The 72,089-nt window shown below is 39.8% G+C and overlaps 1 protein-coding gene and 1 long non-coding RNA gene across 2 annotated transcripts; one reads left to right on the forward strand and one right to left on the reverse strand.

Annotated features, from left to right (window-relative positions):
- Positions 1-18,379: 18,379 nt before the first annotated feature.
- LOC101106173 (zinc finger CCHC-type and RNA-binding motif-containing protein 1) lies at positions 18,380-19,179 on the forward strand. Its single transcript, XM_004010434.6, is given in 1 exon segment — positions 18,380-19,179. A coding segment is annotated over 1 exon segment (654 nt). The 5' UTR covers positions 18,380-18,452; the 3' UTR covers positions 19,107-19,179.
- A 24,647-nt stretch (positions 19,180-43,826) lies between these two features.
- Positions 43,827-44,948, reverse strand: LOC132660097 (uncharacterized). The gene is made up of 2 exons (XR_009601323.1): positions 44,846-44,948; positions 43,827-44,138 (listed from the first exon to the last, which is right to left on the reverse strand). It is a non-coding gene; the product is annotated as an uncharacterized LOC132660097 (long non-coding RNA).
- Between the last annotated feature and the right edge of the window lie 27,141 nt (positions 44,949-72,089).

Genomic DNA, 72,089 nt, shown 5'->3' on the forward strand with positions numbered 1-72,089 from the left:
TCTCTAGGTAGGGTCTTTCAGGGGACTCCTGGGAATGTGCCTCATAACTTGTTCTTCCATTATTCTTCTGACATTGAACATGAAGACATAATTAGGAAAGAATAGCAAAGCGAAGGATGGGAAGGTAGCAGTGGAGCAGCAATTTCAGACATGGAGTATAAAGGAAAGGGCAAGAGTGAGAGAGGCAGGTTGTTCCCTAGTCAGTTACACGGGAGGGAAGTCTGAGCAGAAACAGCTCAGTTCTTGTCCAGGCAGCAATGATACAGGTCCTTTCTCTCACTGCTTTTGTGAGGAAAAGAGTCACACCCTAGATTTCTTATTAGAGTGGTCAAAGATATCTCTAATACATGTAGAACTGAAAGTCTAACAGACCCATGCCTAGACCAAAGAATGTTTAGAAGTGACAGTCATCATGAGATCAGTTATAGTCTTCTACAGTTGGCCATGTTTGTCCTTTTTTCCTCAAAATTATAATCTAATTTTACCTAAGTATCTTATCAACATTTTTATAACCTGCCCTATGTGTTTATCTGCTGATTTGTCATACAGACATGACAATTCACTTCTTCAATTAATTTACATTCCTTAAAAAGCCACATGTACTATTATTGGACTAGTCATCATTTACAAACAGAATTCACTGAATTTAAAATAGGATGAGTTCATTATAGGAAGACATTCTGGTCAGAATTGACTCTTCTATATTTTTCTTTTACTTCATTTTTCTCTAGTAATGATTTTCTTATTGTGGGAAAATATGCATCCATTAAATTTACCATTCTGACCAGTTTTAAGTGCATACTGCTTCCTTGGTGGCTCAGACAGTAAAGAATGTGCCTGCCATGCAGGAGACCGGGGTTCGTTCCCTGGGTGGGGAAGATCCCCTAGAAAAGGAAATGGCAGCCCACTCCAGTATTCTCGCCTGGATAATCCCATGGACAGAGGAGTCTGGCAGGCTACTGTCCATGGGGTCACAAAGAGTCAGATATGACTGAGCAACTAACACTTCAAAGGCATTAAGTACATTCATTGTGTTGAGCAACCATCAACACCATCCATCTCCACACCTTTTCATTTTCCAAAACTGAAACTCTGCATCTATTAAACAGTAACTTTCCTTTGTCCCCAGCCCACAGCCTCTGGGAACCACCATTCTATTTTCTGTCTCCATGAATCCGAGTACTCTAAAATCCTCATGTAAGTGGAATAATGTAATACTTGTCCTTTTGTGTCTGGCTTATTTCACTTAGCACAATGATGCCCTTGAGTTTCATCCATGTTATCCATGTGTCTGAATGTCATTCCTTTCTAAAGATGACTAATACTCAATACAGAATTTGTTCACGTGTTTGTTTACTTTTGTTTCATACATTGTATGTCCTTGTTTGTCCATTTCTTTGTCCATGGACATTGTGTTGTTTTCACCTTTTTGTTGTGAATAATACTACTATGAGCAAGGGTAGATAAACATCTGGATGAGTCTCTAATTACAGTTCTGTTGAGTAAATACTCAAAGTGGACCTGTTTAGATCAAATAGTGATCATATGTTTAATTTTTTGAGATTTCCATTCTCTCTTCAACAGGAGTTTACCCACCTGCAATGCATGACTGCTCCCAATTTCTCCACATCCTCATCAACACTTGTTATTTTCTCTATTTTTGAGAATAACCATCCTACTGGATGTGAGCTGGTATTTTATTGTGGTTTTGATTCTCATTTACTTAATGATTAGTGATATTGTGGGGCATTCGCTCTTGGATAACTATTGAGTTAGAAGGAGACTGCCTGGGCTCAAAAACTAGTTTTGCCGTTTATCTTTTCTGTGACCTGAATGGGTCATTAAATCTTTCTCAGTCTCAGTTTCCTCATCTGAAAAATGGAGAAAATAATTAACTTCACTAAGCCTTTGTGAGGATTAAATTAACTCATTCACATAGTAATACAAAGCCAACATAAACTGAAACACCAGTGTTCATGAAGAGGTAGCTTTTACTGTTCATGTTACTGTTCTTGCCACTGTTACCATTATTATTAGCTTAGAACTTATCACATTTTTAAAGTAAAAATATATATAATACTCTAATGTTCTGTGACATCTTTTAGGAAAACCATTGACTTCCTAAGTGCTAAAACACAGCAATACATTATGAATACCACATACACTGATAGAGTTTTGAGCCTAGAAATTTTCAAGAATGGTAAGAATATGAAGTTATTATGAATAAAGTTAGTCTCATAAAAGTTCTATTAAACACCTACAAACTTGCAAAGAAATAAACTGCCTTTTAGTACTAAAAAGCTAAAATTAAAATTTTCCTGTTCCTGAGTAGAACCAGGTGTAGAGAAATAGAAGTTGGGTTAAAGATGGAGTAGACTGTGAATATCTGCTTCCATCCTTGGATCATGAGGCAATTGGGTATATTCGTGATAGGAACTCTTCTTTCTTCAGCCAAAACCAAGTCAGTAAATGCAAGTGCCTGAAACCACAATCTGGACACAGCCTGTGACACCATCTGGACACAGCCAGGGCTGAGATCAGACTTGGAAAGGGCCCTACTCTCCTTCTGAAAAATGTCTGTGCTGATCTTAAGAAATGAATAGGAATAGCACCACCACACTCTCTGGTCTTCCCTGGGGTCTTCAAGACCAAAGGGACCAATAGGGTCCCTGATCTCATTTTAGGAAGCCAAAGAGGGAAACTTCTGGCCCTCCTTAGAAGCCATATGGAACCAATAGTAAAACAAACACAAGCATAGACAAAATAAAATTCATATAAGCCTTTCTAAGGTGGGAGAATACATAAAATCTCAGCTGAAGCTTTCACACACATTGACATGGATTTTCCTTCTTGAAAATGAATCTGTATGTGTCTGCTTGATTTGTAGTTGGATCCCAAAATCTTGTGTCCCTTCCACTTGCTGCAGGCAGCTAGATGGAGCACAATTTGAAAGTGTAGATATATTTATCTGAATGCCAGTTTTATGGACAGATCACAGAGGGAGATTCACACTGATTGCCCTTACCATTAAAGAGCTTTCAAAATGTTCACATAAAAACTTTCAATTGAAAAATTCCAAAAATGGTTTAAACAATAGTCTAAACTGGTTTCAGACTGTATGTAAAATCCCAAAGTGAATAATTTGAAGTTCCTGTGATCTCCAATCCTGAAAGAGAAGAGCGGTAGAGGACTCTGAGCTAAGAGTAAAATAAAGATGATGATAAGTTTCTTATTCCATAAGGCAAAGGCATTTGTAATTCTATTGAGCTCTTACACCACATATCAAATTTCCCTGAAACCGGATGGTCAAGAAGGAAGTAAAAAGAACTGACATTTACTGAGCTGATACTCTGTCAAGCATTAGCGTAAGCAAAACTTCATGGCAATTCTTATATAACTTACAGGAGATGAACAATCAGAGGGATAAAGCAAATTGCTCAAAGTCACAGTCAGTAAGCTCAGGTCTTTCTTCCTTTAAATCCAGTGCATGTTTTATTACATCCTAAATCTCTTTTCGGTAGCTTCTGTTTCTGAATAGTGAAGGTAGAAAAGTCTCTACTTATCTCAGCTCTCTTAGGTAAGACATCACTCAACTAAATACATGACCTCATTTATCTTGCTTTCAGAGGGTTGCCAGGGCATTTGAAACAGGGAGAGTGAGGATGAGAGTATTTCCTTGATCAGACTGGAACCTGCTCAACGTGACATCTCAGAGAGGAGAAAAATATCCTGATTGCTGGAAAACAGCCAATGATGGCAATGGATAAAGCAAACATTTTGGTTGGCACCAGCCATTAATGCAATTCCTGAGGGTCAAGACCACCAGACAGTGAGAAGAACTACTTTTGTAATCACTTATAGAGGGACAACATGGCAAAAGTGAGTGATTTGTGGTTCAGTTATATTTTTGCATACTTTTTCTCTCTTTGTGCTCCCGTGGATCCATCGGTCTTTGGCTTGGCATCTGCCTTAATCCTCTATCTTCCCCTTAACTCCTAGAAATCAAGTTTGAATTAATAGAGCTGTGTGCATGCTAAGTCGCTTCAGTCATGTGTGACTCTTTGTGACCCTATGGACTGTAGTCTGCAAGCCTCCTCTGTAGGATCCTCCAAAAGATACCTTGGGTTTCCCCACAACCATCCTCAACTCCACACATTCTAACAGGTAAGCTCACTGAAAGCACAGAAGACTCCAAAGGACACAGAAGGCTCTGTAGCCACCCACACTTTTCCAGGGCAAAAGATACCTTAACAAGAAATGGCCCTTGTATGTTTTCATGCAGTGTTCTTTCTACAAAAGAATCTTATTCAGGAGAACTTTTCATCTGTCACCATACTGGTTTAATAAGATGGTCAGGAATGGCTACTACCCTGATTTTATAAAAGAAGAATTCAAGAAACAGCAGTAACAGTGATTGTGGCCTTTTAAAAGGTTCTTTCTAGGTTGTGAATTCTAGGCACTATAATTATTTGCATTCAGCCTTTACCTAAGGTCGTCTCAGCTGCCTGTGGCTTGGATTTCTAATAGGGATATTTTCCATTAAATTTAATTCTCATAGAAAACCTTTTGGACTTTAGAGTAGTAATAAAATCCTATCCTTAGCCACTATAATTAAGGCCCCTTTTGTTCCTGAGGGAAGTTTTTGAGGGAGGGTCAGACAGGAGCATTCCTGTCTGAAATGATCACCCTAAAAATTGAAGTGGGAGAAGAAAGGAAACCCAAAGTTCCCATATTTGTTTTCCAGTCCCCTTCTCTTGGATCATCATAGCTGCCTTATATCTTCCCTAATTTTTTCATGCACAGTACCAAGAAAGTTGATTCTCCCTGGCCCTGTAATAAATGTTACCTCTCGCATTTCCTTAACACTACCACTTCCTCTTAATGTAAGTGAAAGAGGAGAGTGACAACGTTGGCTTAAAGCTCAACATTCAGAAAACAAAGATCATGGCATCTGGTCCCATCACTTCATGGCAAATAGATGGGGAAAAAGTGGAAACAGTGTCAGACTTTATTTTTGGGGGCTCCAAAATCACTGCAGATGGTGACTGCAGCCATGAAATTAAAAGACACTTACTCCTTGGAAGGAAAGTTATGACCAACCTAGATAGCATATTCTAAAGCAGAGACATTACTTTGCCAACAAAGGTCCATCTAGTCAAGGCTATGGTTTTTCCAGTAGTCATGTATGGATGTGAGAGTTGGACTGTGAAGAAAGCTGAGCACCAAGAACTGATGAACTGTGGTGTTGGAGAAGACTCTTAAAGAGTCCCTTGGATTGCAAGGAAATCCAACCAGTCCATCCTAAAGGAGATCAGTCCTGGGTGTTCACTGGAAGGACTGATGCTGAAGCTGAAACTCCAGTACTTTGGCCATCTCATGCAAAGAGTTGACTCATTGGAAAAGACCCTGATGCTGAGAGGGATTGGGGGCAGGAGGAGAAGGGGACGACAGAGGATGAGATGGCTGGATGGCATCACCAACTCAATGGACATGAGTTTGAGTGAACTCTGGGAGTTGGTGATGGACAGGGAGGCCTGGCGTGCTGTGATTCATGGGGTCGCAAAGAGACAGACACGACTGAGCAACTGAACTTAACTGAACTGAACCACTTCCTCTAGGAAGAATTTCCTGTACTTCCCAGAGAGGGTAAAGTGACCTCCTCCATACCCTAACATCAACTTGAATATATTTTTATTTGTCATTTGTTGAATTACTATGCATTATTTTATCTTAAATAATATGCATTTTCATTAGAGAAAAATATGCATATATTATAGGTTTCCTTTGATGATATACCATTTTTTATTATTTGAGGGTTTGGTAAGAGTTTAATAAAATTCTTTGCTGTTATTGTTCAGTCTCTAAGTCATAAAATTTATTCTTAGCTTATTTAAAAAAGAAAAAAAGTTATGTCCTTGGTTGATGGTAAATATGTGGCCAACCTGCTTCAGTAAAGCATAAAATCCAAATTGTTATGACCATCATATTAGTTTTCTATTGTTGAGTAACAAATTATCACAAACTTAATAGCTTGAAACAATGCCTAGTTATCTGATAGTTCTGTGTGGGCTCATAATTCTAGGTGGGCTCATCTGGTTCCTTCGCTCAAAGTTTCACACTAAGGTATCAGTCAGCTACAGTTCTAATCTGTTTCCAAATCCTCTTCTGCTTGTTGGTTGTTGATAGAATTCATTTCCTTCCTATCTTTCCACACAGCCCTTCCATCTTTAAGCCAGCAGTGGTGAGCAGAGTCCTTCTCATGCTTCAGATCTTTCCAACAACTTCTACTTCCAGCCAGAGAAAACTCTCTGCCTTTGAAGGGCTCATGCAATTGGTTGAGCCCATCGGGACAATCTCTCTTTTGCCATTTAAATAAACATAACCAAGGGATTAACATCACGGGGCATGGGAGTCTTCTTTAAAATTCTCCCTACCGCAACCATGATTGTACTACTGTTAATCAAACATATCTGCATTTTTCATCTTTCTGTCTATAGCAAGAATATGGTTTTCTATGAGGGAGATTTAGAATTAAGACATGCAACCTGCAGTCCTGAAACAGAGAATCACTCCTGTGGTCATGACTTCAGGGGAAGTATGTGCTACACAAATGAGCAAACCAGTCATCCTACTGGGCAAGTAATAATAAAGGCAGCATTGATTTCAGAGGCAGAGATACCGATGATTCCATTAAAATATTTCATTGCCCCAAAAGAGTAAGGCTTTGACCACCATTTGAGTTAGAAATCCAGCTATCCTGCTGTCAAACCACACTTTTATTGTGCAACCAAGAGTTTCTGAACTAAATATGATTAAGCTGTTTTCCTGATTATAATCAACTTAAATTTCAGCTATATATTCAGTCTTTGTTTATTGTTATCAAAGTATACCAACTATAGTCATTGTGATACTATTTTGACTGTTTCGTAACTTACATATTTAGAAATTAACAGAATCTCTAACAAATCAACCCCATATCATTTTATTGGGCTCTTACACAATACTGTCTGGAAGAAAGAAGATGGACTAATCAGCCCCAGGAGCTAGTTTTATGAACTGTATTCACAGAGAATACAAAGGGACTGGAAGATCACAGAAGAAAAAGGGAAAAGCACTTCTCAAACAGTTACTATCATTTAGGAAGTAGTTTCTTTTCATTAAATCTCTGGAAGGAAAGGACTATTTATATCTTCATTTATCTTTTTGCCTCCTACAAATAATGCCTAATTTCGCGATTTGAACTTGGTGTTTGAATGAATCAATGTTCATTGCAAAACTTCCTTAAGAAGTATTTTACTAGTGAAAATGTGAAACTAATTTTAATGTTCAAAACTTGAGAACAATTAACAAATACTTGATAGCCTTTGAAATCACAGTCAGAAAGAATATAATATATATGAAATAAAAATGTGAAATGAATCATAGATGACAAAGGTAGTTTACTATATAGTACAAAATATTTCATTAATTATGGGATACTAAAAAACAGGTAGAATTTATTATTTGGGGTTCTTATTATTTGGGGGTTAGACTACAGGTTGTTCTATTTTCTCCCTTGGAATTTTTTTTGTAATTTCTGAATTTTATTCCTTTGTAACCAAATTTGGGGAAAAAAAAAAAAAGCTACTGAAACTAAAAAATGAAAATGAATCAAGTTTGAATTTCAAACTGGAACTTTCAACAGAACATAGTTGATTCTTTGCCACAGACACCAAGTCATTTCTTTCTTTTCATAGGCATTCATATCACTACCCTGCATTTTTCCCAACTGAAATGACACAATGGAAAGACCATTCCTTCACCAAGCCCTGAGCCATAGGAAAATGGAAAGTCAGTCTGAGCATCTGCAGATGAGGAAATCAAGTTGCGGAGCAGGACTAACAAAAGATTCTATGCTTGTAGAATTTGCTGATCAGTTACTATACTTAAAAAAAGAAACACATTATACACATTATAATCCTTTCTCTGTTCCCCAGCCTCTATGATGAGGAAGGGATTTTGAGCAAATGTTCTTTATTTTTATATTTTATTTAATCTTTTTGGGCCTTGATTTCACCATCTTCATTACTGTCACAGGGCCGATTCACTTTAAGAATCCAGCCGGGAAACTTCTACAATACTTGGCTACTAAGTTGAATTTTTAGGGCTGCATGACTGCTGTGAATCTTCTCCATCTTTTTTCCCCCTCCTTCACCCTACGCTTACCCACCAAATAGCCAGGTTACACCAAAGTTCACCAACCTCCCCGTCTCGAAGAGTTAACTTGTCTATGACTCCTGTCAACTTAATCCCTGAGTCTGAACAAATGTTCTTTAAATGGAGAAGGGAGGAAGATCAGTTACCCTAAATTACTGAAGATTAGATTTTAGTGAGAATCCTTCCCCAGAATGGAATTAGCTTCCCTGTTGGATTCATGGTCAGAGCTGTGACAGGCTCTCAGCAAAGATTGAAAAGCGTCATTAACATCAAGTAGCCATTATTTTATCTGCCCTTGTCCCCTTCATCTTCCCTTGAACTCCTGGTTTTGCTTATATTTCTCTGAAATCCTTAGAAAAATTCCTTTTGAAACAAGTGGGTGCCTGACTCATTGGCCTGCTTCCTCTGTTTTCCACCCAAGGGGTAAACAATGGATTCTATTCAAATGCGTCCTGTCTGTGATCTGGGAACCTGCGTGCAGACAAAGCTCATCATTGCAGGGCAGATTGCCAGACCCATATTCTCTTCTGCTCACCTCCCAGGCTCTGCTTCTCAGTTATAAGGGCCACTTGACAAAATGCAAAACATTCTCATGGTCCTATGACCCTGGAACTCACTGTTTTCTTTTCCCCCAGGCCCCCAATGAAAGACAGCCCTAAATTCTCAGGTCAGTGCATTTGAGAACAGCCTTTCAAAAGCTAACAGAAACAATGACAGGAGGTATCAGGTCCCAGTCATGTGCTTTACCATAAGGACTACCATGTTTTATTTCTAATCACTTTAAGGATTATGTCTTAACTCTCCTCTTAGGTTATTTTTTATGTAGATAATACTTGCTGGGGAAGAGAAAGCTCTGCAAAATTAGGCATATGACAAGTCATGGAAATATGTAAGACTTGTTGAAGACTTTGGGAACAACAAAGGGTGACTGAACACAGGAATAGAATCAGACTATAGAAAAAAAGAGAAATTGTACAAAACTTCAAGTAAACAGTGAGCCCATAGGAAAAAGATCTGAATCTAAGTGACAGGGTATATTCAAAGAATATAAAATCATTGATTTGAAAAGATATATGCACCCCTATATGTAATGCTAAAAAGTCTCTGTGCTAGGCTTCAACAGGATGTGACCCAAGAACTCCCAGATGTTTAAGCTGGACTTAGAAAAGGCAGAGGAACCAGAGATCAAACTGCCAACATCTGTTGAATCATAGAAAAAGCAAGAGAATTCCAGAAAAACATCAACTTCTGCTTCAATGACTATGCTAAAGCCTTTGACTGTGTGCATCACAACAAACTGTGGAAAATTCTTTAAGAGATGGAAATACCAGATCACCTTACCTGCCTCCTGAGATAAAAAGCAACAGTTAGAACCAGACATGGAACAATGGACTGCTTCCAAATTGGGAAAGGAGTACATCAAGGCTGTATATTATCACCCTGCTTATCTAATTTATATGCAGAGTACATCATGAGAAATGCCAAGCTGGATGAAGCACAAACTGGAATTAAGATTGCCAGGAGAAATATCAATAACCTCGGATATGTAGATGACACCACCCTTACGGCAGAAAGCGAAGAGGAACTGAAGAGCCTCTTGATGAAGGCAAAAGAAGAAAGCAAAAAGCTGGCTTAAAACTCAACATTCAAAATATGAAGATCATGGCATCTGGTTACATCACTTCATGGCAAATAGATGGGGAAACAATGGAAACAGTGACAGACTGAATTTTCTTGGGCTCCAAAATCACTGCAGATGGTCACTCCAGGCATGAAATTAAAAGATACTTGCTCCTTGGAAGAAAAGCTATGACCAATCTAGACAGCGTATTAAAAAGCAGAGACATCACTTTACTGACAAAGGTCCATCTAGTCAAAGCTATGGTTTTTCTAGTAGTCATGTGTGGATATGAGAGTTGGACCATAAAGAAGGCTGAGTGCCAAAGAATTGATGCTTTTGAACTATGGTGTTGGAGAAGACTCTCAAGAGTCCCTTGTACTGCAAGAAGATCAAACCAGTCAATCCTAAGGGAAATCAACCCTGAATATTCACTGGAAGGACTGATGTTGAAGCTGAAGCTCCAATATTTTGGCCATGTTGATGTAAAGAGCTGACTCATTAGAAAAGACTCTGACGCTGGGAAAGACTGAGGGCAGGAGGAGAAGGGGATGACAGAGGATGAGATGGTTGAATGGCATCACTGACTCAGTGGACATGAGCTTGAGCAAGCTCTGGGAGATGGTGAAGGACAGGGAAGCCTGGCGTGCTATAGTCCATGGGGTTGCAAAATGCTGGACGTGACTGAGTGACTGAACAATGCACCCCTATGTTACTATGACATTATTTACTATAACCAAGGTATAGAAACATGTGATATATATATATGTATATATATATATATATTTACATGTGTATACTCACATATACATGTACACATACACATACACATGATGGAATACTACTCAGCCATAAGAAGGGATGAAATAATGCCATTTGTGGCAACATGGATAGACCTTGAGGATACTAGACCAAATGAAATAAGTCAGATGGAGGAGACAAATACCATATGATTTTACTCATATGCAGAATATGAAAAATTAATAAAAAATAAAAATAAAATAAATGAACAAATCAAACCAAAACAAACAAATAGATCTAGAGAAGGGAACAATGGTTACCAGAGACGAGGGGCTGGGAGAGAGTAAAATGGCTAAGGGAGATACACTGTACATAGATGGATGGAAACTAAATTTTTTGATGGTTTTTAGTTTCGTGAGAAAACTCCATAGTGGCTTTACCAGCTTACCTACCGAACAACAGTGTGCACGTGTTCCTTTCTCCACATCCTTGTCACCACTTATTTTGACTGATCTTAAAGATCAGATTTGCAAGAGAGTCCCCTGACCTCAGAGAACAGGATCAGTTCTCTTGTTCTCTCCTCATATAACACCCTCTAGCTTTCTGTCAAAATGCTTGCAATACCTATAACATAACCAACAATTTGCATTGAGGATGGATCATGCCTAGCTTTGTTCTTACTGAATCTCCAGTGCTTAGCCCACATAAGAGGGACTTGAGAATCTTTGTGGAAGTGAGGGAGACACAGAGGGCGGAAGGGAAAGAGAGGAAAAAAGGGATAACCAGACCTAGGGACACAACTTTCCTCCAACTGCTGTATTCCTTCAGCAGGTAGGTATAAAGACTTAACTTTCTCCTGCAGACTGATGCAGCCCTGAATGCCATTTCCCTCCAAAAGAGGGTGGAGAGAGAGACGGGTAGAAGACTGGCCTGAGGAGAGAGAGGTGAGATGGTATAGAAGAACAGTTAGGAGCACATGCCTGGAATCTCGCATTAATGCAGTCATTCCACAGTGTAGACTGAATATCTGAAATTTGCAAGATATCTGAGTATCTTCTAGATGTTCAGGAAGAAAACAGAAAAAGTTCTGACCTTAAAGAGTTTCATTCAGACTTGACTCAACTCTAGCTTCCACCCCTTGATAAATGGGTTGCCTTGAATTAGTTACTTAATCTCCCTATGCTTCATTTTCCTCATCTGTAAAATGTGAACAAAACTTAAGAGTTCCTAGATGAGGACTAAATAAGAGCATCTCTGAAATGTACCTTAGAGAGAAACTGGTACCTAGTAGGTATTGAATAAATTAAAATCTTTACAGTGGCAACTTATATTCCAAAACTGATTTCTTCATATGTAGAAACTACAATCCTAGGGACCAGAAACTAACCATAGAAAGGGTATCATTTGGGTAGTTGGAGGGTGTGTACTTAAGGTCCTCAGAAGACTCAAGAGGGCTGCAGTATTCTTCCTATAAAGAAGGGTACCTCTGGCACCTGGATATTGTGACCTTGTCCCAAAATTTTGGAGAATAAAACTACAAATCACTATTATTGTCTTAAACAATGTAGTCCCTCAAGGCAGGCTTTCCCACGTACCCCATTTTACAACTGTGCCAAAAGCATAAGACTACTTTAAAGAACATATTCAGAGCTAACTATCTGTAATTGGCTATCTGTTCACATGATTTCTCACATATCATAGTGTTATTGAGGTTTCCAATCTCACCTCTGACTGAGTTTGGCTTGACCTTTCTAAGAAGCAGAGACTGTCTTCGAAATAGGATTACAAGAAGAAAGAAAAATGGATTGGAACCTTTCTCTTTTTTTGCCACCTCATTTTGGTGACCTCTCTACAGTTAGGACCACTCAAGAAAAGTGAAAGATAGGGGAAGAAGGAAAAGGAGAGTCCTGTCAGCTGATTTTGCTATATGTTGCAGCCTGGTAAAAGCATTTGGAGGTAGAGAATATTTTAAACATGGAATGAAATAAAGTTAGGGAATTAGTTATGTGGATTTAATTTCCTCAGACTACTCTCATTGTTTGCCAGCAGGAAATATTCTTGAGTCAACTCTCCAGAATTGTAGTTATTATTCAAGAGTTGTGGGTTTATAAGGAGGTTTGATGGCATGGCAAATTTCATGGACTTAGACTGTTCTTCAAGTTAAGAGCAAAATGATGTCTGAAGGGACTAAACACATTTGGCTTTAGAGTGTGTGAGGAAGACCTGAAAGCTCCCACATGGAAGTGAAATTCATTACTGGCAAGATCAGTGACAGGACACTCCAGAGGATGGAGCTACAAAGAATTCAGAGTCCTGTGGCCAACTCCATGGCCTAGTTTGATCTTAAAGTCATTGTCTTGGATAATCCTTTCAAATCTGTTCCTGCACTTAAGAGCCACTCAACATGACTGAGCTTTCCCTTGCAGGTTCTTTTACACTGATCTGTCAGAGGAGACTTTCGGCAAGCACAGGTATCATGTCAAATCATCCAACAGATGTCCTTTCAAAGAAACTGGAGCAGAACCAACTATATGGAGAAGTCATAAACAAGGAAATAACTCAACCCAAGGATTTTCTGTGCTGTGCTAAGTCACTTCAGTTGTGTTTGACTCTTTGTGGCCCCATGGCCTGTAGACCACCAGTCTCCTCTGTCCATGGGGATTCTCCAGGCAAGAATACTGGAGTGGGTTGCCATGCCCTCCTCCAGGGGATCTTACTGACTCAGGAATCGAAAATGCATCTCTTATTTCTCCTGCATTGGCAGGCAGGTTCTTTACCACTAGCACCCCCTGGGAAGTCCTAAGGATTTTCTATGGATTGGCATAGTTCTTTGTACAGAGAATTCAGTCTCCTGGGCGGAACACAAGGTAGCCAGAGGGAATGAACATCCAAATACTGAATCTTGCCCCAACTGGGGGTTGTGATGTCTTAATGGAGAGGCAGAAGGATATTTTAGAACCTAAATTCTTCACCATCTCAATAAAGTAGTCTTCACTGTCACAGCTGCAAGAAGTAACACATTTTAATAACTAGGATAAAAGGACTTAGGAGAGAGAAACCCAGCATCCAACTCCATTTCAGTTAGTGACTTTCTCACCATATTGGGAGGGGATGGGCCAGAACTATCTGATCTGTCTCTGATTTCCCTCTTCATTGGCATCGGAGATTTACTGCAGGAAAACTAATATCTGACTGACTCCAAGTACTAAATAAGAGCATTTCATGTTGATTCCAGGCCACCAAGAGGTTTGGGGTCACTGAGTCACAGACTATAAATTTGAACACTTGATGATTTTTGCAGGTGACTGGGTGAACAAAGGAAAACCCAGGAGATACATAAAGGTGGAAACTAGAACTTTCTCATTTGAATTGTTTGACATATCTCACTCTGATGGTTCTGAAAATAAAAGAACTGCAGGCCCTTCAAATGAAGTTACTGTGTTTAGGTTCCTGGCACAATGAGAAGCAGAAGTGCACTCACTAATATTTACAAGGTCCTTCAAGGCACCAGGGAAAATGGGCAGTTTATTGGTCAGATATTTGGTGTTATTGCTTTTACTTCAAATGGGCAGGCAAGGAATCCTATTTTAAAAAATAAAAATATCAGTTCAACACTGCCTTATTGTTGTTTTTCCGTCATTAAGTTGTGTCTGACTATTTGTGACCCCATGGACTGCAGCACACTAGGCCTCCCTGTCCCTTACTATCTCATGGAGTTTGCCTAAGATCATGTCTATTTCTGATTTAATTTTATTCTAGCAACAGCCTAAGATTTATTGGAGACTTCCAATGTATCAGGCACTATACTAGGAATATAATAATCAGTAAAGGTACTGTCCCTTACTTCAAGGAATCTTCATTATTTCAACAGTTTTATTATGCCAATCTTATTACACATTTTTATTTTGAAATTACCAGAGCATTTAGCTCAAACCAAGTCTTTGGATTAAACTTCATAAATGAGATCTCGGTTGAGATGAGTCTTACAGGATATAGGAAGACATGTACACATTTTTAAAATGTCAGTGGCCTTATAAGAAGAGAAAAAGAAAGAAATTAATCTCTGTCTCCACCATGTTAGGACATAGGAAAAAGGCGGCCATCTACAAGCCAGGAAGACAACTCTCATCAGAAACTAACCTTGATAAACACCCTGATCTCTGACTTTCAGCCTTCAGAACTGTAGAAAAACTTACTTCTTTTGTCAAGCCACCTAGTCTGTGGTGTTTTGTTATGGCAGCCCAAGCAGACTAATAAAGCAGTTAGGACCATTTTATAAGAAAAGCATATATAATTTAAAGGAGTCATTAGGACATGTAATGAGTAAAGTTGGTTATTCGAGGGGTTTACTTGCTAAATCTAGTATATAGCTTCAATCACTGTGGGATATATTGTACTTTCCCACAGGTATGCCATAGCCTACTGTTCCAAGAGAGTCAGGAATAAATGAACAGATTTAGGGGTGCAGTAGTCATATACTGGGCAATGGAAATAACTTCTGTGGTTAGGGGTGTGGAATAACGTCTGTCCCTGACACATAAGTGCCAGTCCTGCTCATTCTCTTCCTTGGGAATGGCCACAGATGTTTCCATAACAGGTGTGTTTGCTTCCCCAATGTGGTTTGCCCAGCACATCACATGCAGTGTTCTCAATGAATCTGCTTTTCACTTCAGGCAAAGTAAGTAGAAAAATGAGACAACTACCTAGATAATCTGATTCTGAGGGGAAATAATATTAATTGGTAGCTTCTAGGGTATTTGAATGTATATTTGGCAGGGAGTGGGGAAATTACCAAATGGTGGAGACTACATGTTTCTCAAACTTTTTATAATTTTTGAATTCTTTCACTTCTTTTTCTGTTGTTCATGAATATTAGACTCAAGACAGGATAATGTACAGTACATTCCCTGAGCAACAGATTGGCAGGTTGAGCCTTGAAAGTTAAAGCCATATAGTGGCAATGAACATATTATTGGAGCTCAAACTTGACTACTAAATTCACAATCTTAGATCAAATCCTTAGTCTATCACTCTTGTCTACCAATAATTTTTATCACCTAATTTCTTTCATGAATTTAGTAAAAATGTACTAGCAATTGTTTAATTTTAAATCCTATGATTTGCATTTCTAGTATATAACTAGTTTGTGGTTCATCAGGAAATTCCTCGACCTTTGTCTTTCAATCATCATGTATCAGAATATAACTTCCCACAAACCTTGAATTTAAAATGCACACACATTTCCAGACCCCTTTTTAAGGAGTAACGTAGGATAGTAAAAAGTCATACATAACCCTAATAAAAGCCAGGACACCTCATAATTCTATCTAAGCCTAGAAAGGCATTCAAAGAGAAACAGCCAGAATTAAAAGCAATTCAAAGTTTTACTAATATTTTTCAAAGAATTATGAGTACAGGGATATATACCCTGAATGCAGAAAAAAACATTTTAAAGTCTTTCCAGTTATGGACTAGATTTGTATTCTGCTTATGAATTATTTATTTCTGTATTCATCTGGCCCAAGAATCTCGCTTTTCACAGATGTAACAAGTATGATTTTTAGATAATATTTTAAGGTAACCATCTATCTAGGTGTCCAGAGAAGTTGTTGTCCAAGACCACACACCTCCTTTCTTAAGAAAATATTTTAATTTAAGATCTCCATTCCAGATCATGTGAGTTGATATTTCCTTTCTATGAAAGAAGCATCCTAGATATTTATCATTTAAATGAATGAGATATATATATTTTAATCCAAAGGATAAAATGCCAGAATTGAAAAAAAATTGTATGTTTCAGTCACCAGTAAAATTCACTTATTAGACTAATCGGTTCCCTGGTATCTCAGACAGTAAAGAATCTGCCTGCAACGGAGGAGACTCGGGTTTAATCCCTGGGTGGGGACGATCCCCTGGAGAAGGAAATGGCAACCTAATCCAGTATTCTTGCCTGGAGAATTCTATGGACAAAGAGGCCTGGTTGGGCTACAGTCCATGGGATTGCAGAGTTGGACATGACTGAGTCATCTCACATGCTAGTAAAGTAATGCTCAAAATTCTCCAAGCCAGGCTTCAGCAATACATGAACCATGAACTTCCAGACGTTCAAGCTGGTTTTAGAAAAGACAGAGGAACCAGAGATCAAATTGCCAACATCCACTGGATCATGGAAAAAGGAAGAGAATTCCAGAAAAACATTTCTGCTCTATTGACTATGCCAAAGCCTTTGACTGTGTGGATCACAATAAACTGTGGAAAATTCTGAAAGAGATGGGAATACCAGACTACCTGACCTGCCTCTTGAGAAACTTATATCAGTTCAGGAAGCAAAGTTAGAACTGGATATGAAACAGACTGGTTCCAAATAGGAAAAGGAGTATGTCAAGGCTGTATATTGTCACCCTGCTTATTTAACTTATATGCAGAGTACATCAGAAGAAATGCTGGGCTGGAAGAAGCACAAGCTGGAATCAAGATTGCCAAGAGAAATATCAATAACCTCAGATATGCAGATGACACCGTCCTTATGGCAGAAAGTGAAGAAGAACTAAAGAGCCTCTTGATGTAAGTGAAAGAGCAGAGTGAAAAAGTAGGCTTAAAGCTCAACATTCAGAAAACTAAGATCATGGCATCTGGTCCCATCACTTCATGGCAAATAGATGGGGAAACAGTGGCTGACTTTATTTTCTGGGCTCCAAAATCACTGCAGATGGTGATTGCAGCCACGAAGTTAAAAGATGCTTACTCCTTGGAAGAAAAGTTATGACCAACCTAGACAGTGTATTAAAAAGGAGAAACATTACTTTGTCAACAAAGGTCTGTCTAATCAAGGCTATGGCTTTTCCAGTAGTCATGTATGGATGTGAGAGTTGGACTATAAAGAAAGCTGAGCGCCGAGAACTGATGCTTTTGAACTGTGGTGTTGGAGAAGACTCTTGAGAGTCCCTTGGACTGCATGGAGATCTCAACAGTCCATCCTAAGGAGATCAGTCTTGGGTGTTCATTGGAAGGACTGATGTTGAAGCTGAAACTCCAATACTTTGGTCACCTGATGCAAAGAACTGACTCATTTGAAAAGACCCTGATGCTGGGAAAGATTGAGGGCAGGAGGAAAAGAGGAAGACAGAGGATGAGATGGTTGGATGGCATCACCAACTCAATGGACACAAATTTGGGTAAATTCGAGGAGTTGGTGATGGACAGGGAGACCTGGTGTGCTATGGTTCATGGGGTCGCAAAGAGTTGGACGCAACTAAGCGACTGAACTGAACTGAGTGATTAACGCCTTTACTTTACTTTCAGTATCTATTAAACCTAATCTGATGGCTGCTACCAGTATCTTGGATATCGAGGTGGGGGTGGTCTTAGAGTTATGGAGAATTTATCATAAGAACCATAGTGTTTACTTGCTTGTTTGCTCATATATTGCCTGCCTTTTCCACCACCAGACTATAAACACGAAAGTAGGGATATACTCTGTTTTTTCACCTCTATTCTTATAGCTCCCAATATAGGCTTGGCAAGAATAGATTCTCTAAAAGTGATTTGAATGATTAAGTAAATGAATGAATGGACAAATTTTTGTAAAAATGCCCCCTCCCCTTTCCGCTACATTAGCCTGTCAATTGGTGCTGGGATCACTGCACCAATGACAAACATTGAGCAAAAAGTTAGGGACACAGGTATCAAAAAGTGGACATTAGAGGAAATAATAAACTAAGATGACACATATCTTCTGAGGGTAGGATTTTAGGGAAACATATGTATGCTTTTAACATCTTCTGTCAGGATGCAGAGGCAGCTGCAAGGAGCGACGTACAGTCGGGGTTGAGCCCCAAGTGAGCTGAGGGCTCGCGCTCTTCTGGCCCTCCCTCCCGGGCCCGCCCCACTTCAAGAAATGAGTGGTGGATTGGCCCCAAGTAAAAGCACAGTGTATGTATCCAATCTGCCCTTTTCCCTGACCAACAATGACTTATATCGGCTATTTTCCAAGTATGGCAAAGTTGTAAAGGTTACTATAATGAAAGATAAAGATACCAGGAGGAGTAAAGGGGTTGCATTTATTCTATTTTTGGATAAAGACTCTGCACAAAACTGTACCAGGGCAATAAACAACAAACAGTTATTTGGTAGAGTGATAAAAGCAAGCATTGCTATTGACAATGGAAGAGCAGCTGAGTTCATCTGAAGACGAAACTACTTTGATAAATCTAAGTGTTATGAATGCGGGGAAAGTGGACACTTAAGTTATGCCTGTCCTAAAAATATGCTTGGAGAACGTGAACCTCCAAAGAAGAAAGAGAAAAAGAAAAAAAAGAAAATTCCTGAGCCAGCAGAAGAAATTGAAGAAGTAGAAGAAAGTGAAGATGAAGGGGAAGGTCCTGCTCTTGACAGCCTCAGTCAGGCCAGAGCTTTCCAGCAAGCCAAAATTGAAGAAGAACAAAAAAAATGGAAACCCAGATCAGGAGGTCCCTCAACATCAGATGATTCAAGACACCCAAGGATAAAGAAAAGCACATACTTCAGTGATGAAGAGGAACTTAGTGATTAAAAATATAAATATATATATTATGTAAATATCATTAAAATTTAAGTCTTGGAGTACCAAAAAAAAAAAAATCTTCTGTCAACAGTTTGAAATTAAGTACTTTCTCCAATTATAAAAGCAAATTTACTGACCGTTCTGTGCACTCAAAATGGCTAACATGAAGCTTATATGTGTGCGCATTTGGAAAGAAGATGGGGAAAGGCATTTAAATCAACTCTTAGAGATGGTTTTTATCTTAAAAGAATGTAAGGTAATTATAAAACCAAATTCTCCCCCATGAAAATAATTAACGTCAGTAAGAAATAAGTAGGTATCTACTGACTAGATATTATATGCCAAATACTGTGTAAATTTTAGGTAATGTATAGTCTGCTAGAGCTGCCATAACAGAACACCACAATCTGGATGGCTTGTGAACAATAGTAATTCATTTCCTCACCATACAGAAGGCTGGACGTTCAAGTTCATGGTGCCACAGAACTGGTTTCTGAAGAGGCCTCCTTCTCCTGGTTTGCAGATGGCTGCCATCTTGATGTGCCCTCATGTGACATTTCCTCTCTGTGCAGAGAGAAAGAGAGAGTTTTTGTTTCCTTTCCTCCTCTTTTAAAAACCCCAATCAGTCCCATCTGATTAGGTCCTCACCCTCATCACCTCATTTAAACTTATTACCTCCTTACAGACCTTGTCTCCTAATACAGTCGCATTTGGGCTTAGACTTTCAACATACTGATTTGCTGAGTGGGAAGAATTCAATCCATAGCAGGAAACAAGATAATGGGCTTCCCTGGTGGCTCAGATAGTAAAGAATCTGCCTGCAGTGTAGAAGACTTGGGTTCAATCCTTGGGTCAGGAAGATCCCCTGGAGAAAGGAATGGCTACTCACTCCAGTATTTTTGCCTGGAGAATTCCATGGACATAGGAGCCTGGTGGGCTATAGTCCATGGGTCCACAAAGAGTCGGACATGACTGAGCCACTAACACTTTCATCTGATCATATGATGAACAAGGTAATATATGAGTAAGACCCTGATTTTCTCTAGGCGTTTGCAATCTAGAGGTGGGTTGGGAGTGGAAACCAATACAAACACCCATGCATAACGTGATAGAAGTTCCTAGACAGAAGAGAAAAGCAGTTGCCCTGAGACTGACAAAAGGAAAGCTAGTAAATTTTTTCTGAAATGACTGAGAAAGTCTTCTGAAAGATATATTAGGTGATACCACAAATATATGATCCTATGCTAGCTTCCTTCTGAGGCAGATTCCAAAAACAGCAATCTGTAAAAATCTAACCACATGAAAACAGAATGAAATATTTGAGAGAAAACAAGATAAAATAAATGAAAACAGAGTTTAAAAATCCTAAAAAGTTTCCTGTTTGGGAAATTAAATCGTTGGCTGTATGTGAAGGTTGTTGTTTTGCTTATCAAAATCTGATGCACAGCTCTCAGCACCAGGGTCTCAGGCACAATGAAAAATGTCTAAACCAGGATCAGCAAGAACATCTCAAAATCTAGATCTATATGCAACAGTCTGTGTATTTACCCACACTCGCATATTGCAGAACTCTCTTCATCCTTATTTATTTTTTATTTATTTTTTTACACCAAAAAAATTTGTGTGACCTGATTTATTGTGATATTTGTGGTGTTTTTTTAAAAATTAATTTATTTTCTATTGAAGGATAATTGCTTTACAGAATTTTGCTGCTTTCTGTCAAACCTCAACATGAATCAGCCATAAGTATACATATATCCCCTCCCTTTTGAAACTCCCTCCCATCTGCCTCCACATCCCACCCCTCGAGTTTGATACAGAGCCCCTGTTTGAGTTTCCTGGGCCATACAGTAAATTCCCATTGGCTATCTGTTTTACATATGGTAACGTAAGTTTCCATGATACTCTTCCAATGCATCTCACCCGATCCTCCCCTCTCCCCATGTCCATAAGTCTATTTTCTGATTTATTAACCAGAACAAGGGGACACATTTCTAGATAGGTGACTAACTTCTACTGATAAAAGCACATCCTATAGCTTTAAAAAAAGAAAGTAAAATTCCCTTTTTTTGTGGCTTATTTTCCCTTAAGAAAAGAGAGAGAAACTCTGATTGCCAACACGGTACTACAGAGATGCTCCTTTTTAGGATTTCTAAGACATGGAATTTCACTAATACTGGGGGTTCCTAACAAGACTTGATGAGGCATATTGAGGGGAAACAAACTGGCAATTTTATATTAATATATCTAAGGCCAGTTCATCTGACTTCAGGTAATTGTTAGCTAATCAGCAGAACTTCTGCAGGACATAATACTTTCACAAAAATGGACTGATTCTGATTTCAATTAGAAGTTTTGCAGTTTGCTTTGAAATCACTCCAACAGTATCTTTCAAAGCTCATTTCTTACCATACTGCCATTATCTGTTTACTCATTATCTCCCCTGCTAGACTGTAAGCTCTTTGATGACGGGCATTGCCTTGTCCACTGCCTTCTCTCCACCACGTCTCAGGGACAATACCTTATTGAAGGTTTTGGACCTTCTCCATTAAGTTTCCTGTTAGTCATTTTCCACAGTTTTTGTTGTTGTTGTTTTAATTTGGAAAACATATCCATCCAGCATCTGGGCTGGAAATTGGTACACAAAGAATATGCAGTCGCTCAAAAATACAAATTGGTTACAAAATGTAAACCTGGATAAATCTTTATAGGTCCTGAACAAGCCCTGTCACTGAACGGGGCGAATTACATTCTCTCTTGTACTGAAAGTTCTTAACAGTTTGTGTTGGCTAATGGAATCCTCACATTCATTTCTAATTGATACCCTGAGGTTCTGGAAGTATCTCTGAGTAAACTAGATAATCTCCAACATTCATTCTTCTCCGTCTTCCTTTTAGGTGAGTATGACTTCCTGCAACAATTACTACATTTCAGAACATCTCTTGAGATTTGGCATGACTGGCTTCACAACTAAAACTCTTGTCAATAAAATGTATGTGGAAACAATGCATGCAGCTTCCAGGAAGAGCCTTAAAAGGAGGGGTTGCTCTTCTAATCCTTGTCCTGCTCCTTCCAGCTGGTTGGAATATTGACATAATAGCTGGAGTTCCAGCAGTTATTTTGTGTCATGAGGTATGCTGAGAAAAGAATCCATGTCCACTGAAACAATAAGATAGAAGCCTGGATCGCTGATACAAAGGGTCACTGACTACATCACTCCCGAGGAGCAGACTCCTTTAATATGAAACAAATAACTGCAACCTTGTATAAGTTGCATAATTTTACTTTGTTTTGTTTTGATACTTACGGCCAAATGTAATCTCTATTTTTATTCTCTGACTGAGGGAGTAGTTTCTTGGTCTGATATTACTCAGTAAGTATTAAAGAATTTATAGTAGCTTCATAAGAGTTTTGAAGAGGCATCTATTTAAGGGCTATGCACAACGTTATCCATGGACCGGTGACAATCCACATGCTATCTGTTATGAGTCCATAACAAGATAACTAGAGAATTTGAGAATAAGAATTTAGAAACTTTTGCAGCAATTTCACACTGCCTGACTCATCTCATTGAATGAGGTGAACATCTCTGAACTTTCCTAGTGAGTTACATATAATCCAAACTGCCTGCTAATCATGGACTTTATGATATGTCACTTTAAAGGTTATCTTGTCAGTTGTCAGCAAAAGTGTTTTAAAAATCTGAGACTGTATAAGCACATATATCTACAGAGACATAGATAGATAGATTGAAAGACATCTGAGAAAGTACAAGCATATAAATATATATAAGCATATATACAAATGAAATTTATATATTTGAGAATTGAAATTGGTATTACTAATTTTAAGGTTAATTTACAGATAAAAACAAGCTTTACTGATCATTTTTTATCAAGAAAATACTAACTTCTTATGATCATAGCTGCTGTACTAACTAAATGATGACAATAAATAAGATTTTATAGAAATAAATACTGAAAAGTTTTATACTTTTATTTGAAAGTATGATTCTTCATATACTGAGTTGAGCTTTGCAGCCGTAATTGATGCTTAAGAGTTAACTAATAGTGTGTTATCTGAAGAGGTGGGTTGGCTAATCAATCAATTAAATTATTAAGACCTAAGAAATATTTATGTCCAAATCATAAAAAGTAAGTTCAAAACCAGAATTTTTTTTTTAAGTACAGATCAAACAGCTACTAGAAGTAAATGTGCTTTGTAGCCTTCTTATAAAAGTAAAACGTTGAGTTGCTAAGTCAAAAAACCCACACACTTGTTGAAATATTAAAGAGAGATTGCAAATCAAAGATGCTTGCTTGGAAATGTTGAAAGGATTTTGTCAGACAAGGTAGTTCAACTGCCTTTTTCCAGGGATACCAAAGCTCAATGTTATGCAGGATCAAATATAAAACAAACAAAGCTAGTGATATAATTTTTACTGCAACTAGACGGATGTACAGTTATTTCTAAAATAGCAATTATTTTCATGTACATGCAGTTTGAACATGATGGTGACATAAGGAAGAATTGTTTCTTAAGTGTTCTTTGCAAAACACAACCAGTTCTAAACTATATAGAACCACGAAGGGCTAATCAACAAATGTGATCTAGAGTTTAAATTTTGGGAGTACTCTCTGATGGATTTATGGAAATCATTTTGGAAGAGCTGTGCCACAGTGTAAATCAATGAAGTGCTTCCTTAATCAAGAAAATCGTATTACCAAAATATTGACTAAACTAAAAAGTCCACTTAGTGTAAGTTACATTAAAGCTAATGCATTAAATTTGAGAGCATTCTTTTTGCTTGTAATGGTATAGAAGCTGATTATAAACAACTACTGTGATATGGTTACTGAGGAAAAACATTCTATCAGGAATATTTGAACTACTGAACAAACCTATCATGTTCCTGCACAATAAGAACTCATTTCAACATTTCAGAGATATGAGTCAGTTTGTTATGATAATTTGTTTTTTTATCATTTGCTGTTTTAAAGAACTTAATCAGTTCAGTTCAGTTCAGTCGCTCAGTCGTGTCTGACTCTTTGCGACCCCATGAATCGCAGCATGCCAGGCCTCCCTGTCCATCACCATCTCCTGGAGTTCACTCAGACACACGTCCATTGAGTCAGTGATGCCATCCAGCCATCTCATCCTGGGTCATCCCCTTCTCCTCCAGCCCCCAATCCCTCCCAGCATCAGAATCTTTTCCAATGAGTCAACTCTTCCCATCAGGTGGCCAAAGTACTGGAGTTTCAGCTTTAGCATCATTCCTTCCAAAGAAATCCCAGGGCTGATCTCCTTCAGAATGGACTGGTTGAATCTCCTTGCAGTCCAAGGGACTCTCAAGAGTCTTCTCCAACACCACAGTTCAAAAGCATCAATTCTTCAGCACTCAGCCTTCTTCACAGTCCAACTCTCACATCCATACATGACCACAGGAAAAACCATAGCCTTGACTAGATGGACCTTAGTCGGCAAAGTAATGTCTCTGCTTTTGAATATACTATCTAGGTTGGTCATAACTTTTCTTCCAAGGAGTAAGCATCTTTTAATTTCATGGCTGCAGTCACCATCTGCAGTGATTTTGGAGCCCAAAAAAATAAAGTCTGACACTGTTTCTACTGTTTCCCCATCTATTTCCCATGAAGTGATGGGACCAGATGCCATGATCTTTGTTTTCTGAATGTTGAGCTTTAAGCCAAATTTTTCACTCTCCTCTTTCACTTTCATCAAGAGGCTTTTTAGCTCCTCTTCACTTTCTGCCATAAGGGTGGTGTCATCTGTATATCTGAGGTTATTGATATTTCTAACAGCAATCTTGATTCCAGCTTGTGCTTCTTCCAGTCCAGCATTTCTCATGATGTACTCTGCATATAAGTTAAAAAAGCAGGGTGACAATATACAGCCTTGACGTACTCCTTTTCCTATTTGGAACCAGTCTGTTGTTCCATGTCCAGTTCTAACTGTTGCTTCCTGACCTGCATACAGATTTCTCAAGAGGCTGGTTAGGTGGTCTGGTATTCCCATCTCTTGAAGAATTTTCCGCAATTCATTGTGATCCACACAGTCAAAGGCTTTGGCATAGTCAATAAGGCAGAAATAGATGTTTTTCTGGAACTCTCTTGCTTTTTCCATGATCCATCAGATGTTGACAATTTGATCTCTGGTTCCTCTGCCTTTTCTAAACCCGGCTTGAACATCTGGGAGTTCACGGTTCACATATTGCTGAAGCCTGGCTTGGAGAATTTTGAGCATTACTTTACGAGCATGTGAGATGAGTGCAATTGTGTGGTAGTTTGAGCATTCTTTTGCATTGCCTTTGTTTGGGATTGGAATGAAAACTGACCTTTTCCAGTCCTGTGACCACTGCTGAGTTTTCCAAACTTGCTGGCATATTGAGTGCAGCACTTTCACAGCATCATCTTTCAGGATTTGAAACAGCTCAACTGGAGTTCCATCACCTCCACTAGCTTTGTTCGTAGTGATGCTTTCTAAGGCCCACTCGACTTCACATTCCAAGATGTCTGGCTCTAGATTAGTGATCACATCATCATGATTATCTGGGTCGTGAAGATCTTTTTTGTACAGTTCTGTGTATTCTTGCCACCTCTTCTTAATATCTTCTGCTTCTGTTAGGTCCAGACCATTTCTGTCCTTTATCGAGCCCATCTTTGCATGAAATGTTCCCTTGGTATCTCTAATTTTCTTGAAGAGATCTCTAGTCTTTCCCAATCTGTTGTTTTCCTCTATTTCTTTGCATTGATCGCTGAAGAAGGCTTTCTTATCTCTCCTTGCTATTCTTTGGAACTCTGCATTCAGATGCTTATATCTTTCCTTTTCTCCTTTGCTTTTCGCCTCTCTTCTTTTCACAGCTATATGTAAGGCCTCCCCAGACAACCATTTTGCTTTTTTGCATTTCTTTTCCATGGGGATGGTCTTGATCCCTGTCTCCTGTACAATGTCACGAACCTCATTCCATAGTTCATCAGGCACTCTATCTATCAGATCTAGACCCTTAAATCTATTTCTCACTTCCACTGTATAATCATAAGGGATTTGATTTAGGTCATACCTGAATGGTCTAGCGGTTTTCCCTACTTTCTTCAATTTAAGTCTGAATTTGGTAAGAAGAACTTAATACTTTCATTCAAATAAATGATGTGACATGTTTTCAATGATAGAAAAGATCAAAAGGCTAAAAGAATGTGAGATTAGACAGAGTTTCTCCAGAGTTTTGATTGTTCTGTAATTTAACAATAACTAATAATAAGGCTCCAAAATCACTGCAGATGGTGATTGCAGCCATGAAATTAAAAGATGCTTACTGCTTGGAAGGAAAGTTATGACCAACCTAGACAGCATATTAAAAAGCAGAGACATTACTTTGTCAACAAAGATCCGTTTAGTCAAGGCTGTGGTTTTTCCAGTAGTCACGTATGGACGTGAGAGTTGGACTATAAAGAAAGCTGAGAACTGAAGAATTGATGCTGTGAACTGTGGTGTTGGAAAAGACTCTTGAGAGTCCCTTGGACTGCAAGGAGATAAAACCAATCCATCCTAAAGGAGATCACTCCTGGGTGTTCATTGGAAGGACTGATGTTGAAGCTGAAACTCCCATACTTTGGCCACCTCATGCGAAGAGCCGACTCATTTGAAAAGACCCTGATTCTGGGAAAGACTGAGGGCAGGAGGAGAAGGGGTGACAGAAGATGAGATGGTTGGATGGCATCTCCAAATCAATGGACATGAGTTTGGGTAAATTCCCGGTTGGTGATGGACAGGAGGCCTGGTGTGCTGCAGTTCATGCAGTCACAAAGAGTCAGACACGACTGAGCAACTGAACTGAACTGAATAAGAAGGTAAATGATGATCCTGAAATTACACATTTGCAAAGTTATTGCAATGCCTCTTAGAGATTTTATAGAAGGTTTTGAATTTTACTTTTCATCATAAAAATATTTACAAACAGGAAATCCATAGATTAAAAGTGTCCATATAGGTATTCAATATATAAAACTGCCATTTTATTCATAATTTTCATTAGTTTATAATGCAGAGACAGAAGCTATAACATTGATTCTCTATGGTTATAGCCTATGTGCATACATTATATGAACAATATAAGCTTTATAGTTATTTTCTTTTTTTCCTATATTATCTTCATTTTGACCATGTTTATTAAAATAATTTTATGTCTGTAGAATATAATAATAAAAGCTGGCTTGTACTTTGTATGCCTCTTATTCCTTTTATTTTTATATGAATTCATGCTATATTGTATTTTACAAAAGTAGAGGTCTGTGATGGATTAGAAACTGAAAAACAAACTGGTCCTTCTCCAGAGATGATCTAAGAAGCACTCACAGATTATTTCTCTGCCTCCAGTTTGGACCATTTCTAAGCAGTTCCCAAATCAGCACTCTACTTTTCTTATACCATACCTACCCAAACCTCTGTGACATCTTCTCTGTCTTAGGCACACCAAATTTACCCAGGTGGAATCAATGCAGCCTGTATATGCGACTCATCAAGGTCAAAAACTCCAGTGATGGCAGAGGCCAGCTAGTGAAGAGACAAGTGCAGTGAGCTGAGGGAGTCAGGGACCAAGTGAGGAGTGGGAACACTCCCCAGCTTCCAATCAACATTTCCTAGCACAGGCAAAGCCCGGGGTTGCCAGTTACTCACAATCTTTTCAAGAGCAACCATAAATTCCAATTTTTATATAAAAACACACTCATTTAAAAATGTTCAAGAGAAATTCAGGTTTTTTACAAACCTCAAGACCAGCTAAAGAAAATGCATCTGTGGGCTAGATTTGGCCTCCTAGCCACCAACTGGAGACTGGCTAGGATTCCAGATGCTCTTGATAGAGATAGTAAAACCAGCACATGGAAAGGTCTTCTTTCAAGTCCAGCCTGCAGATATATTTTGGCAGTGTCCTGTCAGCCTTTGTTCATTGATGGAGGGCAGATGATGGTGTTTCCAAAGGTGCAGAAGCACTCTTCCTGCCTCAAAACAGACTGAGGCACTACCACAATAGGTCTCAGAAACCAAAGAGAGCAGGAAACAGACCTCATATGGAAAAGCCACACAGGAAGCAGGAAGAGGTCCTGTAACTCTTGGGCTGCACTTCCTGGTGGCTCAGGTAAGGAATCCACCTGCAATGCAGGAGACAAGGGTTCAATCCCTGGGTCGGGAAGATCCCCTGGGAGAGGAAATGGCAACCCACTCCAGCAACCTTGCCTGGAGAATCCCCATGGACAGAGGAGACTGATGGGCTATAGCACATGAGGCCACAAAAGAGGTGGATATGACTGAGCAACTACGCAACAACAACTCCTGGGCTACTTGGCCAGAGTATGTGCTCAGCTACTCAATTATGTCCCACTCTACACAACCCCATGGACTGTAGCCTGCCAGACTCCTCTGTCCATGGGATTCTCCAGGCAAGAATACTAGAGTGGGATGCCATTTCCTCCTCCAGGATATCATCCCAACCCAGGGATTAAACTCACATCTCCGGAGTCTCCTACACAGGTAGGTGGATTCTTTACCACGGCCAGAAAAGGATGCAAAACCAAGACACAGAAGCAGACAGTACAATACACCTGAGGGGAACCTCTCTGAAGGGAATTGGGAGTGAGTCTCCAAATCCCACTGGCAGGGTGGGGAGGAGGAGCAGCGCCATCGTCTCCTTCAACGCTGACTGGGAGGCGGATGTTCCACGGGACAAATTAGAGGCCCTGGTAGATGCAGAGGCCTGGCACGTGGTCCATACATGGCACAGCTGAACCCCCGATAGATTTGGCCCCATGGAGTTTGGCCTACTCTCCCAATTTGGCAGGTCAAGGGATACCTGAGAGTTTTCACCAGACACATATAGGCTCTGTGCCCATAATCCACTCTCAGAGATCAGGGAAGACCACGCACACTTGTTCTCCAGGGATGTCATGTGACTTTTCTATAAAAGAGTTGAAAGTGCTATATAAGTACTGAATGGCACTGTTCTTCCACAGAGCTCTCATGGGCAAGATAAAAGATAGGAGCTCCCTCTCTGCCTCTGAAAGCCTTTTCCCAGAGTCCCTTCTCCTTTTGTCCACCTCATCTATAAACTATAAGGTATCTGCCCTGAGATTCTGAGATGACCTTTTCCATTAATCGCCATGATTATTCATGTTTTGTGGAAAGAACTCACTTGAGGTCTGAATCCCCAGTAAGCTGTAGGAGTGCCTGGTCAAATCCAGTACAATGTAGCAGTGATCTCATTCTCTAGAGCTGGCTTCATTTAAAGAAATGCTTCATTCTTTGGAGGAATGGGGAGGTCTGGGGTGGGAGGTGTGGTTTGCATTCATCGGAGCTTCAGTATCTGCAACAAGTGAACTGGGTTTCTGTGCTTTTCCCTTTCTTGTCCAGTAGTTTCAAACTCTAGATTCACAAGATCTCCAAAATCCCATCACAAGTCAAACAACAGAGCCCTCAATTTAAAAACTTTAACTCTGGTTTCAGCAAGCTAAGCCAACATCCAAACTCTCCCTGAGTTTTCACAGCCCTTATTGCTGTGTCATAGGTTTGGCACTTGATTATATTCAACTTAACACATAATTATATCCCCACCCTCAGAAATGTTCCTTTCATTGCTTGTTAAGTGTTCTGCTTTCTTCTTCCTAATAACACAGTTAGTCCCTAAACAACAGAGACCACTTTTCACCCTTCACCAGCAACCCACAGACATAACATAATGTCAGGCCAAGAGCAGACATGTGATAAGCACCTGTTGAGCTGAACAGAGTGGAACAAATCACCAGATTTACCTTCCAATGTGCAATGTGATTGATAAGGAGAAAAGGCAAGACCAATTGGGCATTGAGCTTACCCCTGTATCTTTCACTACTGGAAAGTCATATGCTTCCTCACTGGGCTTTTGATGGGAAAAGAATGGTCTTCCTGAGGCTTTAGCGTGGGCATGTCCTGGGGGAGCCCCTTCTAATGAACAGTAAGGGTCTGGGTGGATAGTGACTGTGACTCATTGTCAAGCCTACGTGGGAGCCCGGGTGGCTATCATCTCATATGAAAAGTATTTCTGCTCCATCCGGCTTCTTCCCACACTCAGTCGTCCTGGGTCACTCTGTTGCCATAAGCATCCATACCATGCCTTGAGTCTCCAGGCTAAGTGTGATTCTCAGAACATCAGCACCAGCAACAGGGCTTATTGAAAATGCAGAATATTGGGCTACATCTCAGGCTTAATGAAGCAGGGCCTTTTAAACAAGAATCTTATACACATTACAATTAGGGAAGCCTTGTTCTCAAAAGGAGCTTCCTAGGTGGCTCAGTGGTAAAGAATCCACCTGCCAAGCAGGAGATGTGGGTTTGATCCCTGGATTGGGAAGACCCTCTGGAGAAGGAAATGGCAAGCCACACCAGTATTCTTGCCTGGGAAATCCCATGGACAAAGGAGCCTGGTGGACTTCAGTCCATGAGGTTGCAAAGAGTTGGAGACTTAGAGACTAAACAGCAGAGGCAGCAGCTCTAAAAAGAGCCTTGTAAGGAATCACCCTTGAGGAGGCAGCCTGACTCTCTGAGCTACAGCTGCACATTAATCTAGAAAACTATCCTGAATTCTAAATTATGTGTTCTTACTCAAGAGCAGGAGAAACAACAAAGCAGCAACTACACAAATTATCCTCAACCCATAGGTAGGCATAGAACTCAAAAGAAATTTGGCAAGCCTAACAGTAAGCAGGATGTTGCTACGAAGACTTGTAATAAACAGTGCAGGTAGCCCCCCATGCACTGCTCTGTTCTTCTCTCTGTTGCCATTTATGCTCCAGAACATCCAGCCTTCAGCTGAGTGCTGATGCAACATATTAGCGGGAACCTGATATGCGTCTGAAAACATATTCTAGTGAAAGTCCAAAACCCACAGAGCACAACAGAGCAGACCACAGAGCACAGCAGACCACAGAGCACAACAGTGGCTAACTCTTCCTAACAAATGCTGTAGAAATCACTACCATGATTCCAAAACTCTGAAACCTGGGTTTGGTCCAATCTACTGCAGTCTACAACTCAGAATGTTCTTCCCTCCCTTCCACCTACCGATGCTCTGTACAAGTTTCAAGGCTTAAGTCAAGTCCTGCTTCCTTCCCAGCATCTCCCTGACCACTCCAAACCACATGGGGGACACCCTCCAATATGTTGGTGCTTCATAGTTTCATGAAGATTGTTCTACTCAATAAAGTTGCAAGTTTCTAGAATGAGGAACTCTTGTGTCTTAGTTCTATTCCTCACCAATCCATTCCCTTGAAGGCTGTAGACACTTACAAATCATTAAATATGAGTAAACATTCTCAGACAGGACTTAGAAAGGACTGTGGAGTAGCCCATTAGTCTGAGAATCTTCAGCTTACTTCCTAACAGCCAGCACCCTCCCTCTCTATACCATCACAGCTTGGCCATGTCCTGGGTAGACTATCCTCTCTCCAGATGTCCTCTGGACTCTCCAGGAGAGTCTCAGGGCACTCAGATTTCAGAACTGTGTGCAGTCCAGGTGAGTAGACTAAAAGATGACCCTTGGTCTGACAGCAGAAAATGATGTTCAGCCCAAAGACCCAGCCAAGCAATTCCTCCACTTGATTGCGACTCTTGGGGAGTACTGAGCTAGTATTTCACCGTGGGAATGACAGGGCCAGACAACAAGAAATGACAATAATTATAATAGCTTCAGGACGAGGTGTTTCTGTTAGGCTAACTGTATTTCTGATCTCCACTGCGAAAATAACTGCACTCCACAGTCCTCCTGCCTTTGGCACTATTGACTAGAAGAACACAGTTTCAGACAATGTCCAAAGATATCCACTGACCTTCTTCCTGGAAATATTATTGCTCAAAGACAAATACCATATGATATTGCTTTTATGTGGAATCTAAAAAAAATGGATACAAATGAGCTTATTTGTAAAACAGAAACGGACTCACATACATGCAAAACAAATTTTTGGTTACCTATGGAGAAGGCAATGGCACCCGACTCCAGTACTCTTGCCTGGAAAATCCCATGGACGGAGGAGCCTGGTGGGCTGCAGTCCATGGGGTTGCGAACAGTCGGACACAACTGAGCGACTTCACTTTCACTTTTCACTTTCATGTACTGGAGAAGGAAATGGCAACCCGCTCCAGTGTTCTTGCCTGGAGAATCCCAGGGACGGCGGAGCCTGGTGGGCTGCTGTCTATGGGGTCACACAGAGTCGGACATGACTGAAGCAACTTAGCAGCAGCAGCAAGGGGTGGAAAGAGAGAAATTAGGAGTTTGAGATTAACATATACACACTACTGTATATACAATAGATAAACAACAAGGATCTACTATATAGTACAGGGAACTATACTCAGTATCTTATAAAAATCTATAAAGGAAAAGAATCTTAAAAAGTATGTATGTATATATGTGTGTGTGTGTGTGTGTGTGTGCAAATACACATGTACACACAAACACACACATATATCTGAATCACTCTGCTGTATGTCTGAACCTAATATGACATTGTAACATTTATAAACCAACTACACTTCAATAAACACCCCTCCAAAAAAAAAGATGATGTCTGTTATCAGAACATCTTTTTTAAAAACTAGATATGTGGATTTTCCTCCTACCTCTCTGCTGTCTTCCCTAATGTGAACTAAATTAGCAATATATAAACCAAATTTTAAAATCACTGAATAACCTTAAATACATAGTCAATTGAAAACATCCTGCATGCAGGGATGGGAACACCAGCTATGATTCCACCCTCCCATGACTGTCATGAAGGTCAGCCTCCTTCCCAGGACCACTGGATTCACAGTTCCAGGGGCTTCAGCTCACAGAGCAGTTTCAAAAGCAGGGTCCACAGAGCTTGAAATGCACACAACCTGCAGGTCATATGCGATAGCCCTGAGCCTTCTTCTACAAAATATCTTTTATTCTTTCCAATGATTATAGACCCATACCTGACAAACTTGTAAAATATGAGGAAATTTAGAATGGTTATTAAGTCTTGAAATAAGGAAAGTTGAATGTTTTTCCTCTAAATTGCCCTGATTATGATGTCTTCAAGAATTACAGGCCTAGCAGGAATCCTCAGGAGTTATTACATTTTTGTCTTAAGAATAATGTCACACAACAAGAAACCACTCTTTAAAAAGCAAACAACCAGCTCTCCCTCAAAACATAATCCTAAAAAGGAACTGCAAAAGTTCTACAGAATGATACACTCTTGCCTCTAACCTCTTTCACGCCAGGAAATCCTTCCTGATTGCTACCCTCATTACCATCTTCTATTAAAAATAGAGGCTGGCTCCATTAAGCACAAAGTTTCAGGCTCCCCACAAGTATCCATGGTCTCATACTTGGCCAGCACCTTTCTGGGCACCAGATGACTCAGTGCTGAAAGCATTCCTCCAGGTCCTTAAAATGTAACCTCAGTCCTCTACTCAGTTGCTCCTTAAAAGGAGAAAACTCAGAAGTTGGTTTGTACAGGTTTGGGATCCAACAAATATCTATGGCAAATATTTGCTGTGTTTTTTTTTTTCCTCCCCAGCCAACTTTCATGACCTAGAAGCTGCACCTGTCTTGGAGGTTAGAGAAGTGAACCAAGGCACTTGATACAGAGGCAATCTTGTCATCTCAAAAAGCCAGAGGAGGAAATCCAAGTCTCAAAAGGAAAATTCTTATGAAAAAGGTAGTGAAAGATTTACCACTTTCCTTTTTCCCTTTGGAAAAAAAAAAAATCAATGGCCATTGGGTGTTTAAAGGAGAACAAAGACTCCCTGAGAGAAAGGTGAAGGTAAATATTTGCAATAATATGTCACTGCATTTTACATAATGGGCCAGTCGTCTATGAAACCTGACACCTTGCATACCTACAGGTTGTTGGGTTTTTTCCTTGTTTGCTCTCTCGAGGTAAGCCTCTCTTAGGCTGCCAGCCACCCAAGAGGCTGCTGAATGAATACCAGGATGCTGACGGGCATTTGGCCAAGATGACCTCAGACATATTGACACACTGAGATGAGATCGTGATATAATCCAGTTTCTGCTTCACTTTCTGCCCACGAATATTCCAACGTGTGCCTCAAGGATGTGGTAAATGTTGGTTTAAGATAAAAAAGTTAAGACAAATATTAGCATGCTACATAAAGGTACCACTTTCCATGAGAGCTTTGTTTTTCAGCATGAGTTCCCTGGATCCCATCTCCAGAGAGTCTGATTTCATCAGTCTAAAGCACAGCCCAGGCACTACCATTTTAAAAAACTCCTCCAATGATTCTAATGAGAGGCTCTGTCTGAAAACACACTACATTTGAGAATTGCCAGAATATTTTGTATTGTATTTGGAATGATAGATAAAACTGGCCCAACGAGCCCACACTAGATGTTAAAAGCTGAATCTGCAGGGAAATAGGGAAGGTGGGGATTGAAGGATTAATGGCAGAAGAAGAAAGACCACTGTGCCCCAGGCTGAAATCTGAAATCTGGTGAGAGACAAAACACACAAATAGTAACTCTGAGCAGGATACCCAGGTTTGATCCCTGGTCAAGAAACTAGATCCCACATAGTGCTACCAAGAGTTTGCATGGCAAAGCTAAAGATCTCACATGCTGCAAACTAAGACCCAATGCAGCCAAATAAATAAATACTAAAAAAAGAAAAAAAAAAAATATGTCACAGGAGACCTAGAAAAAATTTAGTAAAAAGTCAGTAAGGTCTCTAGACAATCCAACTTCTTTCTGCTCTGGGACCTGGGAATTGATGACAACCCCTTCCCACTCTCCATGGTGGGCCCTGATGTTGGATTTTGCACATGAAGAAATTATCTAAAAGGAAGTTAAAAAAAAAAAAAGAAGAAAACACTGAACAGAGCACTAATGACCTATGGGACAGGATCAAACAGTCAAATATATACATAAACAGAGTTTCTAAAGACACAAGGATAGTGGCAGGAGTAATGGCCACACATTATAAGCATATAGTAACAAATTCTGGAAAAGGAAGATAAAGGAAATATCATAAAAACAGCTGAATAATATATAGAGATATAACAAGAAAAATGAAGGCTGACTTTTTAAGAAAAACAATGTAGTCCTACTTCAAAAAAAAAAGTCTATTAATCTAATACTTTATACATCCAGTAATAATATCCTTCAGCATAAAGGGAAAATGAAGATGTTTTCATACAAATCAAAGCTGAGTGAATCCACTGTCCACAAACCTACAGTGTGAAAAATGCTAAACCAAGTTCTTCAGGCTGAAGTAAAATGATATCACTTTGGAAACTGGCAATTTGTTCCTATAGGAATGTTTTAAAAGTGGCTGAAATGGTAAATGGATGGGTAAATATATAGTACTGCTTTTTTTCTAGTTTCTTTGAAAGATATTTGCTTTAAGTAAAAGTAAAGAACATTGTATTTGATTGGTTATAATGTATATAGTAGCAAATTATATGACAGCAATTTGAGAAAAGAACAGGGAAGGCAAATGGAATTAAAATGTTGTAATCACCTTATATTATACATAGAGCGATAGTATATTAATTCCATATAAGTTACGTACATATATTATAGACCCTTGAGCAAATACTGAAGGATAAAGTAAAAAGATGAAAATAAAAGGTCAAGAGAAGACACACAATAGGACATTTTATATATTTTAATATATATAATATATTTAAATATATATATTTGAGAAAGGATATCTATTTAGGCTATACAAAGAATTTTTACAATTAAGTAGTTTTTAAAAAGACAACCCACTAAAAATGGGCCAAAGATTTGAATAGACATTTCACAAAAGAAGATATAAAGATGTTCAACATCATTAGTTGTCAGGGAAATGCAAATTAAAACCAAAGTGAGAAATCCCATGGAAAGAGGAGCCTGGCAGGATTTGCTAGAGTCAGACATGACTTAGAGACTAAACCACCACAATTACACACCTTCTACAGTGGTTAAAATTTAAAAACCTAAAATGCCCAATCTTACTTATAATCCTGCAATTCTCAGTGTTTACCCAAAAGAAATGAAAACATAGGTTGTACATGAATATTCATTGTACTTTTACTAATAATAGCTGAGACCCAAAAACAAGAGGAAAAGGAATAAACTAATGTGGTATATTTATGCAACACAATATGACCAAACAACAATAACAAAGAGGAATGAACTCCTGATTCATGCAAGAACATGGATGAACATCAAGGACAATGCATTGAAGAGGTGGGAGGGAAGACAGACACACAGGAGTCCATAGTGCATGATTCCTTTTTGCAATATTCAAAAATAGGCACACAGGCAAAATCAACCTGGGCAGATAAATCAGAACAGACAAGATATTTGAAAGGAATTTTTTTTTTTCAAATATAGCTCAAATGGTCAGAATTTGGCCAAAGTGAAAGTTGATATTCAGAGCTTGATAGTATTTTTTTTAATCCTTTTTATTTTACGTTGGAGTATAGCTGAAAATGGGACTTCCCAGGTAGTGCTAGTGGTAAAGAGCCTGCTTGCCAATGCAGGAGACATAAGAGATGTGGGTTTGATCCCTGGGTCAGGAAGATATCCTGCAGGAGGGCATGGTAACCCACTCCAGTATTCTTGACTGGAGAAGTCCATGGACAGAGGAGCCTGGCAGGCTACAGTCCATAGAGTAGCAAAGAGTCAGACACAACCAAAGTGACTTAGCAGGCATACAGAGCAGATAAACAATGTCCTGATAGCTTCAGATGGACAGCAAAGGGATTCAGCCATATACATACATGTATCCATTCTCCTCTGGCCTGAAAGGAACTTTTTAAAAGCCTTCTCTTCTAAGTTAAAATTAAACTATGTACCCAAAGTGAATGAAAACCATTTCAAAGACAAACAGCTCTAACTCTGGAATGTAGGTAGAATCTTTTGGTTTCTTTTTAGTTCAAGATTTTCTCCCTGATAGTAGAAAGCATATTTGAAGATAATGTAACTAGATTGAGGGTAGTGGGCTATCAGCCTTGATATCATTCAGATTGCAACCCAATTCTTTGAGAAATTAAAGGTAACTGTCCTACAACTGGTAGAACTTATATAGCAGCTTGAATCTTTACAAGAATAGAAAAAAATCCACCTCTCCTTTTTACCAATTCCAAAACCTCGCCTATTCATTTCAAAAGGCTTATAGGTATTTTAAAAATTCTGGTCTTAGAAAACAAAAGTCCTTCCTGAAGGAACTGATATTCTTTCTCTGAGTCTTTGTTGCTTCCCTGCTGCCTCAGATGCTAAAGCATCTGCCTGCAATGCAGGAGAAGTCAGCTGTTTGATTCCACAAATGGGAAAGGTGGCAAAGTCCACCAGTGGTCTCAACATTCATTTCTCCTGCTCTCTTTAGTAACAGAAATCAGGGCTTCCCCAGTGGCTCAGATGGTAAAGAATCTGCCTGCAATGTGGGAGACCCAGGTTCGATCCATGGGTTGAGAAGATTCCCCTGGAGAAGGAAATGGCAACCCACTCCAGTATTCTTGCCTGGAGAATCCTCATGGACATAGGCGCCTGGCAGGCCAAGGTCCATGGGGTCGCCAACTGAGAGACTTCACTTTTCTTCCTGAGCCTTTGAGATGTAAATATTCTACTGGTTTTCCCTAGAGAGCCACCTCTTTGAAATGCAAACTTCAAGTAAGTAAATTCTTATCAGAAGGAAAAAAAAGTGAGGGTCTATTTGGAAGCTAGGCAAATGGAAAATCTTTAAAGTCTTCTCCATGAATATTAATAAAAAGTTTAAGCCATCAGAGCAGGTAAGCTTAATTTATTCCATTTGCCAGAAATAAGATTTGAATACAACTTTTCTTTTGCAAACTTGTGAGTTTTTCATTATCATACTTATCTTATGGTTAAAATTTTAAAATGAAAGCTGTAAGATCTGTTTACCCATTATTAGTGTGTTTACATATGTATGTCACAGATGTGTGATATTTTTCGACCTTCAGAGGATACTGTCAAATTAATCTGTGCCTGTGTATGCTCAGTCTCCCAGCTGTGTCAGATTCTGCGACCCCATGGACTGTCCTTCCCCAGGTTCCTCTGTCCATGGGATTTCCCAGGCAAGAATACTACAGTGGGTTGCCATTTCCTTCTCCTGGGATCTTCCGGACCAGGGATTTAACCTATGTCTCTGGCGTTGGCAGGTGGATTCTTTACCACTGATCCACTTGGAAAGCCCATATAAAGAGCTCTATTTAACTGACTTAAGGAGAGTAAAGTGTTTGCATAAATTAAGTATAGTCTGAGGAATGTAGAAACTAAGCCAAATGTTATTCAAGTTCATGTAATCTAGGATAATTTGGGAGAAAACAAACAAGTTTGTTGGCTTGATTAGAACAGGTATTCTTTAGAGTTATCAATGTTAAAAATAATGCAGACATGCAACTTTAAAGGCTTACTAAAAGAGCTGATGTTATCTCTGTCACAGATTTGCCAGAAAAAAAGATAGCTTAAGATCATGGTTAGATGTTTGATGCTTCATGACACTTTTAAGAGTAATATAAGCATAATTGTTAAGAACTGTTGGGGCCAATGTGAGGAAACCAAGAGAGATTCCATCTTGAAACCTGTCATCCATCTTAAAGACTGGATGTGAACTGGGTCTGAGTGCTGACCAAGAGTGAGGAAACCATTGCTAGTGAAAACCAGGTCTTGTGGAGACTTCCCTCCCTACAGATGACAGAGATTATAGTTGAGGTAAGGCTGCCCCTGTTAGGTTAACCATAGAAACATCCCCCGTTGATGTATAATTATTGTCCCCCCCCAACCTTTAACCTTAATTTTTTGTTCTCCTAGCACCTACTTGTTGTAAAACTCAATCATACACAACAAAGAGGTTGCTAACACATAATCAGTCACGTAGTAAGAGGTATAAAACTGGGCCTCTCAGAAACACCAGGGTCCTTGTTGGGAACTGATTCCCCTTGGACCCGCTGGCATAATAAACTGTACTCCACTGTCTTCAGTGTCCTCCAACATGTGTTTTGTGACTCCTGATTCCACATTTCTGGTGCATTGGCCAGGAAGCCATCTGAGAGACAGGCCCATTGAGCCTCCGCCTGCCACTCACTGGGATGAGAGCTTCTGGGATGGGAAGGTGCCTCCCACTCCAGATCGGCTCTTGTTTTAGTGACTATCCTTCCAGGTGGACATCACAAGACTATGGACAGCAGAAGAGAAGCATGCAGGTAGGTCCCACTATAGTAGTGGAAAAAGGGGCCTGATGAACCAACCCCTTGGGGCTAGATGAGTCTACCGCAGCTGTGTCCTCATAGGCTCAGTGGGAAATTGGTTATTGAAATAAGTGATACTCTGTTAGCTAGGCCTGTACTGACTGTCAATGTATCTTTTGTTTTCCAAGGGACTGTCCCCTTTGCCTGGGGACTCAGGGATCTTCCGAGCATTGCTTGGGGTTGGATTGGGAGCTGTGGTTTTGGACGCACGTTTGCCTGCACCAACCAGTGATAAGACAGTCTTGGATTTCACAAGGGTCAGACTTGTGCAGAGAAGAGTAGCTGGAAGCCTTAATATATTGGATCTGGTTGTCTACCAAGAGAGCAAGAGGAGCACAAGAGGTATAAAAGGAAAGTGAAAGCACGATGGGTAGCGGAGAATCCAAGCCTACCATTCTTGGATGCATGACTAAAAACTTCAGAAAGGGCTTTGGAGGAGACTATGGCATAAAGTTCACCCCAAACAAGCTTAAAACCTTTTGTGAGATAGACTGGCCAAGCTTTGGGGTAGGATGGCCCTCAGAGGGAACCCTAAAATTGGACAAAGTTTGGGCTGTGTACTCTGTGGTAACCAGGCAGCCAGGCCACCCACATCAGTTTCTATACATTGACTCGTGGCTACTAACTGCGCAAAACCCACCCCCTTGGGTCCAGGTATGTTACCTTAAAAAAAGAGAAAGCCTGATTTTGCTGGTGTAGGCAGAACCCAGGCAAGAAAAGCTGGAAAAAAATATATCATGATGCAGAGGAAGAGGAGCTCCCACTTTCTCCCCCATACTGGGGAACACGATGGGGAGTCCCAGAGCAGGAGGAGGAAATAAGAAAAGAGGGAGATTTTCCTCTCTCACCTCCTCCAGTGAAGGAGGCTCTTTTCCCTCCTATTGTGCCACTGAGTGTGATGGGAGTGACTGCACCAGCATTATACACCCCCTCCCTGATTCAGAAGAAGGGAAATAGTGAGAGTCATTATTCAGAGGTGGCTGAGTCTACAAAGAAACCTCAAGAGAAAGTGGTTTTGCAGATGCCTCTTAAGGAAGTCCAGGCAGCACCACAGGTGGGGTCAGACTGGCACATTCATCCTGGCTCCCCTGCTCTTGACTACCAGCTGTCCTCTGTAGACAAGGAAAGGGGGGCTACTAACTGCAACTGACAAAAAGATAAAAAATAGAGCAAATTCTGCCGCTGTTGGAAGCAGTGTGGGAGCCCACTGCAGTGGCAGTGATGCACTGCAGGGGCCACCAGTGGTCGGACACACCTCAGGCAAAAGGGAACTGGCCGACCGAGCGGCAAAGCAAACAGCCACCCAGGACAATAGAGCAACAAAACTTAGGGTGACACCTGTGGTATCTAGCCTACTAGCTGCCCAAATGGTCCCAGTCTATGACAAGGAAAAAAAAAACCACCTGGGCATGAACTGAGCAAGATTCTAGCTTGCTATTTTGTCATACCATGTCTAATAGCCTTGTGTGCAGATGTAAGCCACTGATGCCTAACCTGTGCCAAGAATAACCTGTCTCCCAAGGAGACCGCTCCTTCTGAGATACAAATAAAGGGGACCACTCCATTTAAACATCTAGAAGTGGACTTCACTGAGGTAAATCCATGCCGAGGATACAAATATTTGCTGGTGTTGGAATGTACTTTTATGGGATGGGTAGAAGCTTACCCCACCAAGCCTGAAAAAGCTAAAGAGGTGGCCCAATTCTTGCTGAGAGACATTATTCCTAGGTCTGGGTTCCCTCTGAGTATAGAATCAGACAATGGGCCTGCATTTGTGGCTGAATTACTCCAACTGGTCTGCAAAGCAGTAAATATTAAATAGAAACTACATACAGCATATAGGCCACAAAGCTCAAGAGTGATTGAGAGAATGAACTGGATCATCAAGGTGACTTTGGCAAAATGGGTGCAAGAAACTGGCACCCCCCTGGATGGATGTGCTGCCATTAGTGTTAATAAGGATCAGAATGACCCCCACACACACAGGTATTCCCCCTATGAGATAATGTTTGGGAGGCCTCCCCCACTTATTCGGAAAGTAAAGGGAAATTTGTTACAAAGAGGAGGGATGGAGGTTTGTCACGGCAACTGGAACAATTGGGAAAGGTGATCCACGACATCACCCTTTATGTTCAAAAAGAAAGAATTCCCTTTTCTTTACCTACTACTGTACACCCATAATCACCAGGAGATTTAGTATGCATAAAAGATTGAAAACGGCAGACATTATCCCCCACCTGGAAAGGGCCATACACTACTGACCACTCCCACTGCAGTTAAAGTTGCAGGTATCACTCCCTAGATTCACCACACCCAGCTCAAGATAGCAGCAGAGGAAAAGGGACCTTGGACTGTCCTTCCTGACCTGAAGGAACCACTGAAGACCCGACTTGTCTTCCATCGGTGGCCACAGATTCAGGATGTAGCCTCTGCGAATAATTCTGCTGTTCCTGATCAGCAGGATGACCCTGCCAGGACTGCAAACTCAGGATAATGTGTTCCTGTCCTGGGCCCACTCATATACAAACTTCCATAATACTTCTAATTGTTAGGTTTGTGGGGCCATGCCTTTGTCAGAGATGGATGGGCTTCCTTCATGGGTGTCTCCCCTACGCAGAGGGGGGCTTTAGCTCCCTCTGCTCATTTTTGAGACAGCAATGAGAGGCGTTTGCTTCCTTGGAAACACAACCTGTCGCTTCTTACTTGGTGTAACCTGGACTTTAATCAAATTGATCAAGGCCATGAGGTGACTTTTGAGATAAATGTAAGCCTTACGAAAGTGACCAAAGCCTATACTTTTTACATTTAAAAAAAAAAAAATGAGAACTTAATGGCCAATCAGAATCCATCAGGTAATCTGAACAATTTTACCAGATATGGGATGAGTATTTTTGGATGACTTCAGAAAAAGGCCAACTTATTGCCCCTGCCCCTATCTGTCGGGAACAAAGGGCACAAGAAGTTGGATTTGGTGACCATTCGTTGGATCCAAAACAATTAAAATATGTGGGATACTTGTCCTCTGAGCAATGTGAACAAATATTAGAGATCACTTATCACTCAGATTTACCAGCTCACTGGCCTGGCTCAGACTGGAAGCACAACCCTGGGATCCAATGGGTGGCCCCTAATGGCACCCAATGGCTGTGTGGATCAAATTTATGGCCTTGGCTTCCAGCTGGTTGGGTCAGCTACTGCACATTAGGATTTGCCTTTGCTCATTAAACCATCTTTATAACAAGCCCCAGTAAATTTGCCTTATTTACATGTTGGGTGCAGAGACATTACTATGTCAACAAAGGTTTGTCTAGTCAAGGCTATGGTTTCTCCAGTGGTCATGTATGGATGTGAGAGTTGGACTATAAGGAAAGCTGGGTGCCCAAGAATTGATGCTTTTGAACTGTGGTGTTGGAGAAGACTCTTGAGAGTCCTTTGGATTGCAAGGGATCCAACCAGTCCATCCTAAAGGAGATCAGTCCTGGGTGTTCATTGGAAGGACTGATGTTGAAGCTGAAACTCCAGTACTTTGATCACCTCATGCGAAGAGCTGACTCATTGGAAAAGACCCTGATGCTGGGAAAGATTGAGGGCAGGAGGAGAAGGGGACGACAGGAGATGAGATGGCTGGATGGCATCACCGACTCAATGGACATGGGTTTCGGTGGACTCTGGGAGTTGGTGATGGACAGGGAGGCCTGGCGTGCTGTAGTTCATGGGGTTGCAAAGAGTCGGACACGACTGAGGGACTGAACTGAACCAAACATGTTGGGTGGGCAAGGTCTGTGATGATTAAAATAAAAGCTCTAACTAACTTCGTGAAACAGGTGCTCCTGGACAATGCAAAGGCAATCCAAGCTTTAAATGAAGAACAAATATAAATGAGAAAGGCAATGATTCAAAATCAGATGACTTTAGACATGCTTATAGCTGCCAAGGAGGGACCTGTGCTATAAGTAAAATTGAATGTTGTGTACATATCCTTGATTTACCTGGCAATATATCGGCCACTATAGACTACATGATAAACCAGATAGAAGCAATGTCTAATGATAATTCTTCTTTTTAGATGTTTGTTATTTGCCAGGGTCCAGCCCCAGTGGATCCAGGGTGATTCGAAGGGGAGACGGATAGGTGAGGAAAACTTATGTATTTAGAGATATAAGATTAGATTAGGAAGAAATAGTATAGTAGGAAATTTAGGCAGAGAAAAAGAGGCTGAATAAATTGGTTTACGGGGAAAACCAATAAAACCTCGAGACAAGAGGCTTGCACCATCTACGTTAGGCCACCAGCGCCCACTTGAATATCGAAGGGTGCCCCGCCTTAGGCTCCCTTTCGCGTGGGTCTTAGCAGCCAGGGCAAGTAAGTAGACGTGGTGAGCCTCCCCACTCCAGATGGGAATTCAGCCGAAAAAGGGGAGAAAAGAACGACATGGAGAAGCCCAGCATCAGTGCAAGACTCCAAAAACTTTATTTTTCAAAATCAGCTTATATATCCCAAGTTGTACATAAAGAAATAGTGGAATATGCAGAGTTATGCAGGGGCAGCAGTCCTGACCCTCATTGAGACCAGGCTTTCTTTTTGCATACCCTCCCGTATACAAAAGGTCTCAGGTGGTTTACATTATCTTCTGGCCAAGAGGCCTGTTAACATTTTTATGGCTCTCTTCCTGGATAATTGTCCAAAAAACTCCTTTTCCCTAGAAATGTTTTTTCTTTACTCTGCATCATCTTCAAAGTACTAAATAAAGTTACATTCCTGTAGAACAAAGGTGCAGTGGGTTATAACAAAGAAAGTACTTAACTCAAAGATCTAATATTGCTAATACCAGGTCTACTACCTGTTTTTCTATATACCAACTATATCTAAAAATAAGAGATATGAAAATTTGGGAGCAAGTATTGGCTCAACAAATGAAACCTTTAATCAGTCCTATTCTAATGATTTTGACTCCTCAGGAGCCCCTACATTCCTAGGATGTTTTAAGCTTCCTGTGCCACCCGCAGTTGGGAGGCCTCAATCAATCACATGCACAGCTGTAGGAGTCCTGCAGGCAGGCTAGAAAGCCATCAGAGGGGTTTTTGGATTGAAACACCCTTTCAAATGCAGAAGACTAAAGCCTTGAGATGACTTTTTCCAGAGTGTGTCAGAAGAGTGGAAAAGCAGAGTACAAAGGCCGGCAGACTTTGGTTTTTGGGGGTACATGCTCAGGAAATACCACAGGGAAAACCTGAGACCTGACTTGACCTTGCCCATCAGATCTCTGCCGCATGACCTTGTCACGGGTGGGATTCCTCACGCTGGCTCCTGGCAGTTATTGGTGGAAAAACTTTTTGTAATTATTTTGTTAATCATTATATTGTTAATTTGGGGGCCTTGTATTCTCCAGTGTATAACTCGAGAATGTGTAACCTCCAGACTGACAGCCCTGCTGCAGTTACATAGTCCCCGTGAGCAGTACTTACCCATGACTGATGCCCATCATTAAAGATAAGATGAGCATCAGGAGCAGGAATGTTGGGACCAGTGTGAGAAAAGCAGTAGAGACTCCATCTTGAAGCCTGTCATCCATCTTAAAGACTGGATGTGAACTGGGTCTGACCCCTGGCCTAGAGTGAGGAAACCATTGCTAGTAAAAACCAGGTCTACTGGAGACTTCCCTCCCTACAGATGACAAACAGAGATTGTAGTTGAGGTCAGGCTGCCCCTGTTAGATTAACCATGGAGACATCCCCCCTTGATGTATAACCATCATTCCTCCCCTTTGACCTTAATTGTTTGTTCTCCTAGCACCTACTTGTTGTAAAACTCAATCGTATACAACAAAGAGATTGCTAACATATAACCAGTCATGTAATGGTGGGTATAAAAACTGGGCCTCTCAGAAACATCAGGATCCTTGTTGGGAACTGATTCCCCTTGGACCTGCTGGCATAATAAACTGTATTCTACTGTCTTGAGTGTCCTCTGAGGTGTTTCATGACTCTGGATTCCACAACAGAATAACTATATTAAATAGACGTATTGAAGGTAAAAGTTTATAAGTGAACTTTTCAATGATAACTTTGCTTCATGATATGTCTACTTAAAAATAGTTTTTGAAAACTTTTTGGTAATTTGAAACCTCAAAGTTATACTGAAATAAGTTAAATGATGGATATTGTGAATGAAATGTATTGCCTGCTATATTGTAAACAAAGGATGTTGAAGCCATCAAGCCATCACATTACAGATGCCCTCATGGTGAGCCCTGAGGGAACTCGGGGTAGAATCATAATGTCTGCCATCAAACCACCCGACTTTGCAGCCGCTTGAGTGCAAACTCAGGGTGAGAAAACACAGAAAACAGGTCATAGAGAGAGCTTAGGTGTACATCAAAAGAATGACTTCAATGAGCCCAGACTCGGATTTCCCCATACATAGAAAAGTGATAAATTCCTTAACTTGAGATATCTGATTTTCAATTAACAGTAATCTTTTGATGTTCCAACTATCTGATCTTTGTTATAAAAACTCCTATATATCCTGGCTCCTCCCTTAGAGTCCATTGGACAGGAAGGAGATCAAATCAGTCAACCCTAAAGGAAATTAACCATGAATAGTCATCAGTAGGACTGATGCTGAAGCTGAAACTCCAATACTTTGGCCACTTGATGCAAAGAGCCAACTCATTGGAAAAATCCCTGATACTGGGAAAGATTAAGGGCAGGAGGAGAAGGGGACAACAGAGGAGAGATGGTTGGACGGCATCACTAACTCAACAGACATGAGTTTGAGCAAATTCTGGAAGACAATGAATGTCAAGGAAGACAGGTGTGCTGCAGTTCATGGGGTCACAAAGAGTTGGGCATGACAGAGCAACTGAACAACAACAATCCTTACCTCTTCAGAGCAGTCTCTCAGAGATAGCTGAGAGGCTTACTCCCGAGGAAATCCTCAGTTTTGTCAACAAAATAAAACATAGCTCTCAGCTTTTACACTGTGAATTTTTTTTTCAGTAGACAACATTCACTGAATATCTATATCATTTCCAAATAACATAAAATATTGAAACATTAATTACTAAATATGGGTTTATTCACACGACTTCCTATTGCAAAAGAACTAAAGATATTTATTTAGGTTTACTGGCAAATGTTTTGTTTCACATTGAAAAATTTACTATGAAGAAGTATATACTTCTAGAAATTGCAAAACGTATTTACAAATTTGTCAGTTCGCAGAATGTTAGTGTAACAGTGTACAGCTTCTTACTTTTTAGTTTTAATAGGAATTAATGATTTAAACATTCTAATTAATATATATAACTAAAACTACAAGAAAAAAATATATTCCCTACTGGCTCAGATGCAAAGAATCTACATGCAGTGTGGGATACCTGCAGCTTCATCCCTGGGTTGGGAATATCCCCTGGAGAAGGGAGCGGCTACCCACTCCAGTACTCTTGCCTGGAGAATTCCACAGACAGAGGAGACAGGTGGGCTACAGTCCATGGGGTCACAAAGAGTCAGACACAACTGAGCAACTAACACTTTCACTCACTAGAAATAATAAGGGAAAAATCTCTTTGCAAGGAAAGTAGCATGTGGTTTTGGTACAAAAATGGATGAGGTATGGAATGTGTTTTTGTTAAGGGAAAAAGAGAGCAATTTTGTCCTTAAAGTAAAACAACTGATTGTTTCAGAATGAGCAACAGGAGGAAAAACATAAGACAAAATCTGAATTAAAAAATTAAAGAGGTTTGTGGAAAAGGAATCTTAGGAAATTAAATTTTATATATGGTTAATCTAGCTAAGATTAGAATGGCTTGATTAAAGCTTTCTTTAAAAATGCATTTTAATAACAGAAGTATACTGGTGCAAAATTAGATTTTGGTTTTCTCTCTGTTAAAAGGACAACCTTTCTTTAGATTATTGGTCTGCTTTTAAAAAAATATTTTAAGCAGGATTCACCTTTACCTTTTAAGTAATCTTCCTGGAAAGCAAAGATTTTGTGTCTCACCAAAAAGATTGACTCAGCTCCACACTGTCTCTATCAGGCCTTTAATTACTTAAGAAAACCCAGTCGTTTCAGTACTAAAAATAGCTATTTCACTCACAAATAGTCAGTCTTCTGTATTTACCTTTAAAATCTTCTATTTTCACTTTAAATAAATAATTATTATTTCTTCTGTGATGCTGCTTAGTCAAACGATAAAAGCTTTGACGTTTGACTAGTTCCAAAAAATGAAATTCTAAATGAAGTCTTTTTGATCTCAGACTAACTCTGAGATTTTCCAGATGGCCACCAGAACATTTCAAAAATATTATTCTCTCTTCTTATAAAAATAGACAATTGAAATGTAAAATCACATTGGAAGTATTATCAATTAAGAAGTGAAGTTTAAACTTCTAAGGTTATATTTGTATGGGTATATATTATTAATAAATGTTCCAGAAAGTATATAAAATTCCTAAAAATATGGTATGTCCTAGTATTGTGCTATCAGGCATAATCCCACTTATTTTAAAACGTTACTTCACAGAAATAACCAATTTGCTTGTCAATTTCATTGTAATAAGCTCTCATGAGATCTTTAACCATGGGCATTTTTAAGTCTTTTGTTATCTACAGATGGTTCTAGTTTTATTTTGATGCTTTTGCAAAAGTGAGATTTAAGAAAAGGACTCTACCCAAAATGCTTGACCAATTGACATCACTGTCAGATTACCAGGTGTCACAACTTTGGTATGTATTTCACAATTTAGGAAGGCTTGACCTGACATCTATCTGGTCTAGGCAAACACTGCATTAAGTCACTTCAGTCGTGTCTAACTCTGTGCAACCCTATGTACTATAGCCTGCCAGTTTTCTCTGTCCATGAGATTTTCCAGGCAAAAATACTGGAGTGGGTTGCCATTTCCTTCTCCAGGGGATCGTCTCAACCCAGGGATCAAACCCATGTCTTTTATGTCTCCAGCCTTTTCAGGCGGGTTCTTTACCACTAGCACTTCCTGGGAAGTGAACACTGAAAGTGAAAGTTGCTCAGTTGGGTTTGACTCTTTGCAACCTCATGGAGTGTAGCCAGCCAGGCTCCTCTGCCCATGGAACTGTTCAGGCCAGAACACTGGAGTGGGTAGCCATTCCCATCCCCAGGAGATCCCATTCCCAATCCAGGGATCGGACCCTGGTCTCCTGCACTGCAGGCAGATCTTTACCATCTGAGATACCAGGGAAGCCCCAAACACTGTAGACCTCTATATCAAATTGACTGGGAACAAAAGTAGCAAACATCAAGGCAGACTGCTTCTTCCCAAGACGTTGGCTCAGGAGGATCAGGAATATTTCCTTTCACTCCTCCTCTTCACTCTAACCATACTTTTCCTAACTCTCATAGCAGGAGAGTCTTTATGATTCTTTTGTCCACTTATTGTCTCTCCCTGGCCTGGATACATTTTTCACATATCTCAGGCCATTACAAAGGAGGGTAATCCAAACTCCAACCAACTGTTGGATTTCCTATGATGCTGGTAATCATGCAGTTCTTTCTGTCCATCATAAGCTTCCCCCTAATTTACAACCCTCCATTTCTCTGCAATAAGCTTTCTGGATACATATTTCTAGGCAAGTGGAGACAGTTACACAAAACACATAAACAAGTCAACTGGCTTAAAGAAGTAACCACACATACACACAGACATCCACCCCTACCTCCGTAGGATCACTTGACTTTCGTGATTCTAGCTGGTTTGGGTCTCAGAAGCATTCTCCAAACTGTGGACATTATTTTGTTGCTAATAATTAGTATTATCTCCTTTACATGCTGTATTCTCTAATATTGACCAGCCAATTGATGGTCTCTCTCTAACTAGAACAACAAAAGAGAACAGAATAATGTAACCAGCTTGAAGAACAGGAGCATGACCGGTCTCTGTGAATACTGCACTGAGTCCTAAGATGCCATGGTAGCCGAGTCATGCTAAGATGGATGTTTTTGATCAAACCATTTGAACTGAAAAGTGAATGATCAGACTGTTGAAAATAACTTTCCAGGCCCAAGATGGAGCTGGTCCTGCCCAGGGTACTGTATCAGCAAATCAAAACTTAGATAACGTTTCTGTCCCTATAAAGTGCTCCTTTTAATCAGAAACACAGTATACCTAGTCAGCCCATCTCTGAACAGCAAACCAACTCTGGGCCTTTTCACCCCAAACAAAGTTGACTAAGTAGCCCCAGCCAATCAGATATTTTTCTATTTTTCTCTTCCTTGTTTTCTTATTCTTTGTTCGATAAAAGCTCCCTGCCTTCCATTTCACTTTTCAGTTCTCTGAAAGGAGACTGACTGTTCACTTCATGAAGTATTAAAATTTGTTCATATCATCTTGATTGTTCTCTTTAATATTATTTTTAATGGTATATAAGGTACTTAGCATAATTTTTCAATAAATGATAACTACCATTATAGTATCCTTTTACAATTCTCAGAAACAAAAGTAATTTGGGGATAAAATTTTATCAATGTCCAGTTTTTATTGTAAAGAATTTTCTTAAATGATTGTGCTTTGCGCTTCCCTTGTGGCTCAGCTGGGAAAGATTCTGCCTGCAATCCGGGAGACCTGGGTTCGATCCCTAGGTTGGGAAGATCCCCTGGAGAAGAGAAAGGTTACTCACTCCAGTGTTCTGGCCTGGATAATTCCATGGACTATATAGTCTATGGGGTCACAAAGAGTCAGACGTGAATGCGAGACTTTCACTTTGTATATCACGTGTATACAGTTGTCATGTTTGAGAAAATGATTCCTAGACCATATAGTAAAATAATTAATTACTGATCTATAGCTAGTAATAAGAGAAGGTTTTCTGACTCTTCCTCAGAATATGGTGATCAAAATGCCCCCCATTTAAAGGAACTGGTAACAAGAGTGAAATGACACATGTCGCTGCTATACCTGATGGGTCAGCTTGCATCTCAGCTCTGTGGGCAGACTGGAGATAGAGATGGTGTCTTTCACAATATGAGAACTTCTAAGAATCCTTTGTGAGAAGCTTCTGATTTTATTCCCTGGAATATGGGAGAATAGCTGTGGCAAACGTCCAGGGGCTTTTTATCCCAGCAAGTCCTAACATATTTTAACTATGTCAGAAGAATCTGTGGTAGGTCAAGTTCCCCAGGGAAAGGTCTCTGAAGCTCTGAAATTGCGTGCAAGAGTCTTTAGGGATAGCTTTTAGGACTGGGTCAAGACAGAGACTAGCTGTAATGCGTGCACAGAGGACTAGCACTAACCCTGCTAGTCCTATGGGGAGCTCTGGGGCTCGTCCTGCCTTGAAGCTTGAGGACAAGGCATTAGGTGCAGGCTGTCCCTAGGGAAGGTTCATGGCCTTGAGCATGGTAGCATTGATGGCCAAGGGCAAATCCTACAGGAGAATCAATGACTCAGCTGCCACCCTTCCAGTTGCTGGAAGAATGAGTACCTCAGTGTTGAAGGGGCTTCCGAGCAGAGCATCACCAGCTCCTTCCTACAGCCACAGAGATTCTGAACCTCTCGCTAAGAGACCAATGACTACATGGCCAAAATTAAACTAAAGCATCTTTTACCGCTGTTCTTGTTGCTGCTGCTTTTAGCATATCTGTGATTTTCTGGAAGATATGAATTTCCACTGCCTAAACAAAATTATCTTTTATACGGATGCTTTCTGATGCTTAGAATAGACCAGAATGGAAATCCCAAGTCTGGGGGGAAATGCATTTCTCTACCCAGAGAGATCCCCACATGCCGTTATGAGCATCTCAGACTTGATACGGCTCACTTTAGGGGAAGACTTCCTGCAGTTAAGAAACTATGATCTCAGAGTTTGGATTTTAAATTAAAGCTCTGTTTGTTGATACAGCTGGCAGTGATTTGGGGGAGGGAGGTTGGTAATGCCCACATGGGCAAAATATACTGGTTTCTGCTCCTGATCTGAAATTTAACAAATATATCTTACATATTACAGAAGCCACAAGCTGATGTGTGGCCTGTGGAACGAAGCCTGTGAAGGTGATGAACTAGATTTAGAGGCAGAGAGATGAGAACAGCCTGTCCATCCCTGGTATGTAAGGGTGGTGCCCAAGCAGGGAGACAGATGGCTTTTCTGTCCCAAAAAACAGCTGCTTTGGAATTTCTGTGGTTAGGATCTTGGGGGAGAGCTAATAAAATGAGGAAGATGTAAAGAGTAAAGTGAACAATAGAATAAAAGAGTCTCACTGAGAGAGAGAAAGAATAAAGGAAAGTATTATATTTTTCCCTCCTTTGGTCAATAACAACAAGATAAATTTCAGCACAAATAGAGAGAGAGGTAGCATAAAATTATTACTATTTTGTCATCACAACCTCTGCCTCGTTTGCAAGTTGAGTTTGACGATGAAATATGATGATGACAATGAAGCCAATGGAGGAAACGGAGAAGAGTGAAGAGGAAGAGTAGCTAAAAACAGAGAAGGGGGAGATTTAGAACCAAAAACCACAGCTGAAACAGGAAATAAAGGATGGCTGCCTCAGAGCCCATGAACTTGCCTCAAGATTTTCTATTAGAAAACTTTTTAAAAATTTGCAAATTTCTGCTGAAAATTTTTGAAGAAATGAAGGGTCAAGGTTAAAACATCTGGTTTAGCAGAAAAAGGATGGTATCTGCAGTGAGAATATGTTTCAGATTCCATCTTGTCATTTAAGAGCCACCTAGCTGTGGTTCCATTATTTCTCCCCAAGTCTTATCTGTGAAATGGAACCCAGAGAGTCGCATAAAATTCAATCACTAAAAATGAATGGCAACATTTTGTACTCTGTGCTACGCAAACATAACACCATATTCTCTTAGAGATAATGAATTTTGATGATTGATTCTCTGAATCAATAAGAATCCAAATACTTTCTTATAAATTTAGGTTTATTGCAAAACACTTGAAAAAGGATTTTAAATTTCTTTCGTCTCTGAGTTGACGAGATAATACTTCCTCTCTTCAGCACTAACAAGTGATGGACATGCATTCCAGCAAATTGAGAGACAGAGTTGCAGAAGGCAATGGCACCCCACTCCAGTACTCTTGCCTGGAAAAGCCCATGGACGGAGGAGCCTGGTGGGCTACAGTCCATGGGGTCACAAAGAGTCAGACAGGACTGAGAAACTTCACTTTCTTTCTTTGGCAAATTTTAAACTTGATATAGATCAGATCAGTTCAGCCGCACAGTCGTGTCCTACTCTTTGCGACCCCATGAATCGCAGCACGCCAGGCCTCCCTGTCCATGATCAACTCCCGGAGTTCACTCAGATTCACATTCATCGAGTCCGTGATGCCACCCAGCCATCTCATCCTCTGTCTTCTCCTTCTTCTCCTGCCCCAATCCTTCCCAGCATCAAAGTCTTTTCCAATGAGTCAACCCTTCGCATGAGGTGGCAAAAGTACTGGAGTTTCAGCTTTAGCATCATTCCTTCCAAAGAACACCCAGGACTGATCTCCTTCAGAATGGACTGGTAGGATCTCCTTGCAGTCGAAGGAACTCTCAAGAGTCTTCTCCAACACCACAGTTCAAAAGCATCAATTCTTCAGCGCTCAGCCTTCTGCATAGTCCAACTCTCACATCCATACATGACCACTGGAAAACAATAGCCTTGACTGGATGGAGCTTAGTCAGCAAAGTAGTATCTCTGCTTTTGAATATACTGTCTAGGTTGCTCATAACTTTTCTGCCAAGGAGTAAGCATCTTTTAATTTCATGGCTGCAATCACCATCTGCAATGATTTGGGAGCCCAAAAAAATAAAGTCTGACACTGTTTCCACTGTTTTCCCATCTATTTCCCATGAAGTGATGGGACCAGATGCCATGATCTTCGTTTTCTGAATGTTGAGCTTTAAGCCAAATTTTTCACTCTCCTCTTTTGCTTTCATCAAGAGGCTTTTTAGTTCCTCTTCAATTTCTGCCATAAGGGTGGTGTCATCTGCATATCTGAGGCTATTGATATTTCTCCCAGCAATCTTGATTCCAGCTTGTGTTTCTTCCAGTCAAGCATTTCTCATGATGTACTCTGCATAGAAGTTAAATAAGCAGGGTGACATTATACAGCCTTGATGTACTCCTTTCCCTATTTGCAACCAGTCTGTTGTTCCATGTCCAGTTCTAACTGTTGCTTCCTGACCTGCATTCAGGTTTCTCAAGAGGCAGGTCAGGTGGTCTGGTATTCCCATCTCTTTCAGAATTTTCCACAGTTTATTGTGATCCATACAGTCAAAGGCTTTGGCATAGTCAATAAAGCAGAAATAGATGTTTTTCTGGAACTCTCTTGCTTTTTCAATGATCCAGCGGATGTTGGCAATTTGATCTCTGGTTCCTCTGCCTTTTCTAAAACAAGCTTGAACATCAGGAATTCACGGTTCATGTATTGCTGAAGCCTGGCTTGGAGAATTTTGAACATTACTTTACGAGCATGTGAGATGAGTGCAATTGTGCAGTAGTTTGAGCATTCTTTGGCATTGCCTTTCTTTGGGATTGGAATGAAAACTGACCTTTTCCAGTCCTGTGGCCACTGCTGAGTTTTCCAAACTTGCTGGCATATTGAGTGCAGCACTTTCACAGCATCATCTTTCAAGATTTGAAATAGCCCAACTGGAATTCATCACCTCCACTAGCTTTGTTTGTAGTGATGCTTTCTAAGGCCCACTTGACTTCACATTCCAGGATGTCTGGCTCTAGATGAGTGATCACACCATCATGATTATCCAGGTCATGAAAATCTTTTTTATACAGTTCTTCTATGTATTCTTGCCATCTCTTCTTAATATCTTCTGCTTCTGTTAGGTCCAAACCATTTCTGTCCTTTATCGAGCCCATTTTGCATGAAATGTTCCTTTGGTATCTCTAATCTTCTTGAAAAGATCTCTAGTCTTTCCCATTCTGTTCTTTTCCTCTATTTCTTTGCATTGATCGCTGAAGAAGGCTTTCTTGTCTCTTCTTGCTATTCTTTGGAACTCTGCATTCAGATGCTTATATCTTTCCTTTTCACCTTTGCTTTTTGCTTCTCTTCTTTTCACAGCTATTTGTGAGGCTTCGCCAGACAGCCCTTTTGCTTTTTTGCATTTCTTTTTCTTGGGGATGGTCTTGATCCCTGTCTCCTGTACAGTGTCACAAACCTCATTGCATAGTTCATCAGGCACTCTGTCTATCAGATCTAGACCCTTAAATCTATTTCTCACTTCCACTGTATAATCATAAGGGATTTGATTTAGGTCATACCTGAATGGTCTAGCGGTTTTCCCTGCTTCTTCAATTTCAGTCTGAATGTGGTAATAAGGAGTTCATGATCTGAGCCACAGTCAGCTCCTGGTCTTGTTTTTGTTGACTGTATAGAGCTTCTCCATCTTTGGCTGCAAAGAATATAATCAATCTGATTTCAGTGTACCATCTGGTGATGTCCATGTGTAGAGTCTTCCCTTGTGTTGTTGCAAGAGGGTGTTTGCTATGACCAGTGCATTTTCTTGGCAAAACTCTATTAGTCTTTGCCCTGCTTCATTCCACATTCCAAGGCCAAATTTGCCTGTTACTCCAGGTGTTTCTTGACTTCCTACTTTTGCATTCCAGTCCCCTATAATGAAAAGGACATCTTTTTGGGGTATTAGTTCTAAAAGGTCTTGTAGGTCTTCATAGAACCGTTCAACTTCAGCTTCTTCAGCATTACTGGTTGGAGCATAGATTTGGATTACTGTGATATTGAATGGTTTGCCTTGGAAATGAACAGAGATCATTCTGTCATTTTTGAGACTGCATCCAAGTACTGCATTTCAGACTCTTTTGTTGACCATGATGGCTACTCCATTTCTTCTGAGGGATTCCTGCCCACAATAGTAGATATAATGGTCATCTGAGTTAAATTCACCCATTCCAGTCCATTTTAGTTCACTGATTCCTAGAATGTCGACATTCACTCTTGCCATCTCCTGTTTGACCACTTCCAATTTGCCTTGATTCATGGACCTGACATTTACCAAATTCAAGTTGTCCTTGAATTTTGTCCAACCTTTTGAAGTAGGCCACCATTATCTTCATTACCCCCACCATAGTTTGGCCTCAGGTCAAACAACAGTGAGGGAAGACAGCCCTGCCAATCATCAGAATTGGATTAAAGATTTTCTGAGCATGGCCCTGCTCATCAGAACAAGACCCAGTTTTCCCCTCAGTCAGTCTTTCCCATCAGGAAACTTCCATAAGCCTCTTATCCTTCTCCATCAGAGGGCAGAGGGAATGAAAACCACAATCACAGAAAACTAACCAATCTGATCACATGGACCTCAGCCTTGTCTAACTCAATGAAATGCTGAGCCATGCCCTGTAGGGCCACCCAAGACAGCCAAGTCATGGTGGAGAGTTCTGACAAAATGTGGTCCACTGGAGAAGGGAATGGTAAACCACTTCAGTATTCCTGCCTTGAGAACCCCACAAACAATATGAAAAGACAAAAAGATAGGACACTGAAATATGAATTCCCCAGGTTGATAGGTGCACAATATGCTACTGAAGAAGGGTGGAGAACTTCAGAAAGAATGAAGAGACAGAGCCAAAGCAAAAACAACACCCAGCTGTGGGTGTGACTGGTGATAGAGTAAAGTCCGATGCTGCAAAGAGCAATACTGCATAGGAAGCTGGAATGTCAGGTCCATGAATCAAGGCAAATTGGAAGTGGTCAAATAGGAGATGGCAAGAGTGAATGTCAACATTTTAGGAATCAGTGAACTAAAATGGACTAGAATGGGTGAATTTAACTCAGATGACCATTATATCTACTACTGTGGGCAAGAATACCTTAGAAGAAATGGAGCGGTCATCATAGTCAGCAAAAGTCTGAAATGCAGTACTTGGATGCAATCTCAAAAACGACAGAATGATCTCTATTCATTTCCAGGGCAAACCATTCAATATCACAGTAGTCCAAGTCTATGCCCCAACCAGTAATGCTGAAGAAGCAAAAGTTGAATGGTTCTATGAAGACCTATAAGACTTTCTAAAATGAACACCCCCAAACGATGTCCTTTTCATTATAGGAACTGGAATGCAAAAGTACAAGAGATACCTGGAGTAACAGGCAAATTTGGCCTTGGAGTACAGAACGAAGCAGGTCAAAGGCTAATTGAGTTTTGCCAAGAGAACACATTGCTAATAGCAAACACCCTCTTCCAATAACACAAGAGATGACTCTACACGTGGATATCATGAGATGGTCAGTACCAAAGTCAAATAGATTATATCCTTTGCAGTCAAAAATGGAGAAGCTCTATGTAGTCAGCAAAAAAAAAAAAAAAAAAAAAACAGACCAGAAGTTGACTGTGGCTCATACCATGAACTCCTTACTGCCAAATTCAGACTTCAATTGAAGAAAGTAGGGAAAAACACTAGGCCATTCAGGTATGACCTAAATCACATCCCTTATGATTATACAGTAGAAGTGACAAACAGACTTAAGGGATTAGATCTGATAGACAGTGTCTGAAGAACTATGGATAGAGGGTCATGACATAGTACAGGAGGCAGTGATCAAGACCATCCCCAGGAGAAAGTGATGAAAAAAGGCAAAACGGTTGTCTGAGGAGGCCTTACAAATAGCTGAGGATAAAAAAAGATGCGAAAGGCAAAGGAGAAAAGGAAAGATATACCCATTTGAATGCAGAGTTCCAAAGAATAGCAAGGAGAGATAAGAAATCCTTCCTCAGTGATCAATGCAAAGAAATAGAGGAAAACAATAGCATGGGAAAGACTAGAGATATCTTCAAGTAAATTAGAGATACCAAGGGAATATTTCATGCAAAGATGGGCTCGTAAAGGACAGAAATGGTATGGGCCTAACAGAAGCAGAAGATATTAAGAAGAGCTGGCAAGAATACACAGAAGAGCTATACAAAAAAAAGGTCTTCATGACCCAGATAACCATGACGGTGTGATCACTTACCTAGAGCCAGATATCTTGGAATGTGAAGTCAAGCTGACCTTAGGAAGCATCACTACAAACAAAGCTAGTGAAAGTGATAGAACTCCAGTTGAGCTATTTCAACTCCTAAAAGATGATGCTGTGAAAGTGCTGCACTCAATATGCAAGCAAATTTGGGAAACTTAGTAATGGCCACAGGACTGGAAAAGGTCAGTTTTCATTCCAATCCCAAAGAAAGGCAATGCCAAAGAGTGTTCAAACTACCACCAATTGCACTCATCTCACATGCTAGCAAAGTAATGCTCAAAATTCTCCAAGCCAGGATTCAACAGTCCATGAACCATGAACTTCCAGATGCTCAAGCTGTATTTAGAAAAGGCAGAGGAACCAAAGATCAAGTTGCCAACATCTGCTGGATCATCAAAAAAGCAAGAGAATTGAGCAAGTCAATTGCTTTATTGACTACATTAAAGCCTTTGACTGTGTGGATCACAACAAACTGTGGGAAATTCTTAAAGAGATAGGAATACCAGACCATCTGACCTGCCTCCTGAGAAATCTGTATGCAGGCCAAAAAAGCAACAGTTAGAACTGGACATGGAACAACAGACTGGTTCCAAATTGGGAAAGGAGTATGTCAAGGCTATATATTGTCACCCTGCTTATTTAATTTATATGCAGAGTATATCATGTGAAATGCTGGGCTGGCTGAAACACAAGCTGGAATCAAGATTGCTGGGAGAAATACCAATAACCTCAGATATGCAGAAGACACCACCCTTATGGCAGAAAATGAAGAAGAACTAAAGAGCCTTGTGATGAAAGTGAAAGGGGAAAGTGAAAAAGTTGGGCGAAAACTCAACTTTCAGAAAACTAAAATCATGGTATCTGATCCCATCACTTCATGGCAAATGGATGGGGAAACAATGGAAACTGTGACAGACTTCATCTTTTAGGGCTCCAAAATCACTGCAGATGGTGATTGCAGCCATGAAATTAAAAGACGTTTACTCCTTGGAAGAAAAGTTATGACCACTCTAGACAGCATATTAAAAAGCACATACATTGCTTTGCCAACAACAGTCCATTTAGTCAAAGTCATGGTTTCTCCAGTAGTCATGTATGGATGTGAGAGTTGGCCTATAAAGAATGCTGAGCACTGAAGAATTGATGCTTTGAACTGTAGTGTTGGAGAAGAGTCTTGAGAGTCCCTTGGACTGCAAGGAGATCCAACCAGTCCATTCTAAAGGAGATCAGTCCTGGGTGTTCATTGGAAGGACTGATGCTGAAGCTGAAACTCCAATACTTTGGCCCCCTAATGTGAAGAACTGACTCATTAGGAAAGACCCTGATGCTGGGAAAGATGAAGGCGGGAGGAAAAAGGGAGACAGAGAGTGAGATGGTTGGACAGCATCACCAACTAGATGGACATGAGCTTAAGTAAGCTTGGGAGTTGGTGATGGACAGGGAAGCCTGCTGTTCTGTAGTTTATGGGGTCGCAAAGAGTTGAATATGACTGAGCTACTGAACTAAGTTGTCCCTATGGCTTATGTCAATAAAATTAAACCTCCTTTGGAAATCTCCATCAAAAAGTATGTGTTCATTTTTCAAATATAACTGTTGTAATGTTCCCAATAATGGCTCTATAGTAAGGCAAGCTCATTTGAATCAACCAGGGAAGATTCATTAGGAGCAGCTTTGTTATTGTGACAAATTCATTCGTATTTTTTTAGCTCTTTCAGAAGTGGTCACTAGTAGAAATGGTGTCTTCAGTTAATATATTCCTTACTACATGAGAGAACTATGATTTTCCTTTAGCCACTGATTTCTGGAGAAATTTGGAGATGAACACATTTTCATTTGCCTTTCAGCTTAACTTTTGCTCCTCAGATTTTGACCATCACCTGAGGAAGGTCACTTCTTTGCACTCATATATGTGGGTACCCATTGTCCATATTCTCCCAGCTTGCTTCTTTACTTCTGCATTCAATATTTCTCCCTTATCCAGAAAGCATCAGTACTCATATGCTGACACAATTAAGTTATTAACACAAAACACTTCTTAACTCTTCTTTTCCCCAATTCATTTGCTATTTTTGGAAGAGCTTCAAGAAAGATGTTGTGCCTCCACAAAGATAACAGCTAGATAATGAATATACAAAAAAAAAAAAAAGAAAACAAAAATTTTCACATATAGATCCTTATAAAATAAGAATGACATCTGGATGCCATAAGGTAGATTTTTCATTTGCTGGTAAAATGTCTTTTGGTTCTTCTATTATAGGACCATAAAGCAAGGGATGCTATTACAACTCACCTGTTCTCCAGAGCAACTCTGTCTAGTCTAGGTCTATGCTTAACCTGCTTTAAGTAAAATGTTAACCAGTAGAGAAGGTTTGGTATTCCCAGTGCAGAAAATTCACATCAGCGATAAGTCATGGTCACTATTAACCACCAAAATTTGCTTCTTTCCATATGGAATAGATTCTAAGAAATTTTATTTTTTATTTAAAGCTCTGTGAATTATATTCAGAATAAAAGAAAAAGAATCTTCTAAGATTCCAAATGGTCTGAAAAACCCATTTATATGACAGCATAAAGACTGATTGAAGCGTTTTTCCCCTCCCAGGGTTCTGTTCGTTTTCAGTCAATGCCTATTTCTTATGATGTCCTGGGACTCCAAGGTGTCATCCTCAGATAGTGATCTGAACCTGATTTTGCACTTAAGAAGCTACTTTGCGGTACATCAGCATATTTTGCTCCTAAGTCAGGTCTGATGAGGGCACTCCCTGTGTTATTCCCCCTGCAGTCAATGCCTCTGGAAACTGCACATTCTCAAGCAGGAAGCTTTTTCATACTTCTGGGCTGGGGTTTATGTGACTCCCTCAGTTTAAAATGTTCCCACTTCCTCCAATTCTCAAAGTATTTAAATACTTTAAGTCTGACTCAAATGCCATCTCCTTTCTAGAATTCTCCCTCATTCCCCACAATAAGAATGAAGTGTTCCTACTTCTGCACTCTCTACAGCATATTATTTGTCTCTCTGTTTTGTACCTATCCATCCTCCCTTTTCTTATACCTAGTTAATTTTACATCTGTTTCCTTTTTCCAGCAGAAAAGCATAAATACTTCTGGGTATCCCAGATAAAATAGGACAGATGGAAATAAGACTTGGTTGGAACCAAATTCATATTATCCTTTGTTCAAGAAGGCTTTTTTTTTTTTTAAACCAATAGTCTAGGTGTTCTTTTGTTTTGTTCTTTGATTTCACATCTAGAATTTTCCAAAGAAACACATTTTTCTTTTCTTTTTTTTGGGGGGGGGGAGTGTAAAATTTCTTTTTTAAAATATAAATTTATTTATCTTAATTGGAGGCTAATTACTTTACAATATTGTATTGGTTTTGCCATACATCAACATGAATCTGCCATGGGTGTACACGTGCTCCCCATCCTGAACCCCTCTCCCACCTTCCTCCCCATACCATCCCTCTGGGTCATCCCAGTACACCAGCCCCGAGCATCCTGTATCATGCATCGAACCTGGACTGGTGATTCAAGAAACACATTTTTGATGTCTCCTGACCTTATTTTGCCTCATGCTGTAATGGAGACATTGCAGAGATCAAAAATACAAAGTCTTGTTTTTGAGAGTTGCTCATAACTCAGGAAATCAAGCAAAAATTCCTCTATCCATCTCAGAAAGCCAAAAGCAGAACTCTAACCCAGAAGGACAGCAATTCAGGGATGCTTATTTTATTCTCATTCACTGACTCCATGGCAGGGACACTTTTCCCTTCCTACAGCCTGTATCCCTCATGATCAACTCCTCTTACAAGTATTGAACACTCTTGACCCCAAATCAACTCTTTACAAAAGCAGATTCCAATCCAAAGAGAAAAAAAACAGCACCTAGAGGCTAAACACACTAAGGATAATATTTGTGTTTTATGCCATATCATGAACATCAAAAATGCAAGGTCATACAAAATCTAGAATGGATAGAGGAACAGGGTCCAACCCGCCACCCGCCTCCTCACTCATTTCTGTAGGGTTTTACTTTTTCCTAGAACCTCCCTCAAACAGCTAATATGTTTGTATTCCTCAAAGTGAAAGTTGAAACAAAATTCTTAATGGAATTTGTTCATGAGAGATGTTATTCTTACCTGTGTGGTTGCTGGCCCTGTAATTACCCCAAGAGCAAATGGTGAGTCTAGAATATAGTATCAGAGCAGAACACCAAATCTGAGGTGCACAGATACGTGCATCTTCCCTATTGACAAAACACATTATTTTTCCTATAATTGTTTTAGCAACAAAAGCAATCTTTGCACAGTTGTCCTAAACTGGGAAATTCACCTCCTACTCTATGGTAATCTATCTCTCCATCAACTAAAGAAGAGGCCAAAAAAAAATCACCTGCTCTCCTGTCACTGATCATGCTACTCCTCCTTCCTTGCCTAATCAAATTCAAGTTCCTTACTTAAAAGAAAAGCTTAGCCTGCTTGCTTTGCCTTTGCTAACTGGCCAGACCACAGGGTAATGCTAATGTTTAGGCAGCCTCCAGGTCAAATTATGAGGTACATATGGAACATTTGACGTCTACACCCTGTGGAGAATGAGAAATATCTGCTATGACCTCAGAAAATGTCTGTAGAGGATGAACACTCCCAAATAAAGAGCAAGTCTGAATAAGAGCAAATACTGGAAAGGTATCAAATCAAGGTTAATTTAAACAGCAAATGCAATTGTGATTTCAGTCAAAATACCAATGAAACATTTTTTTTCTTTTTTTACATTTCATTTGACAAAATTATTCTAAAATTTCCCTGAAAGTATCTTTTAAAATATCCAAGAAAAGAGTTTTAAATAATAAGATAAAGATGAAAACAATAAGAAGAGGGAATTCATTCAAGTTATTAAACTATATTATGAAACAATAATAATTTAAACACTGGTGGAAAGCTTGCAATAAATAGATAAAGTGAATAGAATTTAAAGTTCAGAAACAAAGGCAAGTTCATATAAAATATGGTATATGAAAGGGATCATGGCAAATCACTAGAGAAATAATACTTAGCTAGATGTAAACAATAATATTTTCTTTCCTCATAATACATGAAGTTAAATCCCAGACAAACTCCAAGAACTAAACAACAGCACTGTTTTAAAAATCTGGTAGAAAATACCAACATTTTTTAGATCTTGGGACACAGAAGTTCTCAAATATTTAAATATAGAATCAATAAAATTTATTAATAACAGTGACAGATCTGACAAAAAAAGCAAACCACTGAATGTCAACAATGCCATCCGCAAAAACTTAGAGCAAATGGAAAAGTCACGTACACACAAAGAATATTCATGTCAGGAAAAAAGATTTTTTTTAACTATCAGTTCAGTTCAGTTCAGTTGCTCAGTCGTATCCGACTCTTTGCGACCCCATGAATCGCAGCATGCCAGGCCTCCCTGTCCATCACCAACTCCCGGAGTTCACTCAGATTCACGTCCATCAAGTCAGTGATGCCATCCAGCCATCTCATCCTCAGTCGCCCCCTTCTCCTCCTGCCCCCAATCCCTCCCAGCATCAGAGTCTTTTCCAATGAGTCGACTCTTCACATGAGGTGGCCAAAGTACTGGAGTTTCAGCTTTAGCATCATTCCTTCCAAAGAACAACCAGGACTGATCTCCTTTAGAATGAACTGCTTGGATCTCCTTGCAGTCCAAGGGACTCTCAAGAGTCTTTTCCAACACCACAGTTCAAAAGCATCAATTCTTCGGCACTCAGCCTTCTTCACAGTCCAACTCTCACATCCATACATGACCACAGGAAAATCCATAGCCTTGACTAGACGGACCTTAGTCGGCAAAGTAATGTCTCTGCTTTTGAATATGCTTATCTAGGTTGGTCATAACTTTTCTTCCAAGCACTTCAAAATCAGCAACAGAAATAACAAAAACAAAAACCTAAAAATATGTTCAAGATAATTAACAGACAATTCAGGAAAGAAATAAAAAGACTAGATAACAAGATGAATTCTTATCCTTTCTAGAAGTAGATATAAATTTAGACAATAAAACACTTTTTTTGCTAACTAACCTGGCAATGACTGAAACAAAATAGGCTCACTGAGGTGCAGGAAAATGGAGACTTCAGTCTACTACTGGTGAAAAGTACAAAGGTTTCCTACTTTCTAGGAAGATGGAATGACAAGGTGTGTCCAGAGCCCAAATACATGTATACTCCTTTACTCATAAAGTCCCCTAAGGAATTTAGTCATAAATTTTTCAAGATTTATATAGTAAATATTAATCACATTATTTATACTTCAAAAGTAAAAATCAATAATAAGAATTAAGTAAATGTTACAAAGCCACTTAAAAGGATGCCATAGAATAAAGGTATGGAAAAAATGTTCATAATATATGGCTAAGTGTAAAAAAGCATATTGTAAAATAGTGGATTTGATTTCATAAAATCATACACACGCACAAACATGTGCTTTCATATACGCACACACATTCAAAACCTAACTAGAGGGCTATACCTCAAAATGCTATCATTGAATGGTGGGGTCACAAGTAATTTATATTCTCTCCTCTTAGGCTTTTCTGTGTTCATATACACCAAAGAATTTCATGTAGATTTAAGATAGTTTTTAATTGAAGAAAATGATATTAAAATCATAAAGACAAAGAGTAAGGTAATTATAATAGAATAAAGTATTTTATCTATGTCTCTCAAGAGACACTTCTCTTTAAAAAATATTCTTACAGTTCTTTAACCACATCCTCCTTAAATTCAAGCACCAAGACGCAGTTGGTTGGAAATAGTTGCTGGCAATCTTCAATTTTAATTTAGTTCCTGGAAATCTGCACTTTAACAGCTGGGAAAATGGACAACTGTATATTAGTGGATTCACTTTGTCTTATGAACCTAGGTCTAAATTGCTCACATTTAGCTATTGGAAAGTTCCTGGTATGAGCAGAGGGAGGTTTAGAATTTAACGATGTCAACAGTATTAAAAAAAAAAAAAAATCTCTAGTTTAATCTGCCCCCAAGGAGATGAGGGAAAAAGAAAAAAAAAAAAAAACGCAATCTTGGCAACTCCAGGGCATTTTCTATAACTAGACACATATAACTCTCCTGGAATGAAATGGATGTTTAATCCATTTTCCTTCCCTGTGCTTTTAGTCTACTATTGCATCCAAGTCTTAAAGCATTTCTACGGCTAGTTGTCAGCAATAGCACCAGACTTAGACTGGCCTGGAATGGCCTGCAGAGTGGTGAAGCAGAGACTCTCAACTCCCAAATATCCTCCACTTAGGAAAAGATCATGAAATATCCCGAGACCCTTGGGTTCTTTGAGAACCACATGTTCTAGGACAAGCTACTCAACGTCTCTGTGTCTCAATTCTTCCTCCAAAAGATAGGTACAGTAATGCCAATGCTAGGAAGATCCAATAAGGAATAATCTTTACAAGAAGGAGACAAAATGGTTTAGGGGGAAAAAAGCTGTACAAATGTCCTGCCATTTCAATAATGCTACACTGAAAAAGCCATTGGTTTTAGCATAATGAGATTGGAGAGTTTTCACTGGACATCCTCAAAGGTTAGCAACTTCAGGAATGACCTTTCTGTTAGACGTTTGCAGCCACTGGATTGTGCTGACAAAGGCGGTAGGAAAAGAAGACTTCTTACCAAAACCAAAACCTAATGAGAAATGAAAAAAAGAACAATCCACACTTCTACCCTGTGTCCTCTACTATCTACTCTTTTAACCATGATGGCAGAAAAGTACAAATCAACTAACTTACTCAAACATGCACCGCCAGTGTCACGCATCTTTCCTTTGATCACTTTCCTGGTAATTCTTTTCCCTCTCACATCTGTCCTCTTGTCCTGGGTAATACCTCTTTCCTGTCCAAGCTCACTCACCCTTAACTTTCTTCACTTCTTGACATTTCTGCAGAGTAAGACACAAGCACAATTAAAATGAAAAGCTTATAAACTAAGATAATCACGTCTACTGAAGAAAAGCAAAGAAGTGAGGACGGATGCTCCTCGACAGTTTTTCTGTATTGAGACTGACTCAGTGGGTGAACTAGGCTAGGAGACTTGAAGATACGTTCATTAAATACATGCCCTTATCACTTTAGGAGAGTTTCAGCAGTATGTCCTATCAAAGAATCTAAAATACTACATCTCTGGTCTTACTATGACTTGCTATTATATTTATGTGAACTTAAGGGAAATGTTATAGGAGCATGCTCACAGTTTTTCCCAACTGCCTTCCACCAACAGCACAACCATTCTTATCACACATGTATTCTTTCACCAACATTTTTCCAAAGAGATGAAAGAAAAACAAAAAATTCATGCATTTGCTTTTTTCAAATAGCTGTAAACCCACAATGATATTTACATTCAATGTGGGAGAGGTATAAAGAATAGGGCTCTAAATACGGGCTTTGGTGTTTGGTTTTAAGTGTTGATCCCGTCACTTGCTAGCTGTATTAGTTTCCAAGGGTTGCTGTAACAAATGGGGTGGTTTAAAATAACAAAGTATTTTCTCACAACTCTAGAAGCCAGAAGTCTAAGATCAAGGTGTTGCCAGAGGCGCTTTCTTCAGGAGATTCTGAGGGAGAATCCATTTCATGGCCGTCTCTTAGCTTCTGCTGATGGCCAGTACTCTTGGATGTTTCTTGTCTTAGATGTAGACAGCATTCCCATGTATATAGGAACGTAGATGCAGCATTCCCATCTCTGCTGCCATTTTCATATGGCCTCCTCTGTGTGAGACACAAATACCTTTCTCCTTTCTTCTACGAGGAGGATGGTTGTTGGATTCAGGGCCCACCCTAAATCAAGGGGGCTTCCCAAGTAGCTCAGATGGTAAAGAATCTACCTGCAATGCAGAAGACCTGGGTTCAATCCCTGGGTCAGGAAGATCCCCCGAAGAAGGGCATGGCAACCCATTCCACTATTCTTGCCAGGAGAATCCCGCGGACAGTGGAGCTTGGCAGGCTACAGTCTATGGGACCGCAAAGAGCTGGATACAACTGAAGCGACTTAGCACATGCACTAAATCTAGGATGATAATCATATCAAGATCCTTGACTTAATTTCATCTACAAAGACCTTATTTCTAAATAAAGTCACATTCACAAGTACTGGGCATTAGGACTTGGACATATCTTTTTGAAACTGCCATCTTTCCCACTTCACCAGCTGTGTGACCTGCTGTGTCACCTTTAAGCCTCAATTTCCTTATCCATAGGGTAGGGATACTAATTACAATATTGTAGAATCATGTGGAAGTTGCTTAGTCATGTCCAACTCTTTGCAACCCCATGGACTAGAGCCCACCAGGCTTCTGTCCATGGGGTTTTCTGGGCAGGAATACTGGAGTGGGTTACCACTCCTTTCTCCAGAGGATCAAACCTGGGTCTCCTGTACTGCAAGCAGATTTTTTACATCTGAGCCACCAGGGAAGCCCAATCATAATCAAGCTTAAGTAAGATAATAGTTATAAAATGCTTCATTATAAAGTATATATTGCTTAATTTCTAGTAAACATTCAATGATTGTCAGCTGCTGGTATTACTAGTATTATCATTATTTCACTATTAAGCTTCTTGCAAGATTTAGAGATAACAAAGCACAATTATTTTCCCAACAGTCTTATCTCCAGGAAAGGATGGATGCACATTGACTCTAACAAACCCGGCTTTAACTTTTGTAACTCACCAAGTCCAATATTATTAAGTACATGGTTGCTGAGACCCTGAGATTATAGGGTACAGACTAAAGCTGATTCCTGCTGCGCTGATATAGATGTAAAGATTGGCTTTCTACTCTGGAAAACAGTGCGAGGTTCCTCAAAAGGAGTTGCCATATCATCCAGCAATCGCATTCCTGAGCACGTATCTGGGACAGAACTCTAATTCAAAAAAACACATGCCCCTCTATGTTCATAGCAGCACTATTCACAATAGCCAAAACTGGAAACAATCTAAATGCCCACTGACAGATGAATGGATAAAGAAGATATTACATATATGCATAGGAATACCATAAAAAAGAGTGAAATAATGCTATCTGTAAAAACCTGGATGGACTTAGAGATGATCACACTAAGTGAAGTAAGTCAGAAAGATAAATACCATATGATAACACTTATATGTGGAATCTAAAATATGACACAAATGAAACAGAAACAGACTCACAAAAACAGAGAACAAACTTATGGTTGCCAAGGGGGATGAGGTGCAGGAGAGCGATGAATTGGAATTTGGGGATTAGCAGATGCAAACTATTATATATAGAATGGATAAGCAACAAGGTCCTACTGTATAGCACAGGGAATTCTATTCAATAGCCTGTGATAAACAGTAATGGAAAAGAATAAAAAAATGTATATTGATGTATAACTGAATCACACTGCTCTACAGCAGAAATGAACACAACTATACTTCAATAAAATAATTTCTTTAAAAAAAAAGACTGGCTTTTTTTTCCTTTTCAAAATCAGCCTTCTCTCCTATCCTCTCTTCTGGAACTTCCCAAGACAATAACAAGTAAAGAGATGCTATTTTTCTAGGATTTCTGAGAGGATGCTTATGCTAAAGTTTTCTACCCTGACAAATGAAGCATCACTTAAAATCCCTGGCCACCAATGTGACATTCTACAGAGTCAGCAGCAGGAAATAACTTTCTCCTAATATTCCTCACTCACTCTAGTTTCCCATCACTCTTCTACGTGAAAGTGAAAGTCAATCAGTCATGTCCAACTCCTTGCAACCCCATGGGCTATAGAGTCCATGGAATTCTCCAGGCCAGGATACTGGAGTGGGTGGCCTTTCCCTTCTCCAGGGGATCTTCCCAACCCAGGGATCAAACGCAGCTTTCCCACATTGCAGGCAGAATCTTTACCAGCTGAGCCACAGGGAAGCCCAAGAATACTGGAGTGGGTAGTCTATCCATTGTCTAACAGATCTTCCTGATCCAGGAATCAAACTGGGGTCTCCTGCATTGCAGGTGGATTCTTTACCAACTGAGCTACGAAGGAAGCCCCTTACTCTTCTATACTTTGACTCATTAGAGTACATGAAGGTATAAATTATAGATTAGATGCAAAATTCATTCTTCCCACAGTGTCAGCCACCACCAGCAAAAGTCAGTATTGTCACAAAATGGGAATGAATTCCAAAGGAATCAATTAAAACACCAAGTGCAGTATTGTAACATGGAAGCAGCTTTGTATTCTACTATAAGTTAATCATTAAAGGGATGTTGCCTATAAGCTTAAAATACACATAACGACCTATCTCTGAGAACCCTGCCTCCGAAGCAATGAGAATTAAGCTAAAATACCTTTGTTTAGCTTACAAGAAAGTTCCTGACCAGGACCATATGTGAATGACTGCAGAAAGGAAGAAATTAACACATCCCCTCTGGAGGCTGATGGGGACCAGGATATGTTTGGCTTTAGTCCCTCCCCTTTTAGGATAAAAGAAGCCTGAATCCTAACTCAGGCAAGATGGTTCTTTGGGACATGAGCTCACCATCTCTTCAGTTTGCCAGCTTTATGAACAAAGTCACTACTCCTTCCCCTAACAACTCGATTTGTTGGCCTGTTGTGTGGCAAGCAGTAGGAGCCTGGGCTCTATAACAAACCAAATAAGAATGAATTTCAAAGAAATTGATTAGAACTCCAAGTGCAGTATTAATGAATGGAATATCTACCAGAGTAATGTGGTAGGCATTCTGAAGAAAAAGAAACACAAATAAGAACTGAGTACAGCAAAAATTTCTCACCATACCGTGTTTCTTAGTCATTTAAAATATGTATAACTATTCTAAGAATTTTCTCCTAAGTTCTTACTTTTGTTTACTTATCTATAGGACAGAATACCTAGCAGGTAGAGGTTTTGTTCACATGATTGAACAAGATACATCCACAAATAACTGGTTGTTGAGTTCCAAACTTCCATTCCATTTACTAAGTAGTTTCATATATTTGGTCAAAACAGCTTCCCCAAATTTTATGTAGATGCGGCCTTTAACATATATACATGTATTAATTAATTTTACTCCATACCTTTAAGGATTCATTTAAATAAAGCCTAGTGAAAAGGTTAATAACAAAAGCTTAACACAGTAAAGAGTCAGAATTGGGTAGGGAGAGAATTTTTTATTTTTTTAATTCTTAAATAAACAAACAATCAAAAAACATATAAGAAAAAAAAAAACATATAAGGAGGCTCTCTGCTGCCACACTGCAAGCTTTGAAAGGGTTTAAAGTGAAAAGCTCTTAGGATGTTTCTGACTTAAAAAAGAAAAGATATATTTTTAGCGCCTAAGATCCAAAGATGTGAAGATAAGGGAAAACATAAGGCATTTCTTTGTTTGGATTTAGCTGCCTTTTTTTTTTTTTTTTTCCTTTCTGAAATCTGCTCTATTTGGAGTTGACAGGGTGAATGAGTGGCCCTGCTGGTCTGGTGGTTACATGATCCTATGCAAAATGCAGATAGCAGGAGAAGTCATTCCCCATATGCCCTGGCTTGGACCATCCCCCGTGCTCTCTACAGAAAGGGATCATTCCATCCAACTCTGTGGTCAGCGGCAAAACAATTTGTTGAACTGCCCCAAAGCACAGAGCCTGGCCTACTGATGAACTGACAACTCAAGGGGTCAAACAAATGATTTTGTGTTTTCTTCCCAGGAAAAAGAAATTTAATTCTGGAATTCAGATGAACCCATTATGGAAACTGAAATCTAAGATGGTAATACAATGAGTGACTACATCTCGGGACTGACAGAATCATGAAATACAAGGGGAAATGGTGTCCTGGGATCCAAATATGCAGCCAGAAATGGACTTGTCACAACTCGTTTTGTATGAGGGCAAGCTTTGCCTCAATATTTAAGCAGAAGCAAAACCTTGGCTCTATGTTCCCTTTTGGAAAGTCACCCCAGCTCCACACAGTTATCTAACACTAAAGTGAGAAAGAATCACTGCACTGATTTCCAAATAAATGCTAAATGCACATCCAGAACCAAAGTTGTGTCCAGCATTTAAAACATTCAAAAAACAAATACTAAGCCATTTGACATACTTCTTCAAGGTGCTGGCCTTTTGGAAATCTTGGGGAATGCTATGACAAGAATCAAAGTCAGAAACATATGTAGCATCCACCTTTTTTTTACCGGACTTAGAAAATTCACAGGATCTTCAAAGGACAGAAACAGAGAGGAAAATAGAGCAGTGGAAGTCAAAATGAAGTGGGTCGACTCATTCAAAGAGAAGGACAGAAATTCATAGACAATCAAGGAACAGATTTTTTTTTTTTTTTTCTCTCCATCTTACCACATTAAAGCTCCTTGCTAGGTTTTGAGTTTGGAGTACAAACATGAGTCACACTCTCCAAGAAATATTGCCATCAAGAGAAGTCTATGCCTTCATTTGGAACTTCAGAAGATTACAGCTTTGCCACAAGTCCCTGTACTATCTTGAATACCCTGACACAAGTAAGTGATTAATATCTTAGCAGATACACAGTCTAGGCCAATAGACTATTTAGTCCATTTCTCATGCTCCGTCTCACCAGAGAGTCCTTTTGGACTTTTCCCTAACTGCGTCCAAGAGGGGTATAAAGATACAGACAATTATCCCTTTGGGGACTCTGGAAAATCAGAGAAAAAATAATTAGAAGTTAAATGAAATTAGAGGATATCCTTAGTAAGGGTAAAGGACATGAAATACTTTACTACCAGGGATTTCAACCTTCTAGGAATCAATGAACCCCAAATGGAATCTAAATCTAAGACTAGTTGACAGTTCTGTTTTTTTTTAAATGTGATGATAGCTTGTGTCTCGGTTCACACAGAGTATATGCCTTTCCATTTTGAAGATTTGGGGATGAGAAGAGTGACACAAAATGCAACATGGACCACGAATGAAAATTGCTTTGGACATGCAAAGCCAGGAGATGCCAGGCCCTGAAACTCCATATTTCTTTCTTTGATCTGACTCTTCAAACATGATCCATGTACCGGCAACTTTCTCTCATGTCCCTGGTAAGCTTCTAAGTATACCACTGGTTTGCTTGGCCCCAAGATCTCTACATTGGCTTTCCAACCCATTGTTTTTATGTATGAATAAGAAAAGACTATTTAGTGGTCATGCTACATATGGTTTTCATATTGTCCCTTAATCACTCAGTTTAAATCGAAGAGGAATGGAGTTAAAGTTCTTGGGACTGGGGTGAGAGCTTCAGACTCCTATAAGGCAACATTAATGTGTAGAGCATTTAATACAATTCTGGAACATCTGCAGGGCAGCTGTCTTATGTAGCCCAAGTTCACACTAACCTTTCATTACATGTCTCCACAGAATGAAAAACATGTATGTGGGGTGGGGTGGGAGGGGAAGTGTGTGCATGTGTGTGTGTGTAATTGATGCGGCTTAAATTAAAAATAATGACAAATGACTTGAGCCTGTTTTAAAAATCTGACTATGAATACTCACCAGGGATACACTGAGTCATTATTAGTGACTCAAGAAGTTTGTTCTCCATATATGCTGGAAAAGAGAAATTATCAATTGTCTTCAAGGCAAGATAAAACAGCTATATGATTCAAATATCCAACTAAGCTGGAAAAGCCTGGCTAACCTGAAGGGTGAGCCTGTCTGAATATCTGCTCAGGGTCGGCGGTACATCTCAGCTCCTTTTCTCCCTCTTAGTCTTGACCTCTCTGTGGGTAAAGGCCCACCA

This window comes from Ovis aries, chromosome 7 (genome assembly GCF_016772045.2).
Source record: "Ovis aries strain OAR_USU_Benz2616 breed Rambouillet chromosome 7, ARS-UI_Ramb_v3.0, whole genome shotgun sequence".
NCBI classification, from domain to species: Eukaryota; Metazoa; Chordata; class Mammalia; order Artiodactyla; family Bovidae; genus Ovis; species Ovis aries.